Below are 72,089 nucleotides of genomic sequence, written 5' to 3'. Positions count from 1 at the left end.
CTTTCTCCCTTACTTCCTGAACTATTATTCCAGTAAGATACCTGCAGGTAAGAATATAAGATTTTATAAGAATATAAAATAGGATAATTCAATGGAATAAAATTCTAGTAGACTTACAAGAGAAGGGCAAAGTGTTTTGACAGACTTTAGAATGTTTATGCAATCCCTGTGAAAAAGTAGTTGGTCATCTGCTGACACAGTGATGAGGGCAGGAAGAGTGTTTGATGTTGGGTGAATGGGAAGTGTTGGACATGTTTTCAGTAGATAATATAGTGCAAATTGATCAAATAAATATTGGGCAATATTCTATAAAGAGGATCTAGTTATAGTGAGTGGTCTTGGATTCATAGTGGTACCAACTTGCCAAGTTAAATAATTTTCTCTAGCTGTGTTCAGTTGCCCAGAAGGGGAAAAAAAGTGTCATAAGAATAATATAGAATTATTAAATAATAAATCTTTTAACTAAATTAGAAAGTAAAAGACAAGGGAGAAAAATAATACTGGGAAAAAAGTGTTATGATGGTTAAAAGTATTAAGTGAGGTTAGTTGGCCAAAGGAGGTAGAAAAACAGAGAACATGATACTTAAATGAGTGATTTGGGAAATGGAACATTTGAGAACTGAAATTAAAGCACAGAAAAAAATTGTTCATCATGTTCTAGAAGGCAGAAGAAAGGATTTATAAGGGTATAGAATTAAAAAATACAGACCAAACCAAAGAAGTTACAGAGTATCACATTTTGTGCTGCTAAAGCAGAGAGTGCTGGCCCAGACTGTGAGTATGGGCTGATGGACAGAAGAGGAATTATATTAATCATGACTTTTAGCTGCAAAGAATAGAACCCACTTCAGTTATTTTGATCAAAAACATCTATTAAAGAACCAGATTACTACAGGAGGGTCCCACACAACCAGGAAACAGAACTTAGGGCAATGCAGTTCAAACACAAATACTCCCAAAAACACTGCCAGGATCCCTGTCCATGTGCAGAATCTCTGATGCTACTGATGGAAACTAAAAAATAATAAGCCATAGTTGGTGTGAAAAACTGAATGCCCCTGTGACACTGGTCACTTGTGAATTGAGCCACTCTTGTGCACCAGGTTGCTTACTTCCACATCTACAACTAATGTAGGAATATCTGTGCTGGGGGATGTGGGCACATGCAGATCCCTCAGTTCCTGGGGCTCTTCCAGATTTCTCAGACTGCACAGAAGTCAGATAAGGTGAAAATGGGTGCTGAAAGAGGGAATCTACTGTATCTGACCCAAAGCAATTCATATTTGAATATTAGTTGATAGGAAAAAGGAAATAATCATGATGAGTTTAAACTAAGTCAAATGGAAAGAGGTTCTTGCTTCTTTGGGTTTGTGTATTTTTAGCTAGATAATAGTGGTTCCATCACAGTATTCAGTAGAGTGCATGCATTCATTGTTGCTTTTTTAACTCTGGACATTGCCATTCAGAAACACAGCAGTCTCTGCTGAACACCTGAGGTATGGCCTCTTTCCCTTACTTTAAGGTGGGGAATGAAAAAGTCACAAAGAGTTGGACATGACTTAGCGACTGAACAATGAAAATTCTAAATGTCAATTTGTACAAAAATTGATCATAAATCTAAGAGATAAAAGTATAAACAAATTTTTAAAATATAGGAGTAAATCTTCACAACCTTTGGTTAGGCAGTTATTTCTTAGATAAAATACAAAACTATAAGCTACAAAAGAAAAATCAGATAAATCAGACACTATCAAACTAAAAGATTTTGTGCTTAAAAAGACACCATTGAGAAAGTAAAGAGACAATTTACAAAATGGAGTGAAATATTTGCATGTGACATATGTGATATGGATCAAGAATATACAAAATACTCTTAAAATTCAACAATGAAAAAACACATAATGTAATTTTTAAATGGGCAGAAGATTTGAACAAACATTTCTCCCAAAGAGGATAGACAAATTGCCAATAAGCACATGAAAAGTTTCTCAATATCATTATCCCTTAGGAAATTCAAATCAAAACTCCCATATAGGAGAGTAGCTAAAATTAAAAAGACAGATAATAACAAACATTAGCAAGAGTGTGGAGAAATTGAAACCTTCATACGTTGCTGGTGAGACTATACTATGGTGCAGCTATTATGGGAACCAGTTGTGGTAATTTCTCAGAATGCTAAAATATAAAACATGGTCCAATAATGCTACTCCTACATATTTACTAAAGAGAAATTTTAAAGAAGTCTATACAAAAAATGCATATAAATGTTCATAGCAGCACTACACATAATAGCTAAAAGATGTAAGCAATCCAAACATTCACCAGGTGATGAATGGAAAAATTAAATGTGGCACATCCATGCAATGGGATATTTCTTGGCAATAAAAAGTAATAATGTACTAATACATGCTTTAACATGGATGAACCTTGAAAACATTATCTGAAGCGAAAGAAAATGCTAACCCAACACTGTAAAGCAACTATACTCCAATAAAATAATAATAATAAATACCACATATATGTGTGATTCCATTTACATAAAATATCCAGAATAGACAAATCTGTAGTGATAGAGAGTAGATGAGTAGTCAGTAGCGGGTGGGGAAAAAGAGAATGTTGAATATACCAGTAGGTATAGGGTTTTGGGGGGTTGGAGACATGTTTTAAAATTATATTGTGGAGATCACTGCGCCATTCTATAAAAACACTAAAATCTATTGAATTATACATTTTAAAATATGTTTAAGATATAAATATAAAATATATTTCAATGAAACTGTTATATATACTCAAGTAACATACTTTTAGCGTTCCCAAAGGTGACCTAACAAAATACTAGCATCCTTGGTAATTTTGGACTCTTTTGTTTCCATATTCTTTCTGGGTGGATACATTTTTGCCTGATTGCTAGTTCTGAATCTGTTTAATATAACTCTAATTTTCTCTTTAGAATCAACCTCTTTGTCAGATATTGCCTGACACTGTGATAGCAGAGATTATGGGTGTGATAGGAACTATTACTCCCTAATCACTGTTTTCAGTGAATACAGTGTTGAATGAGAAAATAACCCCAGTCTGTCAGGAAACGGACAACTCTGCAAACCCTGCTGCCCCTTAGCTTACAGGACATTTCTCATGCCAGCACTATGCATTTCTTCTTAAAGAATTTAGAGCTGTTCCATCAAGATCCACTTCCCCTAAATGCAATTCATTTTTGATACTCAGGGTGGCAACTTGTAGGTGAACTTTGTGTAATGATCAACTTCACACTCACAATCATATAATCACACTGAGCTTGGTAAGTAGATAAAGGAGCAGTCCCCTCTACACTCCCATTTAAGGAGACTTCAAGAAAATTTTGGCTCACCTTGACTCCAAATCTGACATCCTTGATTGGATAATTTGTATAATACAGCTCTCTAACTGCCAGAGCATTGCGGGAATTGTGGAGCTCATGAAACATTTCTGAGTTGGCATCTGAAAATGAATGGCTGCAAACTCCTGCACATATTTAATTTGTGGGAGGCACAGCTCATGACAAACTTATGTTCTATGGAAAGAGCCACTTCTAATGAGGAAGAAATAAAAGGTAACATCAATGTGTCACCACAAGGGACGCCAGTAGAGTGAGTGTGTTTCGAGGTAGAACAGCGTGCCTGTACTTTGGTGTTCCAGGAGACAAGTCAGTACCCCTCTGAGCAACAGTGCACCCACTGATTAGAAATGAATTGTCCAGTAGTCACGGGGAAGCATCAAAGTCAGCCTTGAATCATCAAGGAGCCTGCTTCCCCAGTCAGGCTGGCAAGTGTTCTAGTGCTTGGCAGCTTGAATGCATGTTGAGCTCATCGAGATTCTCTCCACGGTGGTTTTGCAGTGCTGCATGCTGTCACATCTCAGTAATTTTTCAACTATTTTTGTCTTGTGAAAATATGTGATGATCACTAAGGTTTCTTCTGTTCCAAGATACAAGGCCATCAGACAATTAAACATATCCAAAAATTTCCAACATTCCAATAGCCAACATTTCCAAAATTTTCTTGCCAGATACTTCTAACTCTACTTTTTCAGGCATATGATTTTATTAATGAAGCATAAAGTAGCATGACTTAAAACATAGTGTCCAGACTTCTAATGTGGCGGCCTCTAGACAAGCTCTGGAATCAGCCTCCCTCGGAATGAATCCCAGATCCACATTTTCATTGTTCTAATTGTATGTCTTTGGGCAAGATATTTTGTATAACCTGAATCTCCCCCTCTAGAAATTGAGAGTGTTTATAGTGGTTCTTCCCTGGTGGCTCAGACGGTTAAGTGGTAAAGCCTTCAATGTGGGAGACCATGGTTCAATCCCTGGGTTGGGAAGATGTCCTGGAGAAGGAAATGGAAACCCACTCCAGTATTCTTGCCTGGAAAATCCCATGGAGGAAGAGCCTGGTGGGCTACAATCCATGGGGTCGCAAAGAGTCGGACACGACTGAGTGAATTTTCACTTTTCACCATAGTGGTTCTTAATAAAATCATTATGGAGTTAAATGATTTCATAATGTATAAAACACTGCCTAGAATAAGCACTAGAATCAGAACTTAATAGATATTATATTATTTTATATTACATCATTAATATCTTGGCTTTCACATTTGGTTTCTCTTATCCTGATTTCAGCTATGGCATAAAGCTTTCCCACTAACTCTTCCAATGTAGGACTCATTATAATGGTCCTCAGTTCCAGAGAACCAACTCTAGACTCTAGCCTGTGTTCCCTTACAAATCCCAAATAAGAAGAAGGAGGCCACAATTATTAGGTAGGCTAGCAAGAGAGGTTGTTAGATTCAGACACTGTCAAGCATGCTAAGTACTGTTCTAAGCAAAGAAAGCCTGCAGGACCCACCAGGGGGTGCCTGTCTTGTAGAGGTGGATGAGTTGTGTTCAGCTCATGGAATATATTTCAGATCAGTTCAGTCGCTCAGTTGTGTCTGACTCTTTGTGACCCCATGAACCGCAGCACGCCAGGCCTCCCTGTCCATCATCAACGCCCAGAGTCCACCCAAACTCATGTCCATTGAGTCGGTGATGCCATCCAACCATCTCATCGCCTGTCGTCGCCTTCTCCTCCTGCCTTCACTCTCTCCCAGCATCAGGGTCATTTCAAATGAGTCACCTCTTCACATCAGGTGGCCAAAGTATTGGAGTTTCAGCTTCAGCATCAGTCCTTCCAATGAACACCCAGGCCTGATCTCCTTTAGGATGGACTGGTTGGATCTCCTTGCAGTCCAAGGGACTCTCAACAGTCTTCTCCAACACCACAGTTCAAAAGCATCAATTCTTCAGTGCTCAGCCTTCTTTTAGTCCAACTCTCACATCCATACTTGACCACTGGAAAAACTGTAGCCTTGACTAGATGGACCTTTGCTGGCAAAGTAATGTCTCTGCTTTTTAATATGCTGTCTAGGTTGGTCATAACTTTCCTTCCAAGGAATAAGCGTCTTTTAATTTCATGGCTGCAATCACCATCTGCAGTGATTTTGGAGCCCCCAAAAATAAAGTCTGCCACTGTTTCCACTGTTTCCCCATCTATTTGCCATGAAGTGATGGGACCAAATGCCATGATCTTAGTTTACTGAATGTTGAGCTTTAAGCCAACTTTTTCACTCTCCTCTTTCACTTTCATCAAGAGGCTCTTAAGTTCTTCTTCGCTTTCTGCCATAACATTGGTGTCACCTGCATATCTGAGTTTATTGATATTTCTCCCAGAAATCTTGATTCCAGCTTGTGCTTCTTCCAGCCCAGAATTTCTCATGATGTACTCTGCATGTAAGTTAAATAAGCAGGGTGACAATATACAGCCTTGACGTACTCCTTTTCCTATTTGGAACCAGTCTGTTGTTCCATGTCCAGTTCTAACTGTTGCTTCCTGACCTGCACACAGATTTTTCAGGAGGCAGGTCAGACCGTCTGGTATTCCTATCTCTTTCAGAATTTTCCACAGTTTATTGTGATCCACAAGTCAATGGCTTTGGCATAGTCAATAAAGCAGAAATAGATATTTTTCTGGAACTCTTTTACTTTTTCGATGATCCAGAGGATGTTGGTAATTTGATCTCTGGTTCCTCTGCCTTTTCTAAAACCAGGAAGATATTTAAAGAGGCTCAAGTTGAAGAAGCATTAATGTAAATAAACCTGTTAATCTGAACATGAGGTAGAATTTCATCTTCAGTACTAACTGCATGGATGTATAATAGAACTAATATTGCAGTCTAAAGTCACTTAAAGAAGCTCTAGTAGAGTCATTAGAATAATGTGAAGTTTACACACAAATTAGACATTTTTAACCATCCTCTTCTTTCCATTCTACTTCCCCACCTCTGCCCTCAACTCACATATACCCATACACACACATAGACTCCCCTGCACACCAATGCACACATTTTTACCCCATGTTTACCCCCCTTTAAAAAAGATATTTCCTAACACTTACAAGCAATAATCAGTTCTAATTTAATTTGTCTTCCTGAAAGCTATGATGTTTATAAGGGTTTCCCTGGTGGCTCAGATGGTAAAGAATTCACTTGTGATATAGGAGACCTGGGTTCAATCCCTGGGCCAGAAAGATCTGCTGGAGAAGGGAATAATGTTTATAATGTACTACAATTTCTGACTCTGCATCTTTGACTCAGAAACTGTGCTGCCTTTGTTTTGAACAGAATAGAGTCACTCCCTGTTAATTTTAATAAATATAAACTCAACACTTGACTAAGTTATTTGCACTCTCTAAATCAACTTCAGGAAGTTCTCGCGATTATATTAGATATACTCCACCAATAACATATATATATATATACATATATATATATATATATATATATATATATATACACACACAACTGTGTACTTTTGCCCAGATGGCACAAACAAAAAAGAAGCTTTAAAAAGAGCTGATTAGGAAGGACTGATCACTGTACCAGTAAGTATTTATTAAAGGCAAGTCTTTTATGAAAAATTAAACTAGCTTCTGCTTTAGGGAGTTGATTAAACAACTCTTTGTAGGTATGTATGGATTTGAAGTGCTTTTAAAATCTTATTTCATTAATATAATTACCATTCAAAATTAAGTTACATAGAGTATCTCCATTTGTTGCTCATGGGATACGATCTCTCTTAGTTTAAAATTACATTACACTTGGAAAGCTTCAAACTATCAGGTTAGCTTGTTTGGCAGATTGTTAGATTAATTCTCTAATTCACTGAAATATCTATTACCATTTTCAAAAGAATTGACTGTAATGAATTAGAGAGCTAATCTCAACAATTTATCACTCAAATGAGGTCATCACACTTTGCAGAATATTCAAGACTACAAGCTTCTTCCTAACATTTTCTTTATATAAGAAAAACGTGTATTTTCTATATTATACCTTATCATTTATTAATGGATTCAAAAATATAATGAAAAATTGCTCTATTAAAAAATAGAAATCATACAGTCTGCTGTAAATTATTTCCATGGAGTTATTAAAAATATTAACACAGAGTTAGTATGATGGTATGATACATTGATAATAGAGAACAGTGGTGTAACCATGCTCTAAAATTCTACCTATTTGTAAGGAAAACTGGATTTATATTTATTTTCTGTTATGTTCTTCAGAACCCCCTCCCCTATCCTATTTTGTTTGTTTCTTACAAATTCTGATTGTGTGTATATGCCTAAAATTCTTTTATGATCAAATGTTTGCCCTAAGTTCTTTGTTCCTGCTAGTACCACACATTTCTTCCCATTTCCACAGACACTCCACTTCTCCACTGTGAACAGAGCTCTGTGTGTGAGAATCAGTGGGGGGGCTGACACTACTGTATCTGCAGAATGGCCTTGAATTGTTTGTCCAGGTACATTTGAGGCCTTATTTGCTCCTATATGAGTATAGCACTGAGTGGGCACCGATTGTAGCAGTGCCTGCATGGGACCTTCTGAAGGAGGTCACCATCATCTTCATTACCTCCACCATAGTTTGGCCCCAGGTAAAGAGCAGGGAGGGAACACAGCCCCACACATCAACAGAAAATTGTGTTAAAGATTTACTGAGCTTAACCGGACACATCAGAACAAGACCCATTTTCCCCCTCAGTCAGTCTATCCCATCAGGAAGCTCTCATAAGCCTCTTATCCTTCTTCGTCAGAGGGCAGACAGACTGAAAACCACAGTCACAGAACACTAACCAATCTAATCACATGGACCACAGCCTTGTCTAACTCTATGAAACTATGAGCCATGCAGTGTAGGGCCACCCAAGATGGACGGGTCATGGTGGAGAGTTCTGACAAAATGTAGTCCACAGGAGAAGGGAATGGCAAACCACTATTCTTGCCTTGAGAACCCCATGAACAGTATGAAAAGGCAAAAAGATAGGACACTGAAAGATGAACTCCCCAGGTCGGTAGGTGCCCATATGCTACTGGAGAGCAGTGGAGAAATAACTCCAGAAAGGATGAAGAGGCTAAGCTAAAGCAAAAACAATACCCAGTTGTGGGTGTGACTGGTGATGGAAGCAAGATCCGATGCTGTAAGGAGCAATATTGCATAGAAACCTGGAATGTTAGGTGCATGAATCAAGGCAAATTGGAAGTGGTCAAACAGGAGATGGCAAGAGGGAAAGTCAACATTTTAGGAATCAGAGAACTAAAATGGACTGGAATGGGTGAACTTAACTCAGATGACCATTATATCTACTACTGTGGGCAAGAATCCCTTAGAAGAAATGGAGTAGCCATCATAGTCAAGAAAAGAGTCCAAAATGCACTACTTGGATGCAATCTCAAAAACGACAGAATGATCTCTGTTCATTTCCAAGGCAAACCATTCACCATCACGGTAATCCAAGTCTATGCCCCGACCAATAACATTGAAAAAAACTGAAGTTGAGTGGTTCTATGATGACCTACAAGACCTTTTAGAACTAACACCCAAAAGAGATGTCCTTTTCATTATAGGGGACTGGAATGCAAAAGTAGGAAGTCAAGAAATACCTGGAGTAACAGGAAAATTTGGCCTTGGAGCACGGAATGAAGCAGGGCAAAGGCTAATAGGGTTTTGCCAAGAAAACACACTAGTCATAGTGAACACCCTCTTCCAACAACACAGGAGAAGACTCTACACATGAACATCACCAGATGGTCAACACCAAAAACAGACTGATTATATTCTTTGCAGCCAAAGATGGAGAAGTTCTATACAGTCAGCAAAAACAAGACCAGGAGTGGACTGTGGCTAAGATCATGAACTCCTTATTGCCAAATTCAGACTGAAATTGAAGAAAGTAGGGAAAATCACTAAACCATTAAGGTATGACCTAAATCAAATCCCTTACAATTATACAGTGGAAGTGAGAAATAGATTTAAGGGACTAGATCTGATAGACAGAGTGCCTGAAGAACTATGGATGGACGTTCATGACATTGTACAGGAGACAGGGATCAAGACCATCTCCAAGAAAAAGAAATGCAAAAAAAGCAAAATGGCTGACTGAGGAAGCCTTACAAATACCTGTGAAAAGATGAGAAGTGAAAAGAAAAGGAGAAAAGGAAAAATATACCCATTTGAATGCAAAGTTCCAAAGACTAGCAAGAAGAGATAAGAAAGCCTTCCTCAGTGATCAGTGCAAAGAAATAGAGGAAAACAATAGAATGGGAAAGACTAGGCATCTCTTCAGAAAATTAGAGATACAAAGGGAAATTTTCATGCAAAGATGGGCACAGTAAAGGACAGAAATGGTATGGCTCTAACAGAAGCAGATGATATTAAGAAGAGATGGCAACAATACCCATAAGAACCATACAAAAAAGATCTTCATGACCCAGATAATCATGATGGTGTGATCATTCACCTAGAGCCAGACATCCCGGAATGTGAAGTCAAGTGGGCCTTAGGAAGCATCAAAGCTAGTGGAGGTGATGGAATTCCAGTTGAGTTATTTCAAATCCTGAAAGATGATTCTGTGAAGGTGCTGCACTCAATATGCCAGCAAATTCAGAAAACTCAAAAGTGGCCACAGGACTGAAAACGGTCTGTTTTCATTCCAATCCTAAAGGAAAGCAATGCCAGTAATACTCAAACTACTGCACAATTGCACTCATCTCACACGCTAGTAAAGTAATGCTCAAAATTCTCCAAGCCAGGTTTCAACAGTACATGAACCATGAACTTCCAGATATTCAAGCTGGTTTTAGAATAGGCAGAGGAACCACAGATCAAATTGCCAACATCTGTTGGGTCATCAAAAAAGCAAGAGAGTTCCAGAAAACATCTACTTCTGCTTTATTGACTATGCCAAAGCCTTTGACTGTGTGCATCACAACAAACTGGAAAATTCTGAAAGAGATGGGAATACCAGACCACCTGACCTGCCTCTTGAGAAGCCTGTGTGCAGGTCAGGAAGCAACAGTTAGAACTGGACATGGAACAACAGACTGGTTCCAAATAGGAAAAGGAGTACGTCAAGGCTGTATATTGTCACCCTGCTTATTTAACTTATATGCAGAGTACATCATGATAAATTCTAGGCTGGAAGAAGCACAAGACGGAATCATTATTGCTGGGAGAAATATCAATAACCTCAGATACACAGATGACACCACCCTTATGGCAGAAAGTGAAGAAGAACTAAAGATCCTCTTGATGAAAGTGAAAGAGAAGAGTGAAAAAATTGACTTAAAGCTCAACATTCAGTAAACTAAGATCATGGCATTTTGTCCCATCACTTCATGACAAATAGATGGGGAAACAGTGGAAACAGTGGCAGGCTTTATTTTGGGGGGCTCCAAAATCACTGCAGATGGTGACTGCAGCTATGCAATTAAAAGACGCTTACTCCTTGGAAGAAAGTTACGACCAATCTGGACGGCATATTAAAAAGCAGAGACATTACTTTGCCAACAACGGTCCATCTAGTCAAGGCTATGGTTTTTCCAGTAGTCATGTATAGCTTGGAGTTGGACTATAAAGAAGGCTGAGCATCAAAGAATTGATGCTTTTGAATTGTGGTGTTGAAGACTCTTGGGAGTCCTTGGACTGCAAGGAGATCCAACCAGTCCATCCTAAAGGAAATCAGTCCTGAATATTCATTGGGAGGACTGATGTTGAAGCTGAAACTCCAATACTTTGGCCACCTCATGTGAAGAGTTGACTCATTGGAAAAGACCCTGATTCTGGGAAAGATTGAAGACGGGAGGTGAAGGGGATGACAGCATATGAGACGGTTGGATGGCATCATCGACTCAATGGACATGAGTTTGAGTTAACTCTGGGAGTTGGTGTTGGACAGGAAGGCCTGGCATACTGCAGTCCATGGGGTTGCATAGAGGTCACAAGTTTTGTGACTGAATTGAACTGCACTGAACTTGCTCCTATATGAAGGGCTTTCATGCCACACCCATAAGAATGCCATTGGAATGTTGTGTGTCTCCAAATATAATCTGCATACTGTTGTAGAGTTTGAATTATCTTTGTTTTTCAAGTAGGGTTAGGGTTCTTAGGCTCAGCTGGTAAAGAATTCTCCTGCAATGCGGGAGACTTGGGTTAGTTCCCAGGGTTGGGAAGATGCCCTGGAGAAGGAAATGGCTACCTACTCCAGTATTCTGGCAAGGAGAATTCCATGGAATGTATAGTCCCATGGGGTTGTAAAGAGTTGGACACAATTGAGCGACTTTCATTGCTAGGGTTCTTCCTCCTCCTCCTTTTTTTTCTTTATAATGGATATAATGTTTGAATGCTACATGAGTTATTCATCCAAATTCTTTTCAATGAACATTTGGGTTGTTTCTAGTTTTTGATTATAAATAATACCACTGCTATAAGAAGTCTTTATTGGCTTCTAATAGATTGAATATGGCAAAAGTAATAGGGTGTCACTTTTTTATTACCTCCTTTTCTACAAGACTTCACTCCTTAGCAAATACTATTGATGGCCCACACAGTGAGGAGCAGAGGGCAGTCCTAGGAAGTGATTTGGTATCCAGACTGAAGACAGTAGAAAGCCAGGACTCTAAGTCCTTCAGTCACATGGAAATGGGTTCTGGTAACAAGCTCAGTGAACTGGACATGGACATCTCCTCTGTCCCGACAGGAGCTGAACCTGGAAGGTTCTTACCAGAAAACCCCGCTAAGCCATGCCCAGAATTCTAATTCTCAGAAACCATGAGGTAATACACATTCTTCTTATACAGCAATAGAAAACTAATACAGTTAGTTATCTCAACTAATATATAAATGAAACGGTTTAATGGGATAGGATTATAGGTTTAAGGATTGATTCATATAAATGCAAGAAAATTTGGAAATTCAAATTGTGGCATACACAGAGTGAGCAATTCTGTACACAGTGTAAGAAAGAAATATCTGTTTGAAGGAAAAATAGGACTACGTTAATACTCAACAGTGCACAGAAAAAATGGGGCGGATTAAAGACCTAAATTTTAAAAATATGTATTTTTTGCATGCTTATTTGTTTAATACACTCATATGCAATATAGTAGAAATCCTAAAATTTTTATAATATGATGATTAAAGCCTTATTAAGAATACAAAAGAGTTCACCCGTTTTGCATGCACTTGTTTGTGTATATTTGCTTCTGTGAAATTTTAACACAATTGTTGACTTGTGGGACAACCACAGCAGGCAAGATAAGGGATATTTCCATCAAAAGAATCAGTAGTATCACATCAATTTGATTGCTATAGTTATATAGTAAGCCTCTCTATCTCCACTTTGCTCTTCTTTTTCAAAATGGTTTTGATTATTCTATCCTGTGTGCTACCATATAAATATTGGGAAAAGCTTATCTATATCTGCAAAAGGTGGGGGGTGGTGTCTCAGAGATATTTTAAGAGGAGCTGGATTAAACCTATAGACCAATTAGGAGACAGTTGTCATCTTGTCTAAGCTATTTTATTTTTAAGCAAAATTTATTTATTAAAAAACTACATCCTTAAAACAAAAGAGCACATTTAAAATAGGTTATATAAAAAATAAACCTTAAATTACATTCCAGAACCTGTTAATAGACTATTAGAATCCCACATAGATATTTTGAAAAGCACATTGATGGTTAAAATGGGGGGATTTGAATCTCAGATGTTGCTGGTACTTAGAGAGGTATCATAGTGGATGAATTATGTAGATGCAATAATACATATTTTTCTTGAATATTATGGCACTAGGATGGGAATCTTTCTTTAAATTGACAAAAGTAGAATGTCTTACATTGGGATATGAAAATTTTTAAATGTTTCAATTAGAAGTGCAAACAAAGTTCCATTTGCAGTTTTCTCAGCCTAAACCCAATTTAGCCAATTTCCTTGAAATTTTTCTTTCACAGATTCTTACAGCCACATCAGAGTGGCAAAAAGCCTGTATCAGTTCTTCTGAGTTAGATAGTTAACCTAGAGTTGCTGCCTCTTTATCTGATTTGTCTGTGCCATCAACTTCTGTAACCAGAGATAATTAGTGACTGTTCAACCATCCTTCACTCCTCAATTCTCATCTTTTTTCAAATCTTAAGTCTCTAACTTATCTGGTTTATTGAAGGAAATTGGCATTTTATTGTAAATTTTTACATGCAGTTTTCTTCACAAATGTATTTATTGTGGTGTGTTATTGGTCTTTCCATATCATAAACAAAATGTTTATGGTGCAACATGCAAACTGTATATTTGACTGTATACAAAACAAATTTAATGACCACATTAATTTTTTGATGGTCAGGAAGCAAACTATTCAGCATTTTTACATCTAAAGATGATATTTTGTAGTTTATAAATAAGCATTTTATTGCATTTAGTAATGATTTAGGAATTGTTTGGGGTTTTGATTTAGGTGTAATACATTATGATTTTTTCCCACTTAAGGTGATGATGACAAGGTTATTATTCCCTTAAAAATGTTCATATAGAATGTTAAGTTTTTAGAATCACATCATTCACCTTGCGTGGAAGATTGCTGTATTCTGAAATGATGTTTTGCAACAAAGAACTTGATAAAGTTTTACAAACAGCTTGTCAAGTATAGAGCTGAGCTTATAAGTAAACAAGGGTTTCAAACATGACGGGATCTTTCATCCCTAGTTTTAAGGTAAAATTGATGCTATTTTGGCCCTTAGAGGGTGATGTCTTTTGTTTGCTTTGGCAACACCCTTGATTTCAAGTCTTAGGGTCAATGACTACAGTGAACAAGAGAAAAGAACTTGGCTTCATGTAGCAGAGAATGCTTATTGCCTATTTGATATACTTTCCTCATTAATCTAACTACTGAACATATCTAATACATCTGAATAAATCTAACTTTATTTCAGTGGCAATATGCATGGCTAAAGATTAGATTTCCAGTCATCCTCCCGGAAGGAAATAAAGATGGAAACATAGATTCTATCCAGTGATATGCAAGTGTAGGTGTTGGGTGAGTAAATTATGAAATCTCCTTATAGGAGACTGCTGTTGGAGTGTGTTTCTCTCTTTCTTTCCCATCTTTCTGCCAGGAACAGGGAACAAAGGGATGCGTCACTCATTTATAATTAGGCAGTCCTAGAGATAAATATTTTATTTTCAACTGACATAGCATAAATAGATAAGGAAATTGGGTTTATAACAATTGTTGAATTATCATGCCTACCCTAAACTAACTACCTTCAATTTTTTTAACCTGAGAGAAATTAAACTATTTTTTTGGGTATAAACTATGCTAGCAAAGTAATGCTCAAAATTCTCCAACCCAGGATTCAACAGTACATGAATCAAAAACTACCAGAGGTTCAAACTGGATTTAGAAAAGGCAGAGGAACCAGAGATCAAATTGCCAACATCTGCTGGATCATAAAAAAAGCAATAGAATTCCAGAAAGACATCTACTTCTGCTTCATTGACTATGCTAAAACTTTGACTATGTGGACACAACAAACTGTGGAAAATTTTTAAAGAGATGGGAGTATCAACCACCTTACATGCCTCCTGAGAAACCTTTTTGCAGGTCAAGATTGCTGGGAAAAACATCAATAACTTCAGATATGCAGATGTCACCACCTTTATGGCAGAAAGCGAAGAGGAACTAAAGAGCCTCTTGATGAAAATGAAAGAGGAGAGTAAAAAAGCTGGTTTAAAATTCAATATTCAAAAAACAAAGATCATGGCATCTGGTCCCATCACTTCATGGCAAATAGATGGAGAAACAGGAGAAACAGTGACAGACTTTATTTTTTTGGGCTCCAAAATCATTGCAGATAGTGACACCAGCCATGAAAGTAAAAAACGCTTGCTCCTTGGAAGAAACACTGACACACCCAGACAGCATATTAAAAAGCCAAGACATTACTATGCCCACAGAGGTCCATCTAGTCAAAGCTATGGTTTTCCAGTAGTCATGTATGGATGTGAAAGTTGGACTATAAAGAAAGCTGAGCACCAAAGAATTGATGCTTTTGGTCTGTGGTGTTGGGGAAGACTGTTGAGAGTCCCTTGGACTGCAAGGAGATCAAACAAGTCAATCCTAAAGGAAATCTGTCCTGAATATTCATTAGAAGGGCTGATATTGAAGCTGAAGCTCCAATACTATGGTCACTTGATGTGAAGAACCAACTCATTGGAAAAGACCCTGATTCTGGGAAAGATTGAGGGCAGGAGGAGAAGGGGATGACAGCAGATGAGACGGTTGGATGGCATCACTGGCTCGATGGACACGAGTTTGAGCAGGCTTTAGGAGATGATGAAGGACAGGGAAGCCTGGCGTCCTGCAGTCCCTGGGGTCACAAAGAGTCGGTCAGGACTGAGCGACTGGAGAGCAGCAACAATTTTGGTTTCATGTTAACATATCCCTAAAGTTAGTCCTAATGATACAAATATAGGAGTCCTGAATGATCCCAGGACTCAAATCTAGCTACTGGTCTACAGTAATAGAATTGCTCTTTCACATAAGAGAATAAATGAATGAAAGGATGAAAGAGATGTATTTCTCAGATTAAGGTCTAGATGAGGACCCCTGAGAACCCCTGGGCACTGGAAAGCACAGGCCTTCTTTCACTTGGATACACTGTAATCTTGCTGGTTCTGGGAAACCTAGGCTGGGAAAATACCTAACATGGACTTCATACAAACTAATACACAAACAGGGCAAGATTCATGAAAGAAATCATTGATAATCTGGACTTAATTAAAATTAAAACCTTCTGTACTATTGAAGAGTCTCTTTAAGAGATTGAGAAGACAAGCCACATATTGGGGTAAAATATTTGCAAAAGACCATCTGATAAAGGACTGTCATCCAAAATATTCAAAGAATACTTAAAACACAACAATAAAGAATATACAACTCAATTATTAGGTTGGCCAAGATCATTCAGATTTTTCCATAAGATGTTACAAAGGCCTTAACAGACCCCATAACAAAGAAGATATGTAGATGGCAATTAAGCACATGAAAATATATACTACACCACTTATCAAGCAAATGCAAATGAAGCAACCGTGACAAACTGCCACATACCTATGAGAATGTCTAAAATCTGGAATATTATAACTCCAAATGCTATGGAGGATATCATACAAAAGGAACTCTGATTTATTGCTAGTAAGAATATAAAAGGGTAAAACCACTTTGGAAGACAGTTTGTCAACCTCTTAAATATTAAACATTCTCTTACCATACTATCTAGTAATCACATTCCTTGGTATTTACTCAAAGGAATTGAAAACTCATGTTCACACAAAACCTGCACATAGATAGTATTAGCAGACTTTTTTCTTAATTGCCAGTACTTGGAAGCAACCAAGATGTTCTTCAATAGGTGAAGAACAAGCTGTAGTACATCCAGACAAGGGACTATGATTCTGTATTAGAAGGAAATCGATCTGTCATTCACTATGGCAGAGAAACCTTAAATGCATTTTACTAAGCAAAAAAAAACCATTCTGAAAAAGCTACATACCGTATGATTCCATATGACATTCTAGCAAAGGCAAAACTTATGGAGACAGTGGAAAGATCAATGATTGCCAGGATTGTGGGGAACAGAGGACAGATGAATAGATGAAACCCATAAGATTTTTAGGCCAGTGAAAATATTCTGCATGACACATATCAATCATTGATATATATCATTATACTTTTGTCCACACCCATAGTATATACATGGGCTTCCCTAGTGGCTCAGACATTAAAAACAATCCTCCTGTAATGTGGGAAACCTGGATTTGATCCCTGATTTGGGAAGAAATTCTGGAGAAGGGAAAAGCTACCCACTCCAGTATTCTTGTCTGAAGAATTCCATGGACAGAGGAGCGGGGCAGGCTACAGTCCATGGAGTCACAAAGAGTTGGACTAGACTGAGTGACTTTCACTTCATTTCATAGAATATGCAACACTACATTTGAGTCAGAATGGAAATTATGGCCTTTGGGTGATTTGATGTGTCAATATAGGTTCATCACTAGTAAATATCTGGTGAAAGATGTTGGTAATCAAGGTACCACTCTGGCGGAGGATCTTGACGGTGAGGGAGGCTATGCATCTGTGGGGACAGGAGTTACATGAGAAACCTCTGTACCTGCCTCCCAATTTTACTGTGAAACTAAAACTGCTCTAAAAAGAGGTCTAATAAAAAAAAATAAAATAGTAGATATCAAAAATCTTCACCGGAATACTTAACATTAAAAAGATCAATGAGGGAAATATTCGGCAAAGAAAGTTACTAACAATAGATAAAGATATTTTTAGATAGAAAAACATTAGCATAGAGAAAATAGGTCAGGTCCTAATAGTGAATAGTCCATTCGTGGGAAAAATTTTAAAATCCTAAAGTTCTGTACATTTAGTACCACAACTTCAACATATCTAGTGAAAGTCTATATTAGTTAGATTTCTCTAGATAAACAGAATCAGTAGGATATACACACGTTCTTACAAAAATGTATTTCCTGTTGTTATAGGGGATGGGAAGGACCACATTCTGCCATCTGCAAGCTTGGGAGTCAGTGATTTAATTCAGTTAGTTTCCCAAGGCCTGAGAACAAAGGGAGTTGATAGTGTAAACCTATTCTGAGAGATTTTTATATAAATAGAGAAGATATTTGGATCTTCAAGAAACTGGATGATATTCACTCAAATTGGGGAGGGAAATCTCCTAAGTCTATCAATTTAAATGCTAATCTTATCTGGAAACATCCTCACAGATACACTCAGAAATACTATTTAATCTGGGCATCCCATGGCCTGTCAAGTTGATAGGAAAATTTAACCATCTCAATATTCATGCATATTTTTTCCAAGCAATCATAAAACATTTGTAAAAGGAAACATATATTGAGTCATAAATAAAATATCTATGAATTTCAAATAATTAGAATCACAATGAAAATATGCTAATAAAAAAGATATGTATAGAAAAACCAACATATGATTTAAAATTGATGAACATAACTCAAAAAAATTCAGCTCAATGAAAAAGCCATAAGGAATTAAGTTACATTTCAACAGTGAAAATTAGATATGATATAATAAAACACCAAGGAAATGTCTGTGTGCATTTATGTATAAATCTAAAAAAATTCTTAAGCCATTTATGAAGTGAAGTGAAGAAAAAGTCGCTCAATCATGTCTGACTTTTGGAACCCCATGGACTATACTGTCCATGGAATTCTCCAGACCAGAATACTGGAGTGGGTGGCCTTTCCCATCTCCAGGGGATCTTCCCAACCCAGGGATCGAACCAGGGTCTTCTGCATTACAGGTGGATTCTTTACCAACTGAGCTATCAGGGAAGCCGTTTATAGTGAACCTGATAAAATTTAATTGAAACACATTAAGCAGACAAAATTAAATGGAGATCTACACAATGTTTAGACAGAAAAAAGCAACAACTTAAACTAATGTGCTGTGTACTTAGTCGTGTCCGATTCTTGCAACCCCATAGACTGTAGCTCACCAGGCTCCTCTGTCCATGGGATTCTCCAGGCAAGGATACTGGAGTGGGTTGCATTTCCTTCTTCAAGGGATCATCCCAACCCAGGAACCAAACCCGGGTCTCCTGCATTGCAGGCAGACTCTTTGCCAACTAAGCTAATAGTCATCCCCAAATTTACCTATAGATTTAGTTTCAATCAAAGCCCAGGAATAAACCCATGCACCTATGGTCAATTAATCTGTGACAAAAGAGGCAAGACTATACAATGTTGGAAAGACAGCTTCTTCAACAAATGGTGCTAAGAAAACTGGATAGTTTCAGTTAAAAAAAAATGTAATTAGATCACTCATAAACACCATACAGAAAAATCAGTTCAAAATGAAATAAAGACCTAAATATGAGGCCAGACACTACAATTTTCCTAGAGGAAAACATAGGCGGAACACTCTCTAACGTAAATTGCAGCAATATCATTTTCAATCCATCTCCCAGAATAATGGAAATAAAAACAAAAATAAATGGATTGGGCCTAATTAAACTCAAAAGCTTTTGCACAGCAAAGAAAACAATAAACAAAATAGAACCCACAGATTGGGAGAAAATATTTGCAAATAATGTGACTGACAAGGGATTAGTCTCTGAAATATACAAACAGCTCATGAGGCTTAATATCATCAAAACAACCCAATCAAAAAGTGGGCAGAAGACCTAAATAGACATTTCTTCAAAGAAGATGTACAGATGAACAAGAGGCACATGAAAAGATACCCAGCATCACTAATTACTAGAGAAATGCAAACCAAAACTTCAAATGAGGTACCATCTCACACCAGTCAAAATGCCTATCATCAAAAAATCTACAAATAATAAATGCTAGAGAGGGTGTGGAGAGAAAGGAACTCTCCTACAATGTTGGTGGGAATGTAAATTGGTGCAGCCACTATGGAAAACAGTATGGAGGTTCCCTAAAAAGCTAAAAACAGAACTACCATATGACCCTGCAATCCCACTTTTGGGCATATATCTGGAGAAAACATGGTCTGAAAGGATACATGTACCCCAGTGTTCATTGCAGCACTGTTTACAACAGCCAAAGCATGAAAGCAACCTAAATGTCCATCAACAGGGGAATGGATAAAGAAGTTGTGGCACATATATACAATGGAATATTATTCCACTATTAAAAAAAAGAAATAATGCCATTTGCAGCAACCTGGATGAATATAGAGACTGTCATAATGAGTAAAGTAATTGAGACTGAAAAGGAGAAATATTGTGACATCCCATGTAGGATCCAAAAAGAAATAATACAAATTAACTTATTTGCAAAATAGAAACAGACTCACAGACTTAGAGAATGAACTTATGGTTGTGGGGGGTGGGGGATGGAGGGAAGGGACAGACAGGGAGTTTGGGATTGAAATGTACGCACTGCTATATATAAAATGGATAACCAACAAGGACCTACTGTATCGCACAGAGAACTCTGCCCAATGTTGTGTGGCAGCCTGGATGGGAGGGGGATTTGAGGGAGAATGGATGCATGTCTATGTATGACTGAGTCCCTTTGCTGTCCACCCAAAACTATCACAACATTGCTAATCAGCTATTAAGTTCAGTTCAGTCGTTCGGTCATGCCCGACTCTTTGCAACCCCATGGACTACAGCACACCGGGATTCCCTGTCCATCACCAACTCCCGAAGCTTGCTCAAACTCATGTCCGTTGAGTTGGTGATGCCATCCAACCATCTCATTCTCTGTTGTCCCCTTCTCCTTCTGCTTTCAATCTTTCCCAGCATTAGGGTATTTTCCAAGGAGTCAGTTTTTTGCATCAGGTGGCCAAAGTATTAAACTATACTCCAATATTAAATAAAAAGTTTTTAAAAATTACAAAAGAATTTTTTGAGGAAATTGGTGAGTTTGTTTCAAATTCATATGGAAAATAAATGTCTAGCCCAAGTCACTTCTGCAAAAGTGTAAGATGCAGACAATCAACTTAACCAACTTTAAGTCAGTAAAAATTGGTGGAGATGATGACCCACATATATAAGGAAAATTGATATATGACAAGAGTACACTATATATTCTGATAAAATATTGGCTATTCAAATGTGGGGGAGGAGGAATATTGTTTAATTCCTATAAAAATTTTTAATGCATTTAGCATTTAAAAGTCAAAAGAAAAATATTAAAAACATAGAAACTCTATCTCTATGTATCTGGTTTAGGACAGAATTTATGTAAAAGACACAAATGATTGTAACATAGGTAGAAATATTAGACAATTGACTCTACTAAAATTAAACCATCTTATTTTCACAAGACATTCTAAGTAAAGAGATGTTCAAATTGCTAGTAAATGATTAAGTGCAAACAGGTAGGAAAGGATTTATATCTAAAATGTATAAATCCTATTAACAAGTCAAAAAAAAAGACAAAAAGAATTTAGATAACAGAAACTATCTATGATAAGATATTTTACATTGTATGTTATCAGGAAAATGGAATTAAAACCATAATGAGAGACACTTTTATACTCTACTAGATTGGCAAAATTAAGAAGTCTTATAATTCCAAGGTTGGTGTTAATCAATTCAAACCCCGGACACTGTTAATGGAAATAAAAATTGATCTGAACCCATTGGAAAACAACTTGGAACTATCTTGCATAATAGAGTTTATGCAAACCTAATTTGACTCAAATATTCTACATCTAGGTATTTTGAGAAAGCCCATTTAAAAATAGTGTTTAAGTGGTATCATAAGAAATTCACAGTAGTGATAACTTCCACAGATACGAAAAGGAAATGGTGAGAATGCAAGGAAACCCAATCATCATCAGCAACTTCTAATGCTTAATTTCAGGGGTTAATCATTGTAGACATTTCAAAATTATGTTTCATAGCTTATATTTATTTTACATATACACACTCTTCTGTATAAATCAAATAATACATTGTAATAGCTCTAAGTGGTAATTAAAATAATTTATGATTAAAAACAAATAAAAATAATTTATGATTAAAAAAATTCTATTTTAGGTGAAAGAAGGAATTTTCTAAAAAAATTAGTAGCTAGAAAAGACAGTGGTAAATTTTCACCATGAAAAAATTCAGTAGAATATTTTATAAATGATAATTCATGGTATCCAGCATGGAATACACCAGGAGTGCTCAAATAATAATTGCTAATGATTACCTGAATTTTTCAGGATAACTTTGAGTGCACTCAATTATTTTATCACAAGCAGTTTTACTTAGTCATCAAATTTTTTTCGATGAACTGGGAGAAAATGAGTGCCTGATAAGTCTTTGTTTAAGAGATGAAAATAGATTTTCCCTCAGTTTTCATGCAAATGAACCAAGCCTGTAGATTTTTTTAAATGTTTCTTTTTCCAGTGTAGCTTTTAAATGCTGAAACTCTTCAACAATAAAATCCACAAAACATAGTAAGTAGCTACATTATTCTAAGCATTTAGCTCTTAATGTCAAAAGATAAACAATAAACAATGAGATAAAACTTACTCAGGATAATTTTTTAAAATACAACCTGTATGAACCTATGTTATTATCATGTGGGTACCTATGAAGTCAGTAATACTCAAACTTTCCTAAAATTGCTCCACCTTCAGAATCCAGGTTTTCAGTCACCTAACATTGTTGGCCTTGGTTGTTTTGGTAATTCTGAAGAAAAACGTGTCCTAATGGAGTCAATTCTCATTTCTAATCTTGTCCCCAACTTGACAAAGGCCCCTCACCTGTGCGTCTACTGTGACTACATTCCAGGAGAATGTAGACTCTTGTCTATCATACAGTCCAAAGTGACAAACGGATCTATTTGTAGTTTATAGTGAGAGAAAACGAGAGGATGTCCCATGAAGCAGTGAGGAGAGTGGTGTCTCCTCCACAATGGACACAAATCCTAGTAGGGATGAGAGTGGATGATAGAAGGTGAAGAGAAGTGGAATAATAACTCCTTGTGTCCTTGCATCTTACAAAATCCTTTGTAAACAAACAAACCCCCAGAAACACAATTATCGACATGATTTACAAACAGGATTCAGATCACTACATCTAGATAAATAGAACTTATTTTTGGTATTGTTAATTGAGAACTTTTAGTTACATTATTATAAATTTAACTAAGCTAATTTTAATACATTAACATGGGTAAATCATGGGTTTGTAATGACTGCCACAAGTAAGATTACCGCAAATATCTTCTTAAGAATGAAGAACCCAGGGTTCAAAACTTAGGAAGGCACTTACTCTCGAGGATCAGACGTGTGCCTGGGGGGCACCTGGGCCTGAGTGCCTCCTTGGATTAAAGCACGAGACTCTATGCCTTGTTGTCTCACCCAACTCCTGACTCTGACTGTCACAGTGGATACAGACAGTGAAGCTTTTTGCAAACTGGACTGAGATGGAAATTAATAAAGGCAAAGTATGGACTTCCCTGGTAGCTCAGCTGATAAAGAATCCACCTGCAATGCAGGAGACCCCGGTTCAGTTCCTGGGTTGGGAAGATCCACTGGAGAAGGGATAGGCTACCCACTCCAGTATTCTTGGGCTTCTCTTGTGGCACAGCTGGGAAAGAATCCTCCTGCAATGTGTGAGACCTGGGTTCAATCCCTGCATGGGGAATATCCCCTGGAGAAGGGAAAGGCCACCCATCCCAGTATTCTGGCCTGGAGAATTCCGTGGACTGTATCATCCATGGGGTCACAAAGAGTAAGACAGGACTGAGTGACTTACACTATCTAGAATAATTATTTTAGGTTACCTACATACCAACACTCCAGTAAGATAAAAAAGGGGAAAAAATAGAGTTTATTTTTCAAATAGTTTCATTCATATAGACGGTGAATCTGAAGAAAAGTGGTCCCAAATTTCCTGTCCTCACCAGATATAACTTGTTATAGACATACATTATTTGTTTATTTTTTTCTTTCTTGTTAAATTTTAAATCAGTAAATTTTAGACTAGACAAGTCTCATCTTTATATGTGAGAGAATAGGTTTGTGTTAGAGTTTGCACACTCAGGCATCATCATGCCCTGGACAGTCACATAAATAGGCCCAGTGGGTTAGAGGGGTCTGTGGGACCACAAAAGTCACATTTAGTTTATGACATTCAACTATTCATTTTTAAATACTGTGCTAGCAAAAATAATCCTGCCCACCTGGTATTTTGTCTTTTACATCTACCCCTTTAAAGCCTCTATAAATGTAGTATTAAATGTTTATGAAAGTGTTAGTTGCTCAGTTGTGTCTGACTCTTTGCAACCCCATGGACTGTAGCCCACCAAGTTCCTCTGTCCATGGAATTCTCCAGGCAAGAAAACTGTGGTGGGTTGTCATTCCATTCTCCAGGGGATCCTCCCAGCCCAAGGATCGAATCTGGGTCTTCCATATTGCAGGCAGATTCGTTACCTTCCAAGTCACCAGGGAAGCCTCATGTTTCTAATTTTCCTTAATTAATCCACTCTTCTCCTACCTACAAACAACAACAAAGCAGCAACAACAGCAAAGGAAAAAAAACAACAACAACTTAGCCTTGCACCAGAGAAACTGAAGTGATCCTAATAGGTGGGCATTCTCTCCAGTAAGATGGCAGATATAAACATGCTATTGAAAACTGAGTCTCTCAGCCACACCCAGTCAGTGAGGTAGCACTTTTGCTTCCTAGTTTTGAGGAAACGTGAAAAACTGTCATAGGTATTGTGGGTTTGAAGACACATAAAGTCAAAAGGCAGACGCTGCTGGGGTGCAACTGGAGTGTCATTAAGCACTGGAGCAGGAAGAAGAAAAAGAGTGGCTAACTGAAAAAAGACGCTTGTAGAAACAAAAAAGGAGACCCAGGAAGACCAACTTAGATGGCTTTCTAAATACACTTATTCAGTGCGCTCTTTTTCTGAGGAATAGTATGCTCATAAGTTTTACAGTCTTTTAATTTCTTTCCTTATTTCTGCAGTAACTATTTTTTAATGAGAAAAAATAGTCTAGAACAAGCATGTGACAACATCTAACACTATTTTTGTAATAAGCTAATTCCATTATTTCAGTCGCTCAGTAGTGTCCAACTCTTTGTGACCCCATGGACCACAGCACGCCAGGCTTTCCTGTCCATCACCAACACCCAAAGCTTGCTAAAACTCATGTGATTGAGTCGGTGATGCCACCCAACCATCTTATCTTCTGTCCCCCCCTTCTTCTCCTGCCTTCAATCTATCCCAGCATCAGGGTCTTTTCCAATGAGTCAGTTCTTTGCAGCAGGTGGCCAAAGTATTGCAGTTTCAGCTTCAGCATCAGTCCTTCTGATGAATATTCAGGACTCATTTCTTTTAGGATTGATTGGTGTGACCTCCTTGCAGTTCAAGGGACTCTCAAGAGTCTTCTCCAACACCACAGTTCAAAAGCATCAATTCTTTGGCACTCATCTTTCTTTAGAGTCCAACTCTCACATCCATACATGACTACTGGAAAAACGATAGCTTTGACTAGATGGACCTTTGCTGGCAAAGTAATGTTTCTGCTTTTTAATATGCTGTCTAGGTTGGTCATAACTTTTCTTCCAAGGAGCAAGCATCTTTTAATTTCATGGCTGCATTCACCATCTGCAGTGATTTTGGAGCCCCCCAAAATAAATTCTGTCACTGTTTCCACTGTTTCCCCATCTATTGGCCCCGAAGAGATGGGACGAAATGCCATGATCTTCATTTTTTGAATGTTGAGTTTTAAGCCAGCTTTTTCACTCTCCTCTTTTACTTTCATCAAGTGGATCTTTAGTTCTTTTTTGATTTCTGCCATAAGAGTGATATCATCTGTGTATCTGAGGTTATTGATATATCTCCTGGCAATCTTGATTCCAGCTTGTGTTTCATCCAGCTTGGCATTTCTCATGACATACTCTGCATATAAGTTAAATAAGCAGGGTGACAATATACAGCCTTGATGTACTCCTTTCCCAATTTGGAACCCGTCTGTTGTTCCTTGTCTGGTTCTAACTGTTGTTTCTTGACCTGCATACAGATTTCTCAGGAGGCAGGTAAGGTGGTCTGGTATTTCTATCTATCTAAGAATTTTCCACAGGTTGTTGTGATCCACACGGTCAAAGTCTTTGGTGTAGTCAACAAAGCAGAAGTAGGTGTTTTCTGGAACTCTCTTGCTTTTCTTGATGATCCAATGGATGTTGGCAATTTGATTTCTGGTTCCTCTGGCTTAAAAATCCAGCTTGAACATGTGGAAGTTCACGGTTCATGTGCTGTTGAGACCTGGCTTGGAGAATTTTGAACATTACTTTGCTAGCGCGTGAGATGAGTGCAATAGTGTGGTAGTTTGAACATTCCTTTCATTGCCCTTCTTTGGGACTGGAATGAAAACTGACCTTTTCCAGTCCTGTGGCCACTTCTGAGTTTTAAAAATTTGCTGGCCTATAGAGTGCAGCACTGTCACAGCATCATCTTTTGGATTTGAAATAAACCAACTGGAATTCCATCACCTCCACTAGCTTTGTTCATAGTGATTCTTCCTAAGGCCCACTTGACTTCCCATTCCAGGATGTCTGTCTCTAGGTGAGTGGTCACAGCATCGTGGTTATCTGGGTTGGGAAGATCTTTCTGGTATAGTTCTTCTGTGTATTCTTGCCACCTCTTCTTAATGTCTTCTACTTTTGTTAGGTCCATATCATTTCTGTCCTTTATTTATTAGGCCACAATTTGCTTTGATATGGTTATAATATTGTCCACATGAAGGTTAAATAAAAGTCACTCAGTTGTGTCCCCTGCTCTTTGTGACCCCATGGACTATACACTCCATGGAATTCTCCAGGCCAGATTCCTGGAGTTGGTAGCTTTTTCCTTCTCCAGGGTATCTTCCCAACCCAGGGATTGAACCAGGATCTCCCACATTTCAGGAGGATTCTTTACCAGCTGAGCCACAAGGGAAGCCCAAGAATGCTGGAGTGGGTAGCCTATCCATTCTCCAGCCTATCTTCCTGACCCAGGAATTGAACCGGAGTCTGATGCATTGAAGGCAGATTCTTTACCAACTGAGCCCTCAGGGAAGCCCCACTAAGGATACTGTAAATTGTTTAGTTTTAATGGACTAGTGATTAAATAAAAAAATATTCACACCAAATCATGTATGTAAAACAAAACCTTCTATTTCATTGTGCCAAAGTCTATCAGAAAGATACAAAGGCAATGAAAGTAAATATTCATTCCTGTACTAGGTTCTTTTACTCAAGAAGAAAGTGTGTTTCAAGGGAGCACACATTGAGAAGGTTATTGGACCATTTCAGAAGGGTTCCTGAGAAACCATGCATGATTATCCCTTGCTCCCTTACCCCACGTACCGTATCCTACTACCTTTATGTGAATGTTTTGGTATCATGACATTTTGTTCCTGAGAAATCTGCAAATAATTAGATTTCATAAGTTTCCCTTGGTGATTTCTCTCTGGCATTAATTCTCAGACCCTAATTACACACAGCTGAATTCAATTTAAAACTAATTTTTTTATAAAAAGAATATTGTATATACCAATGGGTGCCAATATTGCATTTAAAAATGCTCATTCATAAAAACAGAGTACTTTGACCTTTGAAACGAAGTCTTGACATTCAAACTTACTTTATAGGAAGAGACAGGGTTGTTCCTGAAGGAGAACAGGTCTTGAATGTCCTGTCGCTTACTGTTAGCATTCTCAGTAGTGCCTTGAGATCCTGTGCGGATCTCTCCCCTGAGCGCTTCCACGGGATTCTCCAGGCAAGAATACTGGAGTGGATTGCCGTTCCCTTCTCCAGGGGAGCTTCCTGACCCAGAGATTGAACCCAGGTCTCCTGCATTGCAGGCAGATTCTTTACTGTCTGAACCAGCAGGGAAGCCCTGAATTGGGCAATGGTTTATTAATCCAATTCTCAAAAATCTCTGAAATGTGCAATCAGATCACATCCACCCAAGTACAGGTATGCCCAGTGGCTCAAGTGGTAAAAAAAAAAAAAAATCTGCCTGCCAATGCAGGAAAGGCAAACAGAACACATGGGTTCTATCTCTGTGTTGGGAAGGTCCCCTGGAGAAGAGAATGGTAATCCACTTCAGTATTCTTGCCTGGGAAATCCCATGGACAGAGGCGTCTAGTGGACTACAGTCCATGGGGTCGCAAAGAGTTGGACATGACTTACGGACTGAGCACAGCCCACAGCATCCAGGAGTTCACAGACAGCATCAGAGTCACACCCTTTCACTAATTCTTCCTTCTATTTTGTATCCTTGGTACTTCGTGGTTCCCTGGGATCCCACTAAGAGCCAGAAAACTGTAGCTTTAATTATCCCACTCTTCTATACATGCTACATCAACACCTGTGTCTGGAGTCAAGCAGGGGAGAACAGAAAGGAGGGGAAAAAAAAGGGGGGGAGTTGGCTCCATCCCCTTGGGTCCACAACTTTACTAAATAGAAAAGTGTTCCCCTCCCTCAGTATTTTGGTTCCTGGAGGTTTCCAATGCCACTGCCGCCTCCAGGAAGGCAGAATTGCTTTGTGTCTGGGTCAGGAGAGAATGGAGAACAAAAAGCCAAAAGCATATGGGAAGTGGGGTACTCTGTACTGTCTCAGAGCATGGGGTGTACATTTTCCATCCCCTGAGCCAGAGCAGGAGGACAACTGAAGCTCTCCCCACACCACTACGCTAACCTAATGGCGTTCTTTGACTTCAGGGCAGGATATGCCAGGGGAAACAGCAACAATAAACCCATTACTGGTTGAGGGAATCTTTGAACTCTCCCTGTCTCTCCCTATTCCATGTACTCTTTTCAGGCTTCGCAACTGCAAATGATGGAAGAGGCAGGGTGAGGTGTGTTTACATCAGCTCATCCAGAACCAGAATTGTCATTTCTAATGTTTATTTATACTTTCATTGAAACTGTAAACTTTCTGGGACTGATATAAGCAAGTCATAACTTCAGTAGGCTGATATCGAAGGGAGGAAGACTGTTCCAGAGTTTTGAACCAAATATGTATCTTGGACTAAACGTCTCTCTGGAGGTAAACCCAAACCACAGCTTTACTAGCATTGCCAGTCAATTGGAGAAACAGTGCAGGGGCAAGGCTCAGCCCTCAAGCACAGGAAACTGGAAATGATACTGGAAATCCAAAGGCGGAGGAGGTAAGTCACTCTTTCAAATGATCTCTGTTTTGTTTGGCCATATTGGCAGAACATAATCTAGGAAGCATCATGTGTTTGTCTAATCATACATAGATTTCAGGAAGGAAATTTTATTTTGCCCTAATTTTCAAGGATAACATTTCTTCAGAAATAAGATTCCTTTTTGGATGATATGAGACATGATTTCAAAGGTTCTGGCCACCCGAGAATGAATATCTTAGAAAATAAGTAAGATATATTATACAGACTTTGGAAAAGCTGGACTAGATTACAATCTGCAAGACTCTTAAGGATACTTTACCAGCTGAGCCATCAGAGAAGCCCAAGGATACTATAGAAAAATTATTTCAGTCCAGAGAGAAAAACTGACTTGTGGCTCAAACATGTCACAAGAATGGGTGAATGAGAGACGGACAGAGGCCCAGGAGTAAGAGATACAAGGTACGTGTGTGTGAATCTAGGAAAGAGACTGGAATGATCATTTCTAACTAGTAATTAGGAAGCACAAAAACTGTCAAGGGAGTTGGTAAGGGGAAATTTCAAATTTTAATCTTTTTGTAATTGACTCTTTTCAGTGAAAATATATTTATGTTTCATTGTAAAGTTATAAAAAGGAAACACAATTGAAAATAAGCTTCATTTTAATTGGATTTCTTTACAGGTATTCTTTTAATCTTATTCCATGCATACACTATCACAAAACATATTAATTTCAGATTTTACAGTGTTTCTTTTCCCACATAAAATGCCTTACTCTACAACTATATCTCAATGATATCTTTCCATATTGGTAGACATAGATATAATTCATTCAGAAGGTAGTCCCAAAATTTCCTAATTCATTCCACATTTAATAAATGTTAGTCATGTCTTGTTTGTAAGATTTTTAAATCCATCTTTGATTTGTCATATAAGAGATTTAATAAGTAAGATATGTAAAGATATATTTGGTGCTTAAAACTATTTAAAATTATGGGTTTTCCTGGTGACTCAGTGGTAAGGAATCCACCTGCCAATGCAGGAGAAATAGGTTTGACCCCAAATCCGGGAATATCCTGCATGCTGAGGAGCAAATAGGTCTGTGTGCCACAACTATTGAACCTGTGAGTCCATGAGCTGCAACAGGAGAAGCCACTGCACTGAGAAGCCGGTGCTCTGCAACTGGAGAGTAGCCCCTGCTCACTGCAACTAGAGAAAAGTCTACACAATAATGAAGACTCAGCACAACCAAAAATAAATTCAAAAATTTTAAAAATTTTTTAAAGTTTAAATTTTAAAAAATTTTAAAAAGATTTTTAAAAATCTTATGTTAGGTTGTCTATAAGTTTAATTATATTCTGGAAATATAATGTTGGCAACTGAAAATTGGAAAAGGGAAAGTCTAGCTTTAGAAATGTCTTTCCTCACAAATTAGCCAGAATACTATCTTCACTTACGCAGTATTTAGAAAATTGTCCCTTTAGATGATAACAAAGAGCAAATTAACTTACAAAAAGTTCAAAAATAAGTAATTCTGTTGATTTTTTTGTCTCTCTTAAGTTTTTTAAATTAATAACAGCTATCTTGGCAATCAAAATGTTTTAATTTCACATACTTCGGTGAGAAGCATGTAAAATTATGAAGAAACTAGGAACCCAAGTTAGAGTGGTCAGAGGAAGCTACCTAGACTTAGATATAACATCACCTGACTTGGCTGTTGCTCCAGCTTTGTAATGGTCTCTGATAAGCCAGTCCTTATCCGAAGTGATACTGAACCTCTGATCATCTAACTGTTTTTTATCCCCACTTAAAATAATTTATCCAGCAGTCTTTGGAATTACTGTTCTAAAGAGAAGTTATGTTTTATACTAGAGATCAAATTGTCAACATCCACTGGATCATTGAAAAAGCAAGAGAGTTCCAGAAAAACATCTATTTCTGCTTTATTGACTATGCCAAAGCCTTCGACTGTGTGGATCACAATAAACTGTGGAAAATTCTGAAAGAGACAGGAATACCAGACCACCTGATCTGCCTCTTGAGAAACCTGTATGCAGGTCAGGAAGCAACAGTTAGAACTGGACATGGAACAACAGACTGGTTCCAAATCGGAAAAGGAGTACGTCAGGCCTGTATCTTGTCACCCTGCTTATTTAATTTTTATGCAGAGTACATCATGAGAAACGCTGGGCTGGAAGAAGCACAAGCTGGAATCAAGATTTCTGGGAGAAATATCAATAACCTCAGATATGCAGATGACACCATCCTTATGTTAGGGGAAGCACACTGATTGAAACCGCCCACCCTGGCCAGGCACCATAGTAACCATTTGCATGAGTTGTTTTATGACAGGAGATCCTGATAAGGAATATGGAACTAATAAGCCACCACCAGCCAGAAGAGTTCGGGAAAGGTCGAGAGGAGACACTACCTGTCCGTCCACTTCCCAGAATCCCTCTTGCTAGCATCCATCTTGGCTGAGTGATGCGTGCGCCACCAGGAAAGACTCTGAATTAGAATGATTGGCCAAAGACCACCCGGAAACTAATCCCATCACCATAAAACCCAAGACTGCGAGCCACGTGGCAGAGCAGTTCTCCTGGGTTCCCTTACCCTCCTGCTCTCCACCCGGGTGCCCTTTCCCAATAAAATCTCTTGCTTTGTCAGCATGTGTCTCCTCGGACAATTCATTTCTGAGTGTTAGACAAGAGCCCAACTTCGGGCCCTGGAAGGGGTCCCCCTTCCTACAACACTTATGGCAGAAAGTGAAGAAGAACTAAAGATCCTCTTGATGAAAGTGAAAGAGGAGAGTGAAAAAGTTGGCTTAAAGCTCAACATTCAGAAAACTAAGATCACAGCATCCGGTCCCATCACTTCATGGAAAATAGATGGGGAAACAGTGGAAACAGTGTCAGACTTTATTTTTGGGGGCTCCAAAATCACTGCAGATGGCGACTGCAGCTATGAAATTAAAAGACGCTTACTCCTTGGAAGGAAAGTTATGACCAACCTAGACAGCATATTAAAAAGCAGAGACATTACTTTGTCAACAAAGGTCCATCTAGTCAAGGCTATGGTTTTTCCAGTGGTCATGTACGAATGTGAGAGTTGGACTGTGAAGAAAGCTGAGTGCTGAAAAATTGATGCTTTTGAACTATGGTGTTGGAGAAGACTCTTGAGAGCCCCTTGGACTGCAAGGAGATCCAACCAGCCCATCCTAAAGGAGATCAGTCCTGGGTGTTCACGGAAGGACTGATGCTGAAGCTGAAACTCCAATACTTTGGCCACCTCATGCAAAGAGCTGACTCATTGGAAAAGACCCTGATGCTGGGAAAGGTTGAGGGTAGGAGGAGAAGGGGACGACAGAGGATGAGATGGTTGGATGGCATCACCAACTCAATGGACATGGGTTTGGGTGGACTCTGTGAGTTGGTGATGGACAGGGAGGCCTGGTGTGCTGCAGTCCATGGGGTCGCAAAGAGTCGGACACAACTGAGCGACTGAACTGACTGAACACTGTGTCTTTATAAAAATCTGTCATAGCAAGAAATTCCTTGTTCCAGACTTACTTTAACATTCATTTTCTTATTTCTGAAGTAGAGAAAATCTAACTTACGAGCTTACTGTCAAAATGAGATGATTATGAAATAAATACAGTAAAGTGACATATCTTAATAAGGTATTCAAGTTTAAGATAAATAATCCATTTTTCTATTGCAGAAGTTCAGTTTTAAAGTTGCAGTTAAAATTTGCAAAGCAGAAAGACTTGGAAAATTGTGTGTATGGTAAAATATATGACTGATGTATCTAAGGAAAAACCTGAGTTATTTCAACTGTCCAGAGAAAATGCAGCAATAAAGATTTCACAGCTTTTTAGCTTTAGAGAAATATAAACAAGAAGTCAAAATTTGAAGCTCTTTTGCACTTCATAAACTCAACAAAATGTTCAAAGGGATTTATAGAAAATATGTGAAGAAACATTGTATTGAAGAAACAAGCCAGTTTATGTCACTGAATATACTGTTTTGCAATGTACTTCAAACTCTTTTTAGAAATAAAGCTTAAAGTATATCCCAGAGTTTTTTTTTTGCAATAAAATTTAAATTATTCTCTAAAATAACAGTTCATTATTCTATAACTTATAGGAAGTTATCACTACTTTTTGTGAACATACATAAGTGAACATAAAATTATCTTGAAATGCTTTTATAAAGAAATACAGATTAAAATGCAGCAATGTATATAGCAAATGTTGTAGTTATATTTAATATAAGGGTCATGTATTGACACAAATAGAAGATTAAAGACAATCATAACGTATCATTTCCATGAAAATTGTTGAGGCTCAGAGCAAGCCACCTCAATATGCACCACAATGCTATACTGATCATTTTGAATTAAAGGTATTTGAGAAACAGCAGGTGAAAAAACATATTAAAAGAACCACTCTGAGTATCCTCTTTCTCTTGAAAGAAGGAAATAAGCTTGTCATGTGAAAGTCTGCTCCCAGTAACAGGAGGATAGAAAGCATATTGCAAGTTGAGGAATCCAAGGTTAAAAGAAACAACAAACCACTTTTTCTACTTGCTCATTAGTTTGCTATCCCAAGTACAAGTCCTTTAATTTGTAAAATCTTTACAAACAATTGTTTCTTTGTCTAAAAATGATGTGTAAACAGCCTGCTTTGGTCACTTTGGGGGTCCCATTTCTGTGAGACCACTCTGCATATGAACTAATTAATTTTTCCCCTGTTAATCTGTCTTATGTCCATTGAATTATTGGATCAGATAAAAAAAACTCAAGAAGGGTGGGAGAAAATTTCCTCCTCCTCAATAAAATCTACTCATAGCAGTAAACACTGAAAAACAGAAGCTGACTCTAACCATGGCATACTGTTTAATTCTTTCTGTGGAAACCATTCAGATGAGGATGGCCTGCAAAGGAACTTTTGAGGATAATGGTTAATATGAAAAATACAATTCACTTAAAGTCAACACAAACTATTTCTGTCTTGATAGAAAGAGAATAAATTAAAACTTTACAATTATGACAGATTTTCCCTTTTCCTATTATAATATAACTCAATCTCTATCCTATTTCACTTGAAATACATTTAATAATAAAAAGTGCTGAGTGCCGAAGAATTGATGCCTTCAAACTATGGTGCTGCAGGGGACTCTTGAGCGTCCCTTGGATAGAAGGAGGTCCAACCAGTCAGTCCTAAAGGAAATCAACCCTGAATATCCACTGGAAGGACTGATGCTGAAACTGAAGCTCCAGTAATTTGGCCACCTGATGCGAAGAGCTGACTCATTGGAAAAGACCCCGATGATGGCAAAGATTGAAGATGGGAGGAGAAAGGGATGGCAGAGGATGAGATGGTTGGGTGGCATCACTGACTTAATGGACATGAGTTTGAGCAAGCTCTGGGAGACAGTGATGGACAGGGAAGCCTGGTATGCTATAATCCATGGGATCGGAAAGAGCCAGACACGACTGAGCAACTGAACAACAAAGTTATCACAACCTACCAAATATATAATTCTCTGTATCACAGCGTCAGGAGTCCCCAGGCTGACTCTCAGTTTTGTCAATTAGCTAGGAGGATCCACAAGATTTAGCATATAATTCTACCCGTGGCTATGATTTCTAGTATCAAAAAAAAAAAAAATCAAAGCAATGTCAACAAATGGAAAAGGTACATGGGGCAAAGTTCAGAGGAAACCAAGAGCAAGGTTCCTCTCCTCCTGGAGCTATATAGACAAGCTTAACTCCTTCAACAACAAAGTGTGACAACATGCGTGAGATGCTGTCTGTGAGCGAAGCTCACGAGAACCTCAGTGCCAAGGTTTTTCAGCCAGGGCTGTTATATGGGCACCCTCTGGGTAGCACTGTTCAAAGCGCCACACTTCCAGGAGGAAAATATATGTTCCTCGTAAACCATCTTGTCGGAACAACTGTGCATTCTGTGGCACTGTTACCCAGTTAGGGTGATGGAAACACTTTCAAAACCACATTTTTAAAAGCCATCCAAGAGCCAAACATGCAAGAGGGCCTTTCTAAGGATGATCGTCTCAGGGCTACCCTGGTAACTCTTCTTTTGGCATGATATGAGTTAGTAATTCAATTTACTGGGAATTATGCTGGGAATATAATAACTCAAAATTGTGAAATTTTAATATTCTTGCTACTTTCATAATAATAGAACAATATTACCAAGTAACTTGTCTCTAGACAGATTGAAGATGAACTTTCTCATGGGGAATGAATAGAGTTAAATGATAATATGAATAGAGTGTTAACATAAAAAAAGACTTTTTTATATTTTATTATATTAGGCCACTTTGCCCAATATATATTTAAGAGAGCGCACCAAGAGGTTAATAATTCTTTGCTCAGTTTGAGAAATGTCAATATAGACAGTGACATTACATATTTTATTCATTTTATTTTTGCATAAATTATTTGGAAAAATGTGAGAAAAAGTATGAGATGTCTCGTGTGTTTCAAAGTTTTGTGCATTTATTAAAAACCATCCACAATTTAAAAATTTACTGAGCATTTAATGGAGGATAATTAAAAGTCATTATCCATCTGGCTATAGCTCATGTACTGTAAGTATCAAGTTGTTTGTGGCCTAAGTCTACTTTTGTAGCCTCTTCTAATTCTCAGTGAGGGTGGCTTATTCATTATTTCTCTGGTGTTATTGGATTATGAGTCATACTTGGTTCATGATATTATTTGAAACTCTGGGTGCTGACTGGAAAGATGCTTCCCTGCAGAGAGTTATTGACTTTGATAGTCTCAGAGCCTAAAGGCTTCAGCCATGGAACCACAGCCCTCTCACTCCAAGTCTTCAGTTTTGCACGAGAGGCCCAGCTTCGGGGTGCCTCTTAGTAATCTGGGAAAAGTACAGTATCCTGGAAGCGATATTGATATTTATTTGTTCCTGTCTACAAATCCTGCACTTGATGTGTTTTCTCTACTCATCATTCAGTTGCAAGCTCATACTTCTCTCTATAGCTCTCTTTACTTGTAGGATTTTCTGTTACCACATGCAGGAGTTAGCTATCAGGAAGGGACACCCCCCTTAGAGGTTTAATCCACAATATTGGTGGAAACAAAAGTCCTAAAAGGCCACTTTGGTACTGTAATATTCAGTGAACTGTGCTTAATACTGTATCATGGAATTATAATGCAGAGAAAATTACTATGGAAAAATAACATTCATTTATCATACTTTCATTCAGTAAATTCTATGAATTCAATAAGCATTATAGTGTTTACTGAGAACCAAGCATTACAGTCAGTACTGAGGCTTCAGAGAGGAAAAAATAATCCTTACTCTTGAACTACAATGTCTAGTGAAGACATTGACCAACTTGTAAATTAATACATTATATAACACAGTGTGATATATAGACAATTAGGGAATGAAAGGATACATTAGACAAAAACAATATAATGTATTCATCAAATTTTCCTCAAAATGCTTTCCCTTGAGTATTCTGAGGACTATCCTCTGCCCAAGCAGTTATCCAAGTCCATATGTCTAAGAACCTGGTCAATTAAATGAGAGCCAAACAGAAGTGGAGCATTCTGAGGTTAAAGCTACTGAAGAACTTTATAATAAGATAAAGACTAACATGAAATTTGCAATTTTAGAGGAAAATATTGGTTATTTTTTTCTCCATTAAAAAAAGCATTGCACATCATCACTCAAGTTTATCTCACTTTACGAAGCAGATTGAGTTTAATTTACCTTCTTCCACTCCTGATTTCACAGCTCTTTTCTCAAAAGTCTCAAATCCATTAAGTATTATTCCCATAAATTTTAAGTTTTCTGAATTTCACTAAAATTTCGTATCCTAAAGCAGCATATGAGCTCTCTATAAAACCAAAAATAAAGCTTATTTTACTAAAATCATTATATTTTTATTGCTTATATGTCAGAATCAGGTAAATCTTATTAAGAATACAAATGTATTATATAATGATATTTAGCTTGTATTGTGATTTCCTCTCCATTTTATATTTTTGCATAATCAGTAATTTTCATATTATTTGTGAAAGATTTCTTCAAAAAATGATCATATCTCCCTCATTGAAATGCATCTTACCATTTTAAAGTGTTCTAAAATTTAAATGGGAGCATTTGTTTTGTTTCAAGTGATGTAAAAGCAATTGATGTTTTCCAATTAATTTTACATTTGACTTGAATGCAAATTACAGAAAAATCTTATCACTTCATTCTTCTTTACAAGAAGGTGTTATTTTAACTCTATGAAGTACAGAGAAGTAGTTTCTCCAAAAGAAAACAGTTAATAAATGGATTGCAATACAAGTTTAGTGTGTGTGTGTGTGTGTGTGTGCACGCGCATGCATATATGTGTGTGTGTGTTCATTGCTTGTTGTGTCTGGCTCTTCGAAACCCCATGGACTATAGCCTGCCTAGCTCCTCTGTCCGTGGAATTCTCCAGGCAAGAGTAGTGGAATGGGTTGCCATTCCCTTATCCAGAAGATCTATCCAACCCAGGGATCGACCCAGGACACCGCATTGCAGGCAGATTCTTCACTATCTGAGCCATCAAGGAAGCCCAATAGTATAGTATAGCCATCCAGTGGTGGTTTTCACTTTTAGCGAGACGTCCCTGGGGGCTCCGTGGTAAAGAATCTGCCTGCAAATGCCTGAGACGGGAGTTTGATTCCTGGGTCAGGAAGATATCCTGGAGAAGGAAACAGCAACGCACTCCAGTATTCTTGCTTGGGAAATCCTACTAACAGAGAGAGGAGCCTGTCCGACCACAGTCCACAGGACCACAAGAGTCTGACATGACTTAGAGACTAAGTAACCACAAAATTCTACCTTTAGTATTTATAAAATATTTTAATCTATTGCTTCCATTAGTCTCAGTACATATGCAATTATATGTTACTCTTACAAAGTGACCTTGTTTTGTTTGGGGAGAACCATATACAAATAAACAATCTGACTATACATATAACAAGAGAACCTCACCTATAGTATGAAAAAGAAAGTTATCATTTGAATAATTTATGTGTATATTTATGCCTTTTTATCACTTGGCATTTATATCATCCATTTTATTTTACTTTGATCTTCAAAATACAGTGAAACAAGAAAATGTCCTTACATTTTCATGATTTTATCTATAATCTTACAAGACTTTAATAAGACTAATTTGATATGATGAAAAGTTAATAAATAGAATGAATTAAGATAATTATGTGACATCAGGAATAATAAAATCATTCATCTTAAGGAGTTTAAATAGCTCTCTCCTGTCCACAAACAAATGCAGCGTAAATAATACAGTATAGGCACAGATATGACTATTTCATAAATAAAACCAGAAATCTAAAGACGTGTCTTGAAACGCTATCCCTAGAAAACAAGAGCTACACTTGAGTAAGGAAACAACTCTTAGAGCATATTACAAACCATGACTTAACAGGCAGTGTATACACGAGCAAATCAAGTTGAACTCTTCTGAGGGAGGATTAGACTGTACCATAAATCACAACATACTGACTACTCTCCTCAAACAGAACCAGGATTATAAAACTGAAAATGAAACTGAAAGAGAATAACTTCACCCAAAGCAGGTTTTGCTATGTGTGTGAAGATGAAAATGGAAAAAAAAAAAAAAGTCCAGTATTGCTCATAGAAAGAAGATAACACAGATTTAACACATTGAAGTATCTAACTGGTTACAAATGACTTATTTTGACATTTATGTATGAAAATTGGTTCCTATTTCCTACATGCATAGTGAGAACAGTGATGTTATATTTGAAAAATTTAGCATAAATTATCAAGAGGAAAACAGAAATAACAATATAATTTTCTTTCAAGGTCATACAAAATGCCACTATATTGATATTGTCCATATTTATTTCATAAAAATGTTTTATAGGCAAGATCAATCTCTGTGTCATATGAGTCTATAAAACAGATGGGATTCATTTTCCATTGAAGATACCTTTATTTTAATTTGAATGTTGGAATTCTCTTCATGGAATTTTGACTTGTAGACTTTGAAATTAAATATCCATCCAGTCTCATTGAAAGAAATGACACCTATTGCTATTGGTAAAAAATCTTTTCTAAAATCATGAGATATTTCATTTTTCAAATTTTCAACAACCCTGTGAGATGATGTAGTTAAATGCTGCTGCTGCTAAGTTGCTCCAGTTAAATGAGTAGGAAATAAACTTGCTAATGCTTATTTCCTTGAGATTAGTAATTTTGAATCAGAACAATGAAATTATCCATTAATTTATCAATATTCAGTTCAGTTCAGTTCAGGCCCTCAGTCGTGTCCAACTTTTTTCGACCCCGTGGACTGCAGCACACTAGGCTTCCCCGCCCATCACCAACTCCCGGAGCTTACTCAAATTCTTGTCCATCGAGTCGGTGATGCCATCCAACATATTATTGTCTGTCGTCCGCTTCTCCTCCTGCCTTCAATCTTTCCAAGCATCAGGGTCTTTTCAAATGAGTCAGTTCTTCACATCAGGTGACCAAAATATTGGAGTTTCAGCTTCAGCACCAGTCCCTCCAATGAATATTCAGGACTGATTTCCTTTAGTGTGGAATGGTTGGATCCCCTTGCAGTCCAAGGAACTCTCAAGAGTCTTCTCCAACACCCCAGTTCAAAAGCATCAATTCTTCAGCACTCAGCTTTCTTTATTGTCCAACTCTCACATCCATACATGACTACTGGAAAAACCTTTGTTGGCAAAGTAATGTCTCTGCTTTTTAATATGCTGTCTAGGTTGGTCATAACTTTTCTTCCAAGGAGTAAGTGTCTTTTAATTTCATGGCTGCACTCACCATCTGCAGTGATTTTGGAACCCAAGAAAATAAAGTCTGTCACTGTTTCCATTGTTTCCCCATCTATTTGCCATGAAGTGATGGGACCAGATACCATGATTTTAGTTTTCTGAATGCTTAGTTTTAAGTCAAGTTTTTCACTCTAATCTTTCACTTTCATCAAGAAGCTCTTTAGTTCTTCTTTTTCTGGCATAAGGGTGGTGCCATCTGTATATCTGAGGTTACTGATATTTCTCCTGGCAATCTTGATTCCAACTTGTGCTTCATCCAGCCTGGCATTTCTCATGATGTATTCTGCATATAAGTTAAATAAGCATGGTGACTATATACAGCCTTGACATACCACTTTCCTGATCAAGTGGACCTTATGAGGCATCACTACAGACAAAGCTAGTGGAGGTGATGGAATTTCAGTTGAGCTACTTCAAATTCTAAATAATGATGCTGTTAAATTGTTGCACTCAATATGCCAGCAAATTTGGAAAATGCAGCAGTGGCCACAGGACTGAAAAAGGTCAGTTTTCATTCCAGTCCCAAAGAAACGCAATGCCAAAGTATGTGCAAATACTGCACATCTGCAGTTATCTCACACACTAGCAAAGTAATGCTCAAAGTTCTCCAAGCCAGGCTTCAACAGTAAGTGAACGATGAACTTCCAGATGTTCAAGTTGGATTTAGAAAAGGCAGAGGAACCAGAGGTCAAATTGCCAGCATTCGTTGGGTCATCAAAAAAGCAAAAGAGTTCTAGGAAAACATCTGCTTTACTGACTACACCAAAGCCTTTGACTGTGTAGATCACAACAAACTGTGGAAAATCCTTAAAGAGATAGGAATACCAGGCCACCTGACCTGCCTCCTGAGAAATCTGTATACAGGTCAAGAAGCAGCAGTTAGAACTGGACATGGAAAAAAAGACTGGTTCCAAATTTATAAGTATTAGGAATATTCATTAAATTCCAAACACTATTTACTGGGGATAGAAGATGAATAGGGTTATTCCTCATCCTCAAAAATCTCACAAGCCATTAAGTAAGGGAAGTCAAGAAAAAGTGATTTATAATATAATATGATATTTGATATGATAGTTACATTCCTTTAATATTATACGAGAGTGCAGAAAATCATTGTCTATTTCTCACCTCCTGATTTTCACTGCCGGACCTTGCTTATTTTATGAAATTTATCAAAATATTTCATTAAACTTTTCTTTTTCACTTGCTTTCCTTGTTAGTTTTAGTCTACAGTGCTAATGAGTGGGAAATATAATATTCAATTAACATTCAAAAATGTGATATATTTTAATGCTATATTTATTTATTTGATCCAGAAAGCAAACATAAGTTTACTGAATCAGAAGCAAGCTTAAAAGTAATAATTGCAGAGGTTTTCTAGGCCACATTCTTCTCCTTCAGGGCAATGTGATAGGAACCAAATGGTTATGCCAATGTAGTCTGTACCACAGCAGAGAAATCTCAAAATTATGAATTTGAGGTCTTATATAGTAATTGGTACACACCTGCCAGCCTTTCCTCCTCATTTTTATTTAAAAAAAAGAAGATTCTCCAAGAAGAGAAATTGAATATCACTAGTTTAGAGCCCTTTGGAATGTAGACACATAATTGCAGAAATAAATCTCTATAAAACTCTGGACTTATCTATTTATTCAATCACCCTTTAACTTTAAAGGCTTGTTATTTAATTTAGATCTTTAAAAATTTTGCTCAGAAAGCCCTGACTATGCAGAAACAAAAATATTCACACTGCTTCCCAACACTAAGGAGAGTATTTATAGGGGTATAAAGAACAGTGAAGTACAAAATTACAGAAAGTCATGTGGCAACAGAATATGCCTTTCAGTAATTCAGTAAAGGACAAAAACGGTATGGACCTAACAGAAGCAGAAGACATTAAGAAGAGGTGACAAGAATACACAGAAGAACTATATAAAAAAGATCTTAATGACCCGGATAACCATGATGGTGTGAACAGTCACTTAGAGCCAGACATCCTGGAGTGTTATGTCAAATAGGCCTTAGGAAGCATCACTACGGACAAAGCTAGTGGAGGTGATGGAATTCCAGCTGAGCTATTTCAAATCCTAAAAGATGATGCTGTGAAAGTGCTGCCCTCAATATGCCAGCAAATTTGGAAAACTCAGCAGTGGCCACAGGACTGGAAAAGGTCCATTTTCATTCCAGTCCCAAAGAAGGGCAATGCCAGAGAATGTTCATACTACCACACAATCGCACTCATCTCACATGCTAGCGAGGTAATGCTCAAAATTCTCCAAGCCAGGCTTCAATAGTACATTAACCGGGAACTTCCAGATGTTCAAGCTGGATTTAGAAAAGGCAGAGGAACGAGATATTAAATTGTCAACATCCATTGGATCATAGAAAAAGCAAGAGTGTTTCAGAAAAACATCTACTTCTGCCTTATAGACTATGCTAAAGCCTTTGACTGTGTAGATCACACACAAAAAAACAAAAAACAACAAACAGTGGGATACTCTTGAAGAGATGGGAATACCAGACCACCTTACTTGCCTCCTGAGAAATCTGTATGCAGGTCAAGAAACAAAAGTTAGAAATGGACATGGAACAACAGACTGGTTCCAAATTGGGAAAGGAGTATGTCAAGGCTGTATATTGTCACCCTGCTTATTTAACTTATATGCAGAGAACGTCATGCAAAATGCCAGGCTGGATGAAGCACAAGTTGTAATCAAGATTGCCGGGAGAAGTATCAGTAACCTCAGATATGCAAGATGATACTATCCTTATGGCAGAAAGCGAAGAGGAACCAAAGAGCCTTTTGATGTACGTGAAAGAGCAAAGTGAAAAAGCTGGCTTAAAACTCAACATTCAAAAACTGAAGATCATGGCATCCGTTCCCATCACTTCATGGCAAATAGATGGGGAAACAATGGAAACAGTGACAGACTTTATTTTCTTGGGTTCTAAAATCACTGCATTTGGTGAGTGCAGCCATGAAATTAAAAGACACTTGCTCCTTGGAAGAAAAGTTATGACCAAACTAGACAGCATATTAAAAAGCAGAGACATTACTTTGCCCACATAGGTCCATCTGGTCAGAACTATAGTTTTTCCAGTAGGCATGTATGGATGTGAGATTTGGACCATAAAGAAGGCAGAGTGTTGGAGAATTTATGCCTTTGTGTGGTGTTGGAGAAGACTGTTGAGAGTCCCTTGGACTGCAAGGATATCAACCAATAAATCCTAAAGAAATCAGTCCTGAATATTCTTTGGAAGGATTGATGCTGAAGCTGAAACTGAAGCTCCAATACTTTGGCCACTTCATGTGAAGAACCTTTGTTTCAAAAATACCCTGATTCTGGGAAAGATTGAAGGCAGGAGGAGAAGGGGATGACAGAGGATGAGATGGTTGGATGCCATCACTGACTCAATGGACATGAGTTTGAGCACACTCCGGAAGATGGTGAAAGACAAGGAAGCCCGGCATGCTGCTGTCCACGGGGTCACAGAGAGTCGGACACGGCTGAGTGAATGAACAACAGCAAATATGGCAACAAACAAAACCAAATTTATCCCACTCCTCCACATCTGAATCTATTTCTCATACAATGTCATGTGTTTGAAATCTTTTGTCCACTAACTTGATTCATATTTAAAGGATTCAAATAGAAATGACAAAGCAGTAACTGAGTTTACTGATAATTAATTGCAATGTGTCCATTTTTATTTGTGACACATGGAATAAATGTATGTGCCCAGGAGCCAAAATGGACAGATTAAAAGAACTGAAAAAGAATGAGATGAGAACTTGGTACACTCTTTTCTTATTTCATGGGATTTCCTATGCTAACCTGTACGAGATCACTAAACATCCATACTTTATAGACATATATTACATTGTGAATATTCAATATTTGTACATATTTTAATAGGTTTACAAAAGGAACAAGATCAGAATTATGGAAGATGGAGGCATGGATTATAGTGTAGAAGGAGCCACCATGTTCTTTAGTCATTTAATTCTGTAGTATTATTTCTGGATTTTCACTTGTGAAATTTTGGCATTGCACTAGATAGTGTTCATTGACTTGTGAAATTATGTAGTGACATAGGACAAAAAATGATGTTGCACTAGATGATATTTTAAATCATTGATAAATTCGCAATCTATGTATTGTCTTGTTTTACACACACATACACACAGACACACACACACACACAGAGCTTAATATACAAAGTCAGAAAAAAACTCACTGAATGATAGGAAGATTCAGCAATGCCCCATAGGTAGAAAACATTATTAGTCTTTTCTCCTATACATATTACATATTTTATAAAATAGGTTATTCTGCAATAAAGTTGCTTTTTTAAAATTATGAGCAAGAGCATGGGCTTTGATAATTAAGTTTTCATTTGCTCTCCAACATCCCTTGAATTATTTGTAGAGAATGAACACCAATTCTGATTCATCAGCAATGTCCCACTTAATGACCAGTGGGAAATTTCATTTTACATAAACATGAGCATATTAAGATATTTGACTTTATGACTTAAAGTTTTAGATTTACATTTAATCATATTTCAAATGAGAATCTTCTTAGAAGATTTTGCAGCATTTCATACATGTTACTCAATGATATTTTAGGATTCTGAAGTGAGCTTACTGATTAGTGAGTGTGCTAATTGTGAAATAAGTTTCTATAAGTGTTAGGGTAAACCATTCATTACCTCTGGTAGCTGGTGTAAAAAAGATAACTAAAATCTTTCCTGTAAGTCCCTACTCTCTGATATGTTAATTGTAGTATGATCCTTTGACCTTAGCACAAGAAAATTTTAAAAAGTAGAATGAAACTCAAGCATGTAGACACACACAGGCAAGCATACAGGCATATACCCCAAAAGACAACAATTTAGGAGTTGTTTTAATTCATTATATCTAAAAAGTTTTCACTTCTCTATGATATATATTTTGCTACGATTTGGATGATTACCAGTAGGAAAATAACCAATGACAATCTGTAGTCAGCAGAATTCTAAGATGGCCCCTAAGATTTCTGCCCACCACCCACGCAGTCTTCACAGCCCCTGGAGAGTGAATGTGACGGACTTCATCCCCGTGATTAGGTTATGGTACATTGCAGAGTAGTAGCATAGTGCTGGTTGCTCGGTTGAGTCTGACTCTACTATCCCGTGGACTGTAGCCTGCCAGGCTCCTCTGCTCATGGGATTCTCCAGGCAAGAATACTGGAGTGGAATGCCTATCCTTACTCCAGAGGATTCTTCCTGACCCAGGGATTGAACCTGGGTCTCCTGCATTGCAGGCAGATTCCTTATCATTTGAGCTACAGAGAAGACCTATTGCAGAGTAGACTTTAAGGAGATATTCTAGGGCATATCTAATCGAATCAGATGAGCCCTTTTATGAGCAGAGAATTTTCTCTAGTTGGTCACTGAGGAAGAAGTTAGGGATTAAAAACACGAGGAGGCTTTGCCAGAAGGAGAGTTTCCATTTTTGGCTTTGAAGATACCGGAGGCCATACGGCAAAAACTTAAAAGCATCCTTTAGTTACTGAGAATGACCTCACCTAACAGCTAACAAAGAAACAGCTACCTCAGTCCTACAACCACCAGGAAATGAAGTCTGACAATAACCTGAATGATCCTATAGGTAATTCTTCACCATAGCCTCCAGAGAAACAGGAATGTGGTCCTCTGACACCTTCGGGTGTCACCGCTGAGGAGACCCTGAGTGGAGGATGCAGTCAACCTGTGCTAGACTTCTGAAACTCAGAACAGTGAACTCATAAATGGCTCTTGTTTTAAGCTTCTATTTTTGTGTTATGCGGCAAGAGGAAAATAATACAAAAAGAGAAAAACTTTGAAGTACAAACTTTTGAAAATGTTATAAAATACTTGTATACTACCAGATAATATGTTATATCAAGTTAGCCAATCTGAAAATGATCAATAGATTAAAACAATGATCTGTTGGAAAATTGTGAATCCCACTTAATGTATTTTTTTCAGGGTTGTTTTTGTACATTGCCAGTTTGTTTTGTGGTCTATCAACATTTTCATGGAATTATATGTCTTTTTTCCAGAACTTTAAATTTAATTTTTATGTATAACTATTTTAGGATATTTTCACTGTCCCAATTTTGTTTGGGAATCTGGGGACTTGCTAAAACTAAAGGAAATTAGGAACTGAATCTTTAAGGATTGTCAATTCTGATTTTGACTCATCTGTTGCAGTGTTACTGATACTCTAACAGTATAATATTCAACTGGAATTTATTAGGTTTAATAAAAGAAAAGAACTCTTACTAGCTTTTAAATTTTAACACTGAAGCAAAACTTATTAATCTTGTTTAATGAAATAACTCTGAACATTTTCTGACTTTGTGCAATGATCTAATTTTCTCATGTCAATGGACTATGATCATGGCTAATTTTATCCCATTTTCCCCATAAATATATAAATTTATTGTAAAATAAGGGGACAAAATAATTACACCTACATTTTTCCACAGGGGCAACCAAGAACAAGCCCTTGGTTCAATTATAATCATTAGATGTTAATAAATAGTGAGCAAATGAATGATTGGCATGTAATATCAGTGGATGTTAAAATAACAAAGGGATTAAGAGACATTAGCTAATATTTTTTTTCAAGCCTTCTCCTATTATTCTCTATATTTTATTAGTTGCTTTTACCATTTATCAGTGGAATACTAGGGTCAATGTGTAAAATCTTTATTAAACCAAAAGTACTTTGAAAGCTTTTCTATTGCTCAGTGCCTATTAACATGAAAGAATTAAAATAGTTCTTGAAAAATCAAGTATATAAATAGGGCATAGCATATCTATTAAGCAGAAATGGTCTTAGTTTATCTTAAAAGAAGCTTTAATCAAGGATATTTATTTCACTTAACATGAGATATGTTTAGATTAAAACAACAAAAAGTACAACTCTAAAAGAATTATCATTTAAAGTAGATGTTATTTTGAAATATTTTTTTAGCTTTTTAAATATTTATTAATCAATAGAACATTTACTATAACATCTCAAGTGTTGACTAGATCCATGAATATTAGAGTGGGTAGCCATTCCCTTCTCCAGGGAATCTTCCTGACCCAGGAATTAAACCAGGGTCTCCTGCATTGCAGGCAGATTCTTTACCAGCTGAGCTACCAGGAAAGCCCAATCATTACTCAAACAGTAGACCAAATTGAGTATTTAAGTACTCCCACACCCTAGGTGCTATAAGTTTTTTTTGTTTTTTAATGCAGCAAAAATTGTGCAAAACAAAGTGCCAAATTTTTATCTTCTTAGTTAGAAAATAACAATTAGTTAACAACACAGTATTTACTAAAATACACTTAAACAGTTCTAGGTTAGTTATTTAAATTCCATGAACATCTTGGCTTACTTATTTAGGGGCAAAGATTCATGCATTTTTTTGTATGTCTGTAATATTAAATTTTCTATACCTTATTTGAGCTAAGTTACTATTATAGAGTAAAATTTTAAACATTAGCACTGGGATGCCTTGAAAGTACTCTCTGACAAATGTTATTTGGCCCTGGCCATATTTAGGGCATTATCATTAGTGTTTTGCTGTAGTTTCATTTTAACTTTTTAATTTAAACTTTCTTATGACCTTGGGCACGGATAAAACCATTAAAAATTAAATTGCTTGTTATAGCCTGGCATCCTTTTCTTCTTTGATCAGAAAGCACAATACATTCCTTGAGTGGATTTACCTATGAAATATTCTAGTAATGAGAAAAAAAAAGTGAAGTTTAGTATGCTTAACAATGAAACAAAAACTACAGAAATGCCACCAAGTGGGTAGTAAGAAACATTTTATAGTGAAAATAGAGTGCATATTTGTGATATTAAAATTTGGTCTTCTATCTCGTTAAGTTTGCCTTGGAAACGAACAGAGACCATTCTGTCCTTTTTGAGATCGCACCCAAGTACTTTATTTTGGGCTCTTTTGTTGACTATGAGGGCTACTCCATTTCTTCTAAGGGATTCTTGCCCACAGTAGTAGATATAATGGTCATCTGAATTAAATTCACCCATTCTGGTCCATTTTAGTTCACTGATTCCTAAAATGTCGACGTTCACTATTGCCATCTTCTGTTTGACCACTTCCAATTTACCCTGATTCAGGGACCTAACATTCCAGGTTCCCATGCAACACTGTTCTTTACCGCAGTAGAGTTTACTTCCATCACCAGTCACATACTCAACTGGGTGTTGTTTTTGCTTTGGCTTAGCCTCTTCATTCTTTCTGGAGCTATTCCTCCACTCTTCTCCAGTACCATACTGGGCACCTACCAACCTGGGGAGTTCATCTTCCAGTGTCATATCTTTGCCTTTTCATACTGTTCATAGGGTTCTCAGGGCAAGAATACTGAAGTGATTCGCCATTTCCTTCTTCAGTGGAACATGTTTTGTTGGAGTTTTGTAACATTGTATAGGAGGCGGTGATCAAAACCATCCCCAAGAAAAAGAAATGCAAAAAGGCAAAATGGTTGTCAGAGGAGGCCTTGCAAATAACTGACAAAAGAATAAAAATGAAAGGCAAAGGAGAGAAGGAAAGATATATCCATCTGAATGCAGAGTCCCAAAGAATAGCAAGGAGAGATAAGAAAGCCTTTCTAAGTGATCAGGGCAAAGGAGTAAGGAAAACAATGGAATGGGAAAGACTAGTGATCTCTTCAAGAAAGTTAGAGATACCAAGGGAATATTGCATGCGACATGGTTACAATAGAGGACAGAAATGGTATGGACCTAACAGAAGCAGAAGATATTAAGAAGAGGTAGCAAGAACACACAGAAGAACCACACAAAAAGATCTTAATGACCCAGATAACCACCATGGGGTGATCATGGGGTGACCTAGAGCCAGACATTCTGGAGTGAGAGGTCAAGTGGGCCTTAGGAAGCATCACTATGAACAAAGCTAGTGGAGGTGACAGAATTCTAGCTGAGCTATTTCAAATCCTAAAAGATGATACTGTGAAAGTGCTGCATGCAATATGCCAGCATATTTGGAAAACTCAGCAGTGGCCACAGGACTGGAAAATGTGTTTTATTCCAATCCCAGAGAAGCGCAATGCCAAAGAATGTTCAATTTACTGCACAGTTGCACTCATCTCACAGACTAGCAAGGTACTGTTCAAAATTCTCCAAGCCAGGATTCAACATTACATTAGCCGAGAACTTCCAGATATTCAAGCTGGATTTAGGAAAGGCAGAGGAACCAAACATCAAACTGCCAACACCCACTGGATCATCAAAAAAGCAACAGAGTTTCAGAAAAACATCTACTTCTGCTTCCTTGTCTATGCTGAATCCTCTCACTGTGTGGATCACAACAAACTGTGGAAAACTCTTCAAGAGATGGGAATACAGACCACCTTACCTGCCCCCTGAGAAACCTGTATACAAGTCAAGAAGCAATAATTAGAATTAGACATGGAACAATGGACTGGTTCCAAATTGGGAACAGAGTATATCAAGGCTGTATATTGTCACTTTGCATATTTAACTTATATGCAGAACACATCAGGTGAAATGCAAGGCTGGATGAAGCACAAGCTGGAATCAAGATTGCAGGCAGAAATATCAATAAACTCAGATATGCAAATGACACCACCCTTTTGGCAGAAAGCAAAGAGGAACTAAACAGCCTCTTCAAGAAAGTGAAAGAGGAGAGTGAAAAGCTGGCTTAAAACTCAGCATTCAAAAATCCTAAGATTGTGGCATCCAGTCTCATCACTATATGGCAGATAGACTGGGAAACAGTGGAAACAGTGACAGACTTTATTTTCTTGGGCTCCAAAATCACTGCAGATGGTGACTGCAGCCATGAAATTAAAAGACGTTTATTCCTTGGAAGAAAAACTATGACCAATCTAGACAGCATATTAAAAAGCAGAGACATTACTTTGCCAGCAAATATCTGCCTAGTCAAAGCTATCGTTTTTCCAGTAGTCTTGTATGGATGTGAGAGTTGGACTATAATGAAAGCTGATCACAGAAGAATTGATGCTTTTGAACTGTGGTGTTGGAAAAGACTCTTGAGAGTAACTGCGAGGGGATCCAACCAGTCCATCCTGAAGGAAATCAGTCCTGAATATTCATTGGAAGGACTGATGCTGAAGCTGAAGCTCCAATTCTTTGGCCATCTGATGCAAAACAACTGACTCATAGGAAAAGACCCTGATGCTGGGAAAGACTGAAGGCAGGAGGAGAAGGGGATGACAGAGGATGAGATGTTTGGATGGCATCACCGGCTCTATGGACACTGATGGCATCACCAACTCCCAGAGTCTGCGTAAACTCCGGGGAGGTGGTAATGGACAGGGAAGCCTGGCATGCTGCAGTCCATGGGGTCGCAAAGAGTCGGACATAACTGAGCAACTGAACGGATCTGAGGAGGAGAAGGGGACAAATGAGGATGAGATGGTTGCATGGCCTCACTGACTCAATAGACATGAGTTTGAGCAAGCTTTGGGAGTTCGTGATAGACAGGGAAGCCTGGCATGCTGCAATCCATGGGGTCAGAGATTTGGACATGACTTATATACTGAACTGAACTGAAGTGATCTCATTAAGTGAGCCTGTCTTAACAATTTGAAAATCTAGTTGTTGATTTCAGTTCTACAAGACTGTTCTGCCACTATACATATTTTATTGATAACATCAATGTAAAGCCCCATCCTCCCCTCCCAAAACAGGGAAGGAATATGAGCAACCCTTGAATGAGTCCACTGAAAAGAAACAATTTAAATGAGCTAATATTAAAATAGCTTCTAAATTAGGTCTCTCAATATACTGAAAGCTTTCTTCTTTTTGAAATTCTGAGACTGTGATGTCACAGTTTTGATTGTACTGTAATAATTTAGGTTGGTGTAGCTCTGTTTCTAGTGTTGGGATATAATTCATAGTTTTCCACCTTTCAAGCATATGGGGAGAGTAATAAAGTAAAAGCTAAATGGTTTATATCAAAGGTTTACAGCAATTACACATGAGCCAAAATATTCTGAAGACCTTAGTGTGCTCTGAAATGGTCTCATAATTCACAGTATATAAACTCATTTGCATTTGAAATTTAAAGGCTCTATACTTGGGTTCCATTATACAGATGACTATGTGAAGACTCAGCAATAAAACGTATTATGTTTATGTCTACTTGCTATCCTTGGACATAACTGTATAAAGATGGAGAAAAAGAAAGCCTTTAAAGTTATTTATTTTTAAGTTTTGAAGTAAAACATATTCTAATAGTAATAGAAAATTATAATCATTTAAATGAAAAAAATTCCAATACTATTGAATTTAAATTGTCACAAAATCCTTGGAGTCACCAATAACTACCATTAATCTTTTAACATTAATTTGCAGCCAATCAAACAAGAAAGAGGTCCAAGGTCAGGGTCTATCCTATACAGAGGAGTTTCATAGACAATAAAATAAATGTAAGCTATTGTAGAGCAATGATGCTTAAATCAAATTCTGGAAACGAAATCCACTTATATTATTGAAGATTAAATTAATTTTGATTTGTTACTCACTGATTTATTACCTATATATTGTATCCTTTTAGGATCATAGCAGTTTTGTTCTAGTTAGTATGTGTGTATAGTCCCGAGAAATGCTAACTAGGGCTATTTCTTTGCATTAAAATTTAGGTTTACTTTTACTTCTAGGTAATCACATTACCTGCTGTGCAAAGTTTAAAAATATTTACTATTACTTTTATCATGTGCAATAAGGAATGTGAAATTCTTATCCATTTTCATATGTTAGACAACTTAGAAGTAGGGCTGCAGATGGAGACATTGGATCTATCTACACATAGGGTATCCATGATAATTAGTTTTTCATGCTGACATAGAGTTGCTACATTTTGGCATACTTATCTCTTCACATATTGCAGTTTAGTTGGCTATTACAACTTTTCACTTTTATAATTAATAGTGTTGTATTTATAGTCTTACTTTATAGCTTTACCTATGCCTGCATTAGGGTTTCTTAGGTGGCACAGTGGTAAAGAATCCATCTGTCACTGCAGGAGACGTAAGAGACGTGGATTTGATCCCTACATAGGGAAGATACCCTGGAGAAAGAAATGTCAATACTCTAGTATTCTTGCCTGGAAAATCCCATGGACAGAGAACCTGGAGGACTTCAGTCCATGGAGTTGCAAAGATTTGGACACAACATGCATGCATGCACATGCCTATTTTATTTCACAAGTAAATTAGCAATCATTACATGATCATCTAGAAGTACATATAGTTCTTTAGCATTCGTGTGTGTGTGTGCACATGTGTGTGTGCATGTGTGTGCATGCTCAGTTGTTCAGTCATATCCAACTCTTTGTGACCCTGTGGACTGTAACATGCTGGTAAATTGATTTATAAAGTCCTCTTATAAATTTACCATGATATAGACAAAGGAAAAATAATAAGTATCAATTTGTCAATATTTCATTGTTACTTCTGCATTCATAATGTTAGTAAAGCAAAATATATGTTCTTTAATTAAGTTGTTTTTTTACGATTGTTATCAGAATCATTTACCCACATATCTATTAGATTCTAGAACATTTTATTAAACTATATAAAATGTACTTACTAGTCTATTTTATAGCATATTTTCTTACACATATGAAATTAGTCCTTAGACTTTTATTTCTGATGTTCTGATTTTACCAAAGTTTTAAAGAGTTAAAGCAACTGGACCATGACCCATTTTTCTCTCCTTACCTGTGGGAAATTTTGAGAAGAAAGGCAGGTGACCTAGGCTAATCTTCCTGAAAACATGCTGATAATTGGACCTCTTAGCAAACAGACTAATTGTATTGCTACCAGAAGAGTCTTTTATCTATGGAATGCCTTTAGCAGACTGCCTGCAGTTTAGTATTGCTTTTTCGAAAACAAACCTAGAATCTTTATATTTACAAGGTACTCTCCTTGGAAAATGTGCTTGAACGACAACTGTACAATTCACAACCAAAATGTTCTCTTTGTGTTTGAGGCATCGAATGACTCTCACTAGAAATCTCTTTTGTTATTCTGGGCCAGGGAACTCATGCCCAGGGCAGAAAATAAAAGACCAGAGAACATGCCCTCAATGCCTCAGTCTTCCCTCCCTGCTTCCACTGTGCATGATTACTTGTTACATCAAAATTATTAGAAAACATTTCATGATGGGTAAGGACTCTTTCATGTGCATCTGACATGACAATGAAAACTTTTCTTTTTTCTTATTCTACTATCTTTTTATTGGAGTATAATTGCTTTACAAGGTTGTGGGAGTTTCTGATGTACAACAATGTGAATCAGCTGTGTGTACACATATATTCCCTACCTCTTAGACCTGCCTCACAGCCCTACCACCATCCCACCCATTTCTGTCATCCCAGAGCACCTCCGAGCTGAGATCCCTGCGCTATGCAACAGGTTCCCACTAGTTATCTAGTTCACACATAGTAGTGTATATACGTCACTCCTATCTCCCAGTTCTTTCCACTCCCCCTTCTCCCCCAACCATGTCCACGTGTCCATTCTCTATGTTTGCGTTTCGTTTCCTGCCTTGCAATTAGTTCATCTGTACCATTTTTCTAGATTCACAACTAAAAGCTATGTATGTGTATGTGTTAGTCACTCAGTCATGTCCAACGCTTTGTGAGAAACATTCTTAATATAAGTCTGTTACATTAACAATAAGTTAGTTTGTGACATTTGTTTTTCTCTTTCTGATGTGCTTCACTCCTTAGGGTAGCCTCTAGGTCCACTCACATCTCTACAATGATCCAATTTTATCCTTTTTACTTTTTTACTTGTGTTTTTAACATATATATATATATATATACACACACATATATATATACAGGCACACATATATTCAGATGTTCATATTATTTATCGTTTCCTTTTCCTCTGTGATTTTTCCTAATAATAAAACCTCTTCTATATGAAAAATATGAGTAATAATGGCCTCAGTACAGTTCAGTTCAGTCGCTCAGTCATGTCCGACTCTTTGCGACCCCATGAATTGCAGCACGCCAGGCCTCCCGGTTCATCACAAACTCCTGGAGTTTACTCACACTCATGCCCATCGAGTCAGAGATGACATCCAGCCATCTCATCCTCTTGTCATCCCCTTCTCCTCCTGCCCCCAATCCCTCCCAGCATCAGGGTCTTTTCCAATGAGTCAACTCTTCACATCAGGTGGCCAAAGTATTGGAGTTTCAGCTTCAGCATCAGTCCTTCCAATGAACACCCAGGACTGATCTCCTTCAGGATGGACTGGTTGGATCTCCTTGCAGTCCAAGGGACTCTCAAGAGTCTTCTCCAACACCACAGTTCAAAAGCATTAAGTCTTCAGCACTCAGCTTTCTTTATAGTCCAACTCTCAATTCCATACCTGACTACTGGAAAAAACCATAGCCTTGACTAGACAGACCTTTGCTGGCAAAGTAATGTCTCTGCTTTTTAATATGCTATCTAGGTTGGTCATAACTTTCCTTCCAAGGAGTAAAGGTCTTTTAATTTCATGGCTGCAGTCACTATCTGCAGTGATTTTGGAGCCCCTCAGAATAAAGTCTGACACTGTTTCTACTGTTTCCCCATCTATTTCCCATGAGGTGATGGGACCAGATACCATGATCTTAGTTTTCTGAATGTTAAGCTTTAAGCCAACTTTTTCACTTTCCTCTTTCACTTTCATCAAGAGGCTTTTTAGTTCCTCTTCACTTTCTGCCATGAGGGTGGTGTCATCTGCATATCTGAGGTTATTGATATTTCTCCCGGCAATCTTGATTCCAGCTTGTGCTTTTTTCCAGACCAGCATTTCTCATGATGTACTCTTCATATAAGTTAAATAAGTAGGGTGACAATATGCAGACTTGATGTACTCTTTTTCCTATTTGGAACCAGTCTGTTGTTCCATGTCCAGTTCTAACTGTTGCTTCCTGACCTGCATACAGGTTTCTCAAGAGACAGGTCAGATGGTCTGGTATTCCCATGTTTTTCAGAATTTTCCACAGTTTATTGTGATCCGCACAGTTGAAGGCTTTGGCATAGTCAGTAAAGCAGAAATAGATGTTTTTCTGGAACTCTCTTGCTTTTTCGATGATCTCTGGTTTCTCTGCCTTTTCTAAATCCATCTTGAACATCTGGAAGTTCTCGGTTCTTGTATTGCTAAAGCCTGGCTTGGAGAATTTTGAGCATTACTTTACTAGTGTGAGATGAGTGCAATTGTGTGATAGTTTGAGCATTCTTTGGGATTGCCTTTCTTAGGGATTGGAATGAAAACTGACCTTTTCCAGTCCTGTGGCCACTGCTGAGTTTTCCAAATTTGCTGGCATATTGAGTGCAGCACTTTCACAGTCCAATCAATCTTTCACGGATTTGAAAATATACTCAACTGGAATCCATCCGTCCACTTGCTTTGTTGTAGTGATGCTTCTCTAAGGCCACTTGACTACATTCCGGGATGTCTGGCTCTAGGTGAGTGATCACACCATTGTGATTATCTGGGTTGTGAAGATCTTTTTTGTACAGTTCTTCTGTGTATTCTTGCCACCTCTTCTTAATGTCTTCTGCTTCTGTTAGGTCCATACCATTTCTGTCCTTTATTGCACCCATTTTTGCATGAAATGTTTCCTTGATATCTCTAATTTTCTTGAAGAGATCTCTAGTCTTTCCCATTCTGTTGTTTTCCTCTATTTGCATTGATTGCTGAAGAAGGCTTTCTTATCTCTCCTTGCTATTCTTTGGAACTCTGCATTCAAATGGGAATCTTTCCTTTTCTCCTTTGCTTTTCACTTCTCTTTTTTTTTTTTTTTTTTAATTTTTTTATTAGTTGGAGGCTAATTATTCACAACATTTCAGTGGGTTTTGTCATAACATTGATATGAATCAGCCATAGATTTACACTTATTCCCCATCCCGATCCCCCCTCCCACCTCCCTCTCCACCCGATTCCTCTGGGTCTTCCCAGTGCACCAGGCCCGAGCACTTGTCTCATGCATCCCACCTGGGCTGGTGATCTGTTTCACCATAGATAGTATACATGCTGTTCTTTTGAAACATCCCACCCTCACCTTCTCCCACAGAGTTCAAAATCTGTTCTGTATTTCTGTGTCTCTTTTTCTGTTTTGCATATAGGGTTATCGTTACCATCTTTCTAAATTCCATATATATGTGTTAGTATGCTGTAATGTTCTTTATCTTTCTGGCTTACTTCACTCTGTATAAGGGGCTCCAGTTTCATCCATCTCATTAGGACTGGTTCAAATGAATTCTTTTTGACTCACTTCTCTTCTTTTCAGAGCTATTTGTAAGGCCTCCTCAGACAACCATTTTGTCTTTTTGCATTTCTTTTCCATGGGGATGGTCTTGATCCCTGTCTACTGTACAATGTCACTAACCTCCATCCATAGTTCATCAGGCTCTCTGTCTATCAGATCTAGTCCATTAAATCTATTTCACACTTCCACTGTATAGTCATAAGGGATTTGATTTAGGTCATACCTGAATGGTCTAGTGGTTATCCCTACTTTCTTCAGTTTGTCTGAATTCGGCAATAAGGAGTTCATGATCTTAGCCACAGTCAACTCCTGGTCTTGTTTTTGCTGACTGTATAGAGTTTCTCCATCTTTGGCTGCAAAGAATATAACCAATCTGATTTTGGTGTTGACCATCTGGTGATTTCCATGTGTAGAGTCTTCTCTTGTGTTGTTGGAAGAGGGCGTTTGCTATTACCAGTGCGTTCTCTTGGCAGAACTCTATTAGCTTTTGCCCTGCTTCATTCTGTACTCCAAGGCCAAATTTGCCTGTTACTCCAGGTGTTTCTTGATTTCCTACTTTTCATTCCAGTCCCCTATATTGAAAAGGATATCTTCTTTGGGTGTTAGTTCTAAAAGGTCTCGTAGATCTTCATAGAACTGTTCAACTTTACCTTCTTCAGCGTTACTGGTTGGGGCATAGGCTTGGATTAATATTGAATGGTTTGCCTTGGAAACAGAGATCATTCTGTCATTTTTGAGATTGCATCCAAGTACTGCATTTCAGACTCTTTTGTTGACTATGATGGCTACTCCATTTCTTCTAAGGGATTCCTGCCCACAGTAGTAGATATAATGGTCATCTGAGTTAAATTCACCCATTGGCCTACTATATCTAAAACCTGTACCACATAACAAATGAGATCCTTGTAATTAAGTAATTTATAACTTGGTGAGTTCTATAATCTGGCTGCAGAATCAAGGAATATGGAATGGAAAAACTGACCCACAATGGACCCACATAAAATAAGCTAAGCATAAACATAACCTAGTTGTAAGTTACTGAGATTTTGCTGTGGTGGTTTTTTTGTTATTCAGTCGCTAAGTCACATCCGACTCTTTGTGACCCCATGAACTGCAGAAAGCCAGGTTTCTTGGTTTTCATGATCTCCCAGAGTTTGCTCAAACTCATGTCCTTTAAGTCAGTGATCCCATCCAACCATCTCAATCTCTTCTCCTCTTGCCCTCAATCTTTCCCTGCATCAGGGACTTTTCTAATGAGTCACCACTTCACATCAGGTGGCCAAAGTATTGGACCTTCAGCTACAGCATCAGTCCTTCCAATGAACAATCAGGGTTGATTTCTTTAGGATTGACTGGTTTGATCTCCTTCTCTCCAAGGGACTCTCAAGAGTCTTCTCCTGCATCACAGTTTGATAGCATCAATTCTTCCACACTCAGGCTTCTTTATGGTCCTACTAGCACATGCATACATGAAAGTGAAAGGCACTCAGCTGTGTCCGACTCTTTGCCACCCCATGGACTATAAAGTCCATAGAATTCCCCAGGCCAGAATACTGGAGTGGGTAGCCTTTCCCTTGTCCAGGGGATCTTCCCAATCCAGGGACTGAATCCATGTCTCCCACATTGCAAGCAGGTTCTTACCAGCTGATCCACCAGAAAAGTCCAAGAATACTGGAGTGGGTAGCCTATCCCTTCTCCAGTGGGACTTTCTTATCCAGGAATCAAATCGGGGTCTCACACATAGCAGATAGATTCTTTAGCAACTGAGCTATCAGGGAAGTCTATCAAACCATAGCTTTGACTATATGGACCTCTGTCAGCATTTGATGTCTCTGCTTTTTAATACGCTGTCTAGGCAATGACATAGAATGCTCAAACTACCGCGCAAAGTAATGCTCAAAATTCTCCAAGCTAGGCTTCAAGAGGATGTGAACCATGAACTTCCAGATGTTCAAGTTGGATTTAGAAAAGGCAGAGGAACCAGAGATCAAATTGCCAACATCCATGGATCATCAAAAAACCAAGTAAGTTCCAGAAAAACATCTATTTCTGCTTTATTGACTAGACCAAAGCCTTTGACTGTGTGGTTCACAGCAAACTGTGGAAAATTCTGAAAGAGATAGGAATATCAGACCACCTGATCTGCCTCCTGAGAAATCTGTATGCAGGTTAGGAAGCAACAGTTAGAACTGGACATGAACAACAGACTGGTTCCAAATTGAGAAAGGAGTATGTCACATATATTGTCACTCTGCTTATTTAACTTATATGCAGAGTACATCATGAGAAATGCTGGGCTGGATGAAGCACAAGCTGGAATCAAGATTGCTGGAAGAAATATCAATAACCTCAGATATGTAGATGAAACCACCCTTATGGCAGAAAATGAAGAACTAAAGAGCCTCTTGATGAAAGTGAAAGAGGAGAGTGAAAAAGTTGGCTCAAAACTCGACATTCAAAAACTAAGATCATGGCATCCAGTCCCATCACTTCATGGCAAATAGATGGGGAAACAGTGGACACAGCATCAGACTTTATTTTTCGGGGCTCCAAAATCACTGTAGATGGTGATAGCAGCCGTGAAATTAAAAGACGCTTACTCCTTGGAAGAAAAGTTATGACCAACCTAGACAGCATATTAAAAAGCAGAGATATTACATTGCCAACAAAGGTTCATTTAGTCAAAGCTATGGTTTTTCCAGTAGTCATGTATGGAATTGAGAGTTGGACTATTAAGAAAGCTGAGTGCTGAAGAATTGATGTTTTTAAACTGTGGTGTTTGAGAAGACTCTTGATAGTCCCCTGAACTGCAAGGAGATCCAACCAATCCATACTAAAGGAAATCAGTCCTGAATATTCATTGAAAGGACTGATGCTGAAGCTGAAACTCCAATACTTTGGCCACCTGATGGGAAGGACTGACTTCTTTGAAAAGACACTGATGCTGGTTTTTCGATTGAAGGGAGGAGGAGAAAGGGACAACAGAGGATGAGATGTTTAGATGACAGCACCAACTCGGTGGACATGAGTTTGAGTAAACTCCAGGAGTTGGTGATGGACAGGGAGGCCTGGCGTGCTGTAGTCCATGGGGTTGCAAAGACTAGGACATGACTGAGGGACTGAACTGAACTGAACTGCACTAGCTTTGTCATAGGTTTTCTTCCAAGGAGCAAGCATCTTGGCCTGCAGTGATTTTGGAGCCCAAGAAAATTAAATCTGTGACTGTTTCTATTGTTTCCCATGCGCTTGCCATGAAACGATGGGACCAGGTGACATGATCTTAGTTTTCTGAAAGTTGAGTTTTCGTCACTTTTTTCATGCTGACTTTCTGACTTCACTTTCATCAAGAGGTTCTTTAATTCTACTTCACTTTCTGCCATTAGAGTGGTATCATCTGCATATCTGAAGTTGTTGATATTTCTCCCAGAAATCTTGTTTCCAACTTGTGAGTCATCCAGCCTAACAGTTTGCATGATGTACTCCGCATGTAAGTTAAATAGGCAAGATGATAATATACAACTTTGACATACTCCTCTCTCAATTTTGAACCAGTTCTTGTTCTGTGTCTGGTTCTAATTGTTGCTTCTTGTCCTGCATACAGGTTTCTCAGGAGGCAGGTAAGGTGGTCTGTTATTCACAACTCTTGAAGAATTTTCCAGTTTGTTGTGATCCACACAGTCAAAGGCTTTAGCATAGTCAATGAAGCAGAAGTGGTTGTTTTTCTGGAATTCCCTTGCTTTCTCTGTGATCCAGCGGATGTTGGCAATTTGATATCTGGTTCCTTTGCCTTTTCTAAGTCCAGCTTATACATCTGGAAATTCTCACAGACTGCTGACACCTAGCTTAATCTCACTGCACTTATTAAGTGTGCCCTTTAAATTCTTTGATCTCTGCTCCAAGAAAGGCTATATACAAATCTGACACAGAAAATTTGCGATCCTGGACATGGGTTCTGATGCTAAGTTGGACCCTTCCATATACTTCTGGGGACAAAGGGGCCAAGCATATTCTATGTAAATAGTAGAGATGTATATTTTATAATCAAGAGGACAACCCATATAAATTGCTTAATTTTCAGTTATTTACCTCTTTTCTACTGTTATTCAGGGTGAAAACTAATCTCCCAAAATGCCTAGGGACTGTGAATATGTTAATATACATGGCAAAAGGAACTCTGCAGATATGATTAGTTTTTGAATCTTGAGATGGAGAGATTATTTTAGATTTTCTATCGAGCCCAATGTAATCACAAAGGTACTTGTCGAAGAGAAACAGGAGAGTAAATGTGAAAGAGGAATGACAAAGACAAAGACAAAGGTGAGAGACAGAAGGAGAGGGAGCAATTTGAAGAAACTGTGCTACTGGTTTTGAAATAGAGGAAGGGGCCACGAGCCAAGAAATAGGTGGCCTCCAGAAGCTGAATACCCAAGGAAAAGGGTTCCGTCCTACATCATCCATTGGGAATGCAGCCCTGGTGATACTTTGATTTTAAGACTTTTGACTTCTAGAACAAGATAATAAATCTATAAGATAACAAATTGTACTAATTTGTTACCATAGTAATAGGAAACTAATAAAAACACATTCAGTGGGAAATTATACTTTCCTACCACACTGACATCATTCTTGCCAATGTAACTTGTTTTAATTAATGAATCACGAGACGAAATAAGATGACACTTCCAAGGAGAAACAGCCATCATATTTCCGCTGTGCTTTTTATTTCCTCTGCCACAAAAATAGCAATGTACCAGATAGAGACAGCTTCATTCTCCTAGTCTCCAGTGTAAAGATATATTCAGTAAGACTGCAGCTGATCCACAATGAACCTAAAACATTAATATGAAATAAAACGTTGTTGTCATTCATTTGCTTTACAGCAATAGCTTAATTTGGAGAGAATGGCTATCTTTCTCCAAAATATCTAATTCTTTCCATGTAGGATAGGATGTATTATCTTTCACATTTTTTAACTCTCTCAATACAATTGTTGAACTTTCATTATATGTGTTATATACATTTCTCGTGTTTTCTATTAATCTTCAATTATTATTCTTTATATTTTTAATTGGAAATCGTGGTATGTAAGAAAAAGAGAACATGAATATGTGTTTATATGGTTTGAAGCCTATGTGTGTAAAAATAGGTTATTAGCCCTTGAATTTCTTTAAAACTCTTTTCTGTTGGTCTTATTTGTTTAGTATAGAAATTTCTGGGTTATATAAAAGGTGTTGTCCCATTGCATTGTGAAGGCTAATGTATTAAGAATACTGTGGCCGGGTGTAATTCTAATATGTATGAATATTTTGAACTTAAAGGCATTATGCTAAGTGAAATAAACCAGTAAGAAAAAGGCAAATGTTGTATGATCTTGCTTATAAGTAGAATCAAATTTAAAACAAACAAACACAAAACTCATAGAAAAAGAGATCAGACTTGTGTTTATAGGAGGAAAGTGGGGAGGAGGAGGAATCTGAGGAAACAACTAAAAGGTACAAATAACCCACATTTAAGATAAATAATTACTATGATGTAAAGTGCATGATGATCAGTTTACACTGCTCTATGATATACAGGAAAGTTGTTAATAGAGTAAATCCTAAGAGCTCCCATCACAAGGGAAAATGTCTGTTTCCTTTCTTTTTACTGTATCTTTACTCAATCTATTGTGATAATCATTCCACAATATGTGTAAATAAGTCGTGCTATACACCTTAACTTTATAGTGATATATTTCAATTATTTTTCAATACAGATGGAAAAATATAAAGGTGAATAATCCCAAATGAATATTGGGTGTGCAAACAGTAAAGTTAATGTTTGATTTTGTGATTAAAAAGATGGAAGGATACAAAAATTTCATACTAGAAGTGACATCAAATTTAAAGGGTTTTATAAAGAACCCAACTGTGTTCAGAAAATGTAAAAAGCTTCTGTATAGCAAAAGAAGCCATCAACAAAATGAAAAAGCCACCCATGGAATGGGAGAAAATATTTGCAAAACATGTATCTGATAAGGGGTTAATATCCAAAATACCTAAAGAGATCATATAACCCAAACCCAATTGAAAAGTGGGCAGAGGATCTAAATAAACATTTATCCAAAAAAGACATACAAACGACCAACAGGGACAGGAAGAGGTGTTCAATATCATTAATCATCAGGAAAACGCAAATCAAAGCCACACTGAGGTATCACTCACACTTGTTAGAATGGCTACCATCAAAAAGACAAGAGATAATAAGTGTTGGCAAGGATGTGGAAAAATAGGGGACCCTCATGCACTAATAGTGGGAATATAAATTGGTAAGGTCACTATGGATAATAATATCGAGGTTCCTCAAAAAATTAAAAAATAGAAACACTAGATGATCCAATAATCTCATTTCTGAGTTATTATCCAAAGGGAATGAAAACAAGCACTAGCAAGTTCACAGTAGCATTATTCACAATAGCCAAGACATGGGAACAACCAAGGGTCCACAAAGAAATGATGGATGAAGATGTGATATATAGATGCAGATATATTTATATAGATATAAAGCTGAAATCAATGAAAAGAGAGTATCAATAAAGTCAAAAGCCTGCATGGACATCTTAAGAACTTTTCACCTTTTATCTTTATCCTCCTTACAATTCCTTTCTATGACATTGAACTCAAAGACGGCCTTGCGGCTCATTTTGGCCAAGGAGTTGTATAGCAGTGACTTAGCGTCTGAACGTGCATTCAACTTATGCACTGGAGTCACTGGTGACCAGTGAGGAAGTCCCTGATGGAGGGTGTTCTTTCAGCCTACAACCTGGTGAGAGGATCTATAATTTAAAAACAAACAAAAAAGAAGGATGCTGAATTGCAATAGAAATTAAGTATAATGAATCAAGTAAGTCTAAACCACTAAAAGTCTGGGATTGTTATACCCACAGCATAACCTAGCCTATACAGTTGGTTCTGTGAAAATAAGAATAAAATAGATTAAAAAAAAAAAAACTTGGTTACTCACTTGCATGCAAATATGAATACACAAACACATATATACAAAGAATATATGCATATATTTCAAGTGAAAAAGCAGAAATAATATAGGTGTTACAGAGATTAAATTAGCATTATAAAATATGACAACTGTCATGCTAATACACTGATAAAATAAAATTAAGTTTAGAAATGGCCTACCAAGATACGGTCATGATTGACTTGAAAGCCGTAACAGTTCACTACCAGTTAAAGAACTCAGCCAGTACCTTAAGATCTTTACATGAATGAAATGCTAGACTCAGGTGGCCTTAGGAGCAAATCTCACCAAATATTAAAAACATAAATGATCCCAATCTTGCATATACTCTTACAGAGAATAGAAAAAGGAGTATTTGTCATCTTGTTTTACTAGATTAACAAAATCTTAATACCAAGATCTGACAAGGAAAGTAATAGGAGAAAAGAAAATTACTTACCATCCTAGTCTTTAACACATAGTACTATATTAGCAAAATGAATCTAGTAATGAATTAAAAAAAGGTAAGCCTGACATAGTTGGGTTGATTCCCGTTTAACAGATAAAAGGAAAAACAATAAAACATGTAATTATTTCAATAGACCAAAAAAAGGTTTTGATAAAAATCCATATCCAGTTGTGAGTAAAATAAGTTATTACAAATTTAAAATACAGTGCCTTAATGAAGAGCATCACAAAATAAAGAAAATATAATATTAAAAAAACATTTATAGCAGTTACTTTTAGACCATACACTATCACCACTTCTGTTCTACATTGTAGTAAATACTCTTGACATTGAGACAAGAAAAGAAAAAAAAAAATTGAAAGTGAAAGCATCATTGTTTTCAGATCACATGATTATCTGCACAGAAAACCTCACAAAGAAACCAATGGAAATTTTAGAATTAGTAAAGGTACCAAGTTTTTTGGATTAACAATATTAAATCAATTGCAGTATTATACACTAGCAATAGTATTTTTAATGTAATCTAAAAACTGCTTATCACTATATACAAATTAAGATATATAAAATTTTATAGGAGACTATTTCCTTATAGAGAATAAAACTTCATTAAAAGACACTGAATGTAGATGTAAATAAAGGGAGAATTTACCATGAGTTTGATTACAAGGTTCAATAGTGTGAAACTGTCAATTCTTCCCATGTTGATCTTTAGAGAAGTTGAATGCAATCACTGTCAAAATCTCAATATCATATTGTTTTAAAACTCAATAACCTGATTCTAAAATTTATATGAAAGGACAAAGAGCAAGAAATAGCCAAGACTTTCCTGAAAAATAGAGTAAGAGTCACCAACAGACTTAAGACTCTGGGTCATTGTGGCAAGAAAAAGCAGACAAAACATGTTTACAAGATACTACAGGAATGTACTTTCTCCTCCTCCAGTGGTTAAGGATTTCTTAAATCCAATAAATGGTACCGACCGTAATGAAAAGTACTGATTACACTATCTGTAGTAAAATTTACAACTTCTTTTCTTTAAAAATAAAACAAAGCAGAACATGACCATATACAGAAGGAATAGGATGTGATATAAGAGATATTCTCATTATACACTAGCGGTTTTGAAATGTAATCTTGTACAAGTGCATTGCAAAACAATTCAGCAATCTTAGTGAAGCTGAAACTCTGTGTGTAATAAAAAATCCAGAAACCATAAAAAATAACATCAGATCAGTAACATAGTATTAGTAAGAATTTATTGTGGAAGTCTTCAGATCTAAAGCTGATAATGAAGCTCAGAGGCAAGACATTGCAGGTTGGCTTATAAAGTGGAAATGAGAAGGCAGTTTAAACCTTGATAATGATTGGCTATTACAATGGGAGTTGTCAGATAACAGGAGCTTGGTTTAAACTGTTATATACCACTTTAGGAAGATGATTTAAGTCTCTCCTACGATTCTCAGTGGTGTCTACAAGAATTACTTAAGTTAACTTTCCCATATGTTCATGGAAGAAGCAAGATTTAAGTTTTGCTGTGTGCTGTGCTTAGTCGTTCAGTCATGTTGGTCTCTCTGTGACTCCATGGACTGTACCCCGCCAGCCTCCTCTGTCCATGGGGATTCTCCAGGCAAGAATACTGGAGTGGGTTGCCATGCCCTCCGCCAGGGGATCTTCCCAACCCAGGGATCTAACCCAGGTCTTCCACATTGCGAGCAGATTCTTTACTATCTGAGCCACCAAGGAAGCCCAAGAATACTGGAGTGGGTAGCCTGTCCCTTCTCCAGGGGATCTTCCTGACCCAGGAATCAAACCCTACCAAAAAACAAACACACCAAAAGAAAAAAGAAAAAAAAAGACCAAAATAAACCCCCAAACAAACAAAGCCCTTGCACTAGAAGACTTTTCTCCATAGGTGCATTTATCAGAATAGGAAAACAAAAAAACAGTGGCCTAAATTTCCATTAATAGAATAGTAGAATGGATGATTATGTTATGGTATAATCATACCACAGAATATTAGGCTATAAAGCAATTTAAAAAGTGAAATAAATCTGGATGCATAAGTATGATTGATTCTCAAAATGTACTATTAATATAAAATCAAAAATAGTTAAAATATATGATTTTATTTATACAAAAAAGCAGCAAAATTATAGATAGATAATAGATAGTGGGAGGCATACGTAGTAAAACCATAAAAGCAAACCAAAAACATTAAGAATTCCTGGTTATGATTACTTTCAGAGAGAGGGAAAAAAGATGAATCAAAATCAAAGGACAATTAACATTCTGTGTGTGCGGTGTACTTAGTTGTGTCTGACTCTTGTGACCCCATAAACTGTAGCCCGCCAGGCTCCTCTGTCCTTGGGATTCTCCAGGCAAGGATACTGGAGTGGGTTGCCATTTCCTTCTCCAGGGGATCTTCCCCACCCAGGAATCAAACCCAGGTCTCCTGCATTGTAGGCAGACTCTTTACCGGCTGAGCTATAATGGAAACCTCCATTAACATTCTATTGAGGTTCTTAATCTGGGAGTGGAGAACAAGGGTGCTCATGTTTTTATTATTCTTTAAACTGTGTGCATATTTGCGTTTGGATGCAATATATGTTCTTTTAAAAATGCGATGACTTTAGAATGTTAGCCATTTTTACATTTAGAGGTAAATTTATACTTGCTATAATTTTCTTCTAATTTTTTTGAGGCCCGTGTTTCTACTTTTCTCCTTATCAGTGTTAAAACTTAATCACTATGTTTACTCTCCCAGTAAGTTTAAAAACTTAGTGTATCTTTTATGTTTTCCCAGTACTCTCAAACAGTCGTGTCTTGTGTTTATATTTGTGAATCACTGCCTATTTATAAAAGAAAGTTTTTCTTCTAGATGTGTTCTTTATACAGTAAGTTTTCTAAGGACTTGAATGCTTGGCATCTCTTTATTTAGCACTTAGGCATTTAAACGACTGGCTAAAGTGCTTTCCTTAGAGCAATTCAGGGAGATTGCCTCGTATTATTCTGTCATTCAGTGCTGTACTTGACAAACATGATGTTGATCTCATATTCTTTCTCTTATGTGATCTCTGTTTTCTTTCTGGGAGATTGTCACTGATATTCTTTCTTAAAACTCCCTAGCAAGTTATTTCTTGTTTTTCCTTTTTTGGAGCTTTATGAGTCAGCCATTTCAGGGGAAATATATTAAACTATGCTTTTCTTTATCTCTGGAATCAGACACTTGATGTTATTACTATGAATGTATGTTCATTCCTTCTCAGTATCCATTTCTTTAAAGTTTCCTCAGAAAGAAATCGGTGCTTCTAATTCTATACTTTATATTGATTTTTTTTCTCATATTTTGTTTCTAGATTTCTTAAACATTTCTGGGGGAATTTCTCACCTCAATTTTCCAAGGCACTAATTTTCACTTTGCCTGTAGCTCATGAGAATTTTAATTAAAAATTGGGCTTTGAATAACTGATGTAATATCTGTCATAATGTAATTTATATTAACATTATATGAAAAATAATCATTTGTCAAAAAGGAAAATAATGTGATTTTTTTTTCAAATAGAAAATTATCCTGTCTCAATTTCTTAGGCTACTTAAAAATATTAGACATCCAAAACCACTATGAATTTTTCCACATCTTTAGTTATTATGCAGATTTCAGAATTTTTTTCACATATTCCATTATCTTCTTCAAATGTGTGTGTGAGCATTTACATATCAATTTTAGTATATCTAGTCTAAGTAAATTGATTTTTTTACTGTATTTTTCCTATTAAAAAATATCATTCTAAAGCATTATGTTTGAGTTATTTTATTTCACTGAGATTTCAACTAAAAATATATTCAAGTGCAGATGCTCCAGCAACTTAAAAAAGTATATTATATTCAGTAGTTTTTACTTTTCCAAATTTTATTTATTTTTACATTGTTAATTTTAAAGAGCTATTTTGAGATATAATTCTACAACTCTCCTTTAAAGCTTTGGAAAGAGCAGGAAGGAGTAGCAAAATACAAGAGTAAGGAAAGAGATAGAGTGTCACATACTTTTGCCCTGTGGCTTTTGAATAAAGTTGCTTATGAATATGTATCTGTACTGTGAATCCACTGCTGATTATTTCAGTAGCCTCAGTCATAACCTCTGGACCTCTCTATTTGTCATCTGAATTATGGAAATAATAATACCTGCTTCACAGGTGGTGAGAAAAGGAATTATATACTTATTTTAAAAATGAAGGAAAAAATACATACTAATAAAATCAAAACAACTTTGCCTGTTATATTTTTCCTTTAGATGTTCAAATTATTTCAAGAACATCAGAATCTACAAACTGGAAATAGTATGTCTATAATAACAAACTTTGTTATGTTCTCAGTACACATATTTTGGTTATAAATGTTTTCAAAATAAGTTCCTATATTTAATGTAGCATTCACCCAATTTTTAAAACTTGTACACTAAATTATTCATATGTTAACTAAATTATTTCATATGGCCTTTGTGTGTCATAAAGCAAGCAAAACATCATTTTTGTTTATAAATTTTAAATTTTGTAGTGAATTATTATATAATGCAGCACATTTCAGGCTTTATTTTTCCTATTCAAAATACAATTTGTTTTGGAATCATAATTACTTAACTTTGAATATTTAAATAATTATTTATTGGCTAAAAGTGGCAATGTCTGGAAATAATTTAACAAAAATTGACTTTTAACTTATGGTGTCACATCAGCCTACCATGCTGAGTCAGATCTCACACTTAATTCAACTTTGTAATGAATATCTCACATTGCACATAATAGGAAATCGATGCATATAATTTGAATAAACAAATGTATGGAAGTTGATAGGAAATGTCAGGTCTTTCATTGTTTTGTTAATGAAGAGCTCAAAAAAAAGTTCCTGTTTGACTGATGCAAATAGTTAATTGAAAATAACTATTTGCATTTATATGATACCCATTTGAATATTTAGTGCTAGATCACTATCTCTTCAACTGCATTTTTCCTTGTTACCTTATTTACTGCATTTCTGAATCATAGGTCACATTATAATCTACTTGTATTCAATGTAGATTTCGATGAAACACCTCAGGATCATGAATCTGGATATCTCCTTTCTTTACTAAAATCTTTCAAGGACATGTTTCAAACCTGACACAAATCCCTGGTGAAACTCTCACAACTCTACTATGCATAATGGCAATAAAAATGAAGATTTAAAAGAAATAGTGCATATTTACAGCTGTGTTTACAACATTCTATAAAGAGCATCTTGACATTGAGCGTGTCTGAATGTGTTACCAGCAAACTGTGCATGAGATGAGCAAAGTACGTCACATGTAACTATTTCTATTCCAAATCACTGCACTGTCCCCATCCATGAAACCTGTGGCCATAAGGGCATCTTTGCAATTCATATGCTGAAGAGTTTTAGTTTAGTATTCATTTTAAAAATGAGATTCTGCTTAGATTTGGGCCACTTTTATACTTGGTCACACAAAGGCCAACTTTTGTATCACAGCAAAAGAAGAGATCAGGTGGGATTTGAACTAAGAAAATCCAGGAGGCCCTAGTTTTCAACCTTTTCTTTTATCCACACATATCTCAACATTCCATTAACTTAAATTCTCCATTCTGGTTGAAGTAATGGTGAAAGTATAAGTTTAGCTAATGGGGAACTGTATTTCATTTGGTACAGATTCACTTATAAGGTATGTTAAATATGAAAAAAAATGAATACAGTGATAATAATCACTTTGTTATTGCAAATTTTATATGCAACTCAGGGACAAGCTTCAAAGAAAAGGATTCTCAAGGCAATTTTTATTGAAAACCTGTAACAATAATCTTTATCCTGTAGTTTCAGGTTAAAAAATGAGTTTCAACAAAAATATGCCCCACATAGGCATTTTCCCTTAGTTTGAAAAATGTACTTAATTATCTTTAGGATATTTCCTTTCAAATTTGCCCCCTGAGGTTCATCCACTTATTTCTAAACTTGTCACAGAAAGGTCAGGTCTCCCTAGTGTTTGTGGTTACTTGGTTCCACTTAAAGAGTTTAGAAATCAAAGAAGAGACAGAAGATGGAAATATTATGTCTTTCTTATAAGATGGCTCTTTTCTTTGTATCCTTTAAAAAATAAATTTGTCTCAAAGTACAGATGATTTTCGCTTATTGAATGCTCAAGATTGGAATAAATATTCCAAGTCACAGAAGTGAAATTATGTGTTATTATGAAACAATTAACAAGATTAACCTATTGATTGAGAAAAAGCAATTTAGGATCAATCCCCCCAAAATCACTAAGTTAAAAAAACACACTATTAACTAATAGGATCTATTTTTCACTCATATCATTCAATCACAACCTCACATCCAGTTCTTAAGGAGAATACCATGTAAATTATCAAATCACCAGATACTTCTTTACATAAAAAGTGAAACGCTATTAAAATTATCAAATTATAAGCAAAAGTTGTTGAAATCTAGGAAACATTTCTCAACGCTTGCCTCAGTCAGTGTTACTGGTTGCTGGCTGCAGACCTTAGAAATGCAATGCAGCCACACACGAAGAAAATGAATTTAGAAATATATAAACTGGCCCGTTGAATGAGAAACTCAGGGAAGCAGATTCTGAAATCTCCCTGGAATCAGAAGCATCAAGAGACGAGAGGCTTGGCCACTGAGTACTGACTAGAGTTCTCTCACCTCTGCTGGCACTATTGAACCTAGACACCGATACTCCAGTCCTCAGTCCCCCCAGGACACTCCAGACCTCAGTCCACCAGGACGCCCCAGTCCTCAGTCCCCCCAGGATCCTCCAGTCCTCAGTCCCCCAGGACACTCCAGTCCTCAGTCCCCCAGGATCCTCCAGTCCTCAGCCAGACGATATCAGTCTGTCCCCAGATACCCAGTCCTGTCCCAACAGGATCTCCAGTCTCAGTCCCAGGAACCCAGTCTCAGGTCACTAGGATACTCCAGTCTCAGTCCCCGGATCTCCAGTCATCAGTCCACAGGATCTCCAGTCTCAGCCAGATACTCCAGTCCATAGTCCCCAGGATAACCAGTCGTCATACAGGATACTCCAGTCCTCATCCGCCAGGATACTCAGTCTCGTCCCGGTATCCTCAGTCCTCAGTCCAGGACATCAAGTCTCAGTCCCCAGGATCCTCAGTCCTCAGTCCACAGGATCTCCGTCTCAGTCCCAGGTACTCAGATCTCAGTCCCCAGGATACTCCAGTTCCTTCAGTCCCAGGATACTCCAGTCCTCAGTCCCCCAGGATCCTCCAGTCCTCAGTCCCCCAGGATCCTCCAGTCCTCAGTCCCCCAGGATACTCCAGTCCTCAGTCCCCCAGGATACCCCAGTCCTCAGTCCCACCAGGATCCTCCAGTCCTCAGTCCCCCAGGATCCTCCAGTCCTCAGTCCCCCAGGATACTCCAGTCCTCAGTCCCCCAGGATACTCCAGTCCTCAGTCCCCCAGGATACTCCAGTCCTCAGTCCCCCAGGATCCTCCAGTCCTCAGTCCCCCAGGATCCTCCAGTCCTCAGTCCCCCAGGATAGCTACCAGTCCTCAGTCCCAGGATATCCAGTCTCAGTCCCCACGGATCCTCAGATCCTCAGATCCAAGGATGTCAGTCTCAAGTCCCAGGGATCTCAGTCTCAGTCCCAGGATTACTCCTGTCTCAGTCCCGGATCTCAGTTCAGTCCCCGGATACTGCAGTCTCAGTCCCAGGATCCTCCAGTCCTCAGTCCCCCAGGATCCTCCAGTCCTCAGTCCACCAGGATCCTCCAGTCCTCAGTCCCCCAGGATCCTCCAGTCCTCAGTCCCCCAGGATCCTCCAGTCCTCAGTCCACCAGGATCCTCCAGTCCTCAGTCCCCCAGGATCCTCCAGTCCTCAGTCCCCCAGGATCCTCCAGTCCTCAGTCCCCCAGGATCCTCCAGTCCTCAGTCCCCCAGGACACTCCAGTCCTCAGTCCCCCAGGATCCTCCAGTCCTCAGTCCCCCAGGATCCTCCAGTCCTCAGTCCCCCAGGATCCTCCAGTCCTCAGTCCCACCAGAGCTGCCAGAAGAAACCTCATGCTCCCTCCCTGTGCCCCCTCTGGCTCATCCCTGTGGGTGACGGCATCTTATTAGCTCTGCCTCTGCCGTATGCCAGGGCCCCAGGTGAGAGGACATGCCTGGCTTTGAAGATTTCTATAATCTTTCCACCAACCAAATTTCATAGTGAGGCTTTTTCATAACAAAAATAGCCTTCACATGCTGGCAAATGATGTCTTCTCCAGAACAACCTTTTTTTTTTTTTTTTCCCATAACACACAGACCAGAGGAATCAGCCTTGGTAAGCTTTTGGT

The sequence above is a fragment of the Cervus canadensis genome, chromosome 31, assembly GCF_019320065.1.
Source record: "Cervus canadensis isolate Bull #8, Minnesota chromosome 31, ASM1932006v1, whole genome shotgun sequence".
NCBI lineage: Eukaryota > Metazoa > Chordata > Mammalia > Artiodactyla > Cervidae > Cervus > Cervus canadensis.
Note: the sequence above shows the minus strand (reverse complement) of the source record.